Source organism: Lepeophtheirus salmonis, chromosome 4 (genome assembly GCF_016086655.4).
Source record: "Lepeophtheirus salmonis chromosome 4, UVic_Lsal_1.4, whole genome shotgun sequence".
Classification (NCBI taxonomy): Eukaryota; Metazoa; Arthropoda; class Copepoda; order Siphonostomatoida; family Caligidae; genus Lepeophtheirus; species Lepeophtheirus salmonis.
This window is the reverse complement of record NC_052134.2, coordinates 1,930,029-2,002,117: the sequence shown is the minus strand read 5'-3', so window position 1 is coordinate 2,002,117 and position 72,089 is coordinate 1,930,029. Positions and strand designations below refer to the sequence as shown.

The 72,089-nt window shown below is 31.6% G+C and overlaps 3 protein-coding genes across 7 annotated transcripts; 2 read left to right on the top strand and 1 right to left on the bottom strand.

Moving 5' to 3' along the window:
• The first annotated feature begins 12,126 nt into the window (after window positions 1-12,126).
• Ran (RAN, member RAS oncogene family) lies at window positions 12,127-13,696 on the top strand. Its single transcript, XM_040710583.2, has 4 exons — window positions 12,127-12,294; window positions 12,353-12,642; window positions 13,056-13,231; window positions 13,315-13,696. Exons 2-4 carry the CDS (start codon window positions 12,360-12,362, stop codon window positions 13,528-13,530), a joined length of 675 nt encoding a protein of 224 aa, XP_040566517.1. The 5' UTR covers window positions 12,127-12,294; window positions 12,353-12,359; the 3' UTR covers window positions 13,531-13,696.
• A 758-nt stretch (window positions 13,697-14,454) lies between these two features.
• Window positions 14,455-21,241, top strand: Syx1A (Syntaxin 1A). 5 transcript variants are annotated; one of them, XM_040710579.2, is made up of 6 exons: window positions 14,455-14,899; window positions 14,942-15,435; window positions 18,098-18,278; window positions 18,344-18,813; window positions 18,883-18,993; window positions 19,529-19,667. In XM_040710579.2, exons 2-6 carry the CDS (start codon window positions 15,403-15,405, stop codon window positions 19,628-19,630), a joined length of 897 nt encoding a protein of 298 aa, XP_040566513.1. In that variant the 5' UTR covers window positions 14,455-14,899; window positions 14,942-15,402; the 3' UTR covers window positions 19,631-19,667. The 5 variants fall into 5 exon arrangements, with proteins under 5 accessions (XP_040566513.1, XP_040566514.1, XP_040566512.1 ...); XM_040710580.2 differs by having other exon boundaries at window positions 14,495-14,899; window positions 14,948-15,435; XM_040710582.2 differs by lacking the exon at window positions 19,529-19,667 and adding exons at window positions 19,897-20,008; window positions 20,066-21,241 and having other exon boundaries at window positions 14,562-15,435.
• Window positions 21,242-23,170: 1,929 nt separating this feature from the next.
• On the bottom strand, window positions 23,171-55,257 carry LOC121116347 (uncharacterized). Its single transcript, XM_040710584.2, has 4 exons — window positions 55,008-55,257; window positions 27,193-27,384; window positions 23,701-23,764; window positions 23,171-23,574 (listed from the first exon to the last, which is right to left on the bottom strand). Exons 2-4 carry the CDS (start codon window positions 27,355-27,357, stop codon window positions 23,426-23,428), a joined length of 378 nt encoding a protein of 125 aa, XP_040566518.1. The 5' UTR covers window positions 27,358-27,384; window positions 55,008-55,257; the 3' UTR covers window positions 23,171-23,425.
• Window positions 55,258-72,089: the final 16,832 nt, after the last annotated feature.

The window sequence follows — 72,089 nt, the reverse complement described above, 5'->3', positions numbered from 1 at the left end:
ATCCAATTAGCCTGCTTTAAGTACGCCGTCGTTCATAGGGCTGGTAAAAGGAATGCGTTTGCCGATGATTTCTCACGTATTTGTGGATCAATAGTCCATCATGAAATGGCCTTAAAGATACTACACAATAGTTTAAGCCATTCCGGGTCGTCCTGATTAACTCATTTCATTAGATCACGTAATTCATTGGAAGATGGTAAACGAGTTATTCGAAATTGTTCTGTTTGTTCTGAACTTAAACCTCGTTTTTAGAATGGTCGGGAGGAACATCGATTAAAGCTACTAGACAATTTCAAAGACTATCTGTATACTTCAAATAACCTTTACCAAGTGCTTTCCATAGCAAATATATATTGACTATCGTTGATGCGTATTCAAGATTTCCCTTGACTTATCCATGCTCAGTTATGTTCACTAACACGATGATTAAAGTGTTTTGCAATATATTTACCATATTTGACTTCCCATCATACATTCATTCCGACCAGGGGAAGGCTTTTATGTCAAGTGAATTAAATGCATTTTTAATAAAGAAAGGGATGACTGCTAGTAGATCGAGTCTGTACAATCCTTGGGGAAATGGACAAGTAGAACACTACAATGGAGTGATATGGAAGACAATAATTCTTAACTTAAAAACTAACGATTTAATGCAAAAAACAATGTAAGAAGGTTCTACCGAAATGTTAACAACTCCGAGAAAGGTACTTCACAAAAGAAAAGTTTGACAAGGCAAATACAAACCTCTAGTCGAGATGTTGATCTTATTTCAGTAAACCTTGAATATGCCTAAATACTACAAAACAATAGTTTCGAAAGCAATGTTTCTCGTGGAAGTCTAGCTCCAAACAACGGCGATGACAACGACTCAGGAGATCAATACAATTCAACTTCAGAGATCGTGGCACAAGAACTAGAACCTACTATTTCTCTGGTCAGTGCTACTCCAACAACTTTCAGTCCATCACTCCAAAAAATATTATTGCAAAGATAAGGAGATCATCCCAAATTATAAATAGACCGGAATATCTCAAGGACTATGTTTCATCAAACTCTTTTGGGTGGGGGGGAATGAGATAAAAACCAAAGTTCAAGTTATCGCCAATTATGTACATATTGTAAATATAAAAACATAGATTAAAGAATTGAAGTTATTATTATACCGGTTCAACAGTGTGGGCACACGTAAAGGACGTACACACATACACAATCTTATATTTATATATGTATATACAGATTATATAAAAATTTCACATCGGCTCTGACGTCACAAAAGTAATCCTTCTATTTAGTTTGATCAGCAGTCGGTAGGGTATAACAATTCAAAAAGGAAGGCTCGCCCAATGTAAGTTATTGATATACCTTACATTTCAAGTTACCTAGATTTTGTCAAGTTATTAATTTTTATGAATATATTCAGCTAATGATGAAATGATTTGATGAAAATCTAGTATATTTTTTAGCTGGCCTGGTTTTTTGGAATTGGTAATTGTGAAGAATGAATTTTCTTTTCCTTAGCAGTTGTCATTATTATTTAATTCCTGAATTGTGAACATACTATTCTAAATAGATTCAATGATATTCCGAACCTGATTGAATATTCGTGTTTGCTTATTTTATCTCATATCATGCCAGTTACTCAGGGATTGTGGACTCTTTCCATGTGTTAAATTAAAGTTAAACAAAGCCTTACGTAAGGTCTAAACTATTTTGTAGTTAAGTTTCATTTCATCTAGTTAATTGTATCTCTTAGTATGCCCCTAAGCCATTTGATCAGGTTTTGGGAGTCTTTTATGGGAAATATGTGAAAGCTAACATCCGGATCCTTTGAAATGGAGACATAGCCCTGCTATGATCCAGGAGCAGAACACTTGTATCCCATGATTAATTAACTAATAACTTAACAAGTTAATTAACTATTGTGAACCATGTCTACTTTGTTCCACGTTATCCTTCCTTATAATTTATAAAACGAAGAAAGAATGATGGCCTCTGTATGTGGGAAAAGAGTGTGCGCGATTTTAAGATCCACTTCCAGTTGTTTTAGTTACGGCGTTATCTCGCTAACACAAAAATACCATAAGTATTTTGTTGTCAGCTGTCGATTCCCTCTTCGCCCTTAATTCGTCATGGCTATTTCAAAACTTATTCTTTTTCAAAAATACACAAGTAATAACTAATAAGCTATTCAGTTAAGGGTGATAATTTTGGTAAGAATAGAAAAGCGTGCGAGGAGAAGAGAAGAAATACTTATGGCATCATTGATTAAATAATATACATCTTCTTCTATCAATCAAGAACGTTATCATTCCCGCCTTTATTATTCAATATTAATATAATATTAGATGGTGATAGGCGATAGAGAAGTGAATAAAATGCTTAAAATAACGTCGCCTTCTGTCTGTATTTCTGAAAATGGAGGCCCAGGAATTTGGAAAATACTTACCGGATGAGAAACAGATGGTTTGTCGATATAAATGTGCCTTTGTCCCCTGTCTGGAATTACACGCCACTCATTATCCTCATCTCATATCAAGTTAATGATGAATACATCAAGTCAGACTTTAACTCTGGTCTCACAAAGATGCTTATTGCATGTAATATAACATTATCCATTGCTAATCATCTATGTTCAAAAAATTTATGGAGAAATACACGGGTAAACCTATCCCTTCCCGAAGAACCATCATTAAATTAATGGAGGATGTTGGTACTGATGTCATTTATAGAAATACATATAAAAATGTTTTGAGTCATCCACACCAAATGACGATCAAGTTATCAGTAAAAAGTATAAATTATTTACTAATTTCGAAATGCAACTCTGAATTTTGTACTATCTAACAGTAAGTATTCAATTTGTTTTAAATCTAACCCTAAAATATGATTCTATTTTAGTCAAAATTATCAAAAATTATGATACACAACTCATTCAATGGCAAAAAAGAAGTGCTTAAATGGTCACAACAACGGGAGTAGTAGCTTTGGATGGTTCGCAACTAGTTTGTCTGAGACTAGTTTCTTCACTTAAAGACTTGGGTATGATAATTAGGTTTTCCAATATTACATAGTCAATAAATATTACTTTTTTTATCACTTAAGGCTTAGCTATGGTTGATAGGCTCCAAGAAATGGTGTTCAGAAAACTCATAAAAGGCAAACACAACTGCTTAAATGGTCACAACAACGGAAGTAGTTACATTGGGCGTAGCATTATAGTTAGCAATTGTGTATATCCTTCATGATAATAGTATGTTGTTATATAAGCATAAATAACGGGGAAAATATCTTTTTTGATGCTCTTAATAAGGAGTAATATCGCCGGACATTACTACATAATTAGCTTTTGCTCTAAATCTTTAAGATAGATTTATTTCTAACATTTTTTTTATTAGTATATTATTGTCTAATTTTATGATTTTGACATTTACTTAATTATTATTAATTAGTTAGATCTCATCGGTAGAGATATATCTATCCTGTGCACATATTTATATATATATTATTTAGACAACTTTCACATAAAAATAATATAATTATTCTTTTAATCAAATATAAATGTGGAAGGACTAAAAACGTCTGATGCCTTATTAGTGTTTTTCTGACAAAATTAGTAGGAGACTAGTTTACTAAACTAGTCAATAAAATATATATATACGATATCTTAAATATCAAGCAAGCTGTGGTTTTTGAGGAAGAGTTATAATTATCAGCATAAATTTACTCATGCCATATAGATAGGAGTTGAAATTGTTTGCCAAAGAAAAGACAATGATATCATAGAAGAAGAATATCGACGATGATTTGTATCCGTAGTGGCTAGCTTCAACTGTTCCGCTATAAACAAAATCTTGTATTTCATGGGCCAATTCATGTATATATAAGATCAATATAACTTTGAAAATCGTATATTATATCTACATTTAAATTGTTTCATATTTTGACTTTGAAAAGGCAAGGCAATTTAAGACTGAAACAGGTAAACTCATTACATGTAGGTGAATATCTTCTTTCATAGAAACCTTCAAATTTGATCTACAAATTTTCAATTAACTGATATGATAAAACTAGTCCCAATGATTTGGAATAGAATTTGATATGTAATTCAGAAATAAGAATATTTTTTACAGTTTCACTTTGATAATACCATTTGTAAACGCTAAAATATATATTTGAAACTTCTTGCTGTCTGTGATCTTTAGTTATTGTATAAAAAAGATTTTTATTATTGGATTTTCATTATTATTATAATTATTCTCAACAAAACATAATTAGGGCTTTTAATATGTCATTTAAATTGTATTATACCTACATAATTTTTAGTTATGAACAAATATTGAGCATGTACTTTTTTGAACGCTGTTCAAATCCAGTTTTTATTTCAGTTCAGATAAAGATGACAACTTTTAACGTCTTTTGGGTGTTGAACTTAGTTAGATAACTATTTTGAAGATTGAATGACGGGAATAAATCTTTCTTTAGCAAAATGTAGGTTTCTCTAAGCATATATATTCAGTCCAAAAAATTTTTGTCTTTGAAATGAAGGGAACATAAAAAGTTTCATTTTGAAAAATATTGCAACAAATAAATGAGTGAGTTTTATAAATTTATTTAAAAAAAATATTTGTGAAATACAATTTTTTTAAATCAAATAAGTTGTTTCCATAGTCATATTATAAATAATAATATTTTTAGAATACTTAAACAGATACTTATAGTCAGACCGAGTCGCCAGACCTCAGTCTTAAGGAGGTTATCAGGTCTCAGGTTATTGTCCTACCCATCATTGGGACGGGCTTAGTTATAATTATTTTAATTTTTTAAATCTAAATTATTCCAACGTAAGAATAGGAGCAAAGAGTTTAAAAAGTTGTCCTTCGTTATTACTATTAGAAAAAGGTAAACTTATTATGTTCCGTTGACTTTTAAAATTTCCGTATATCTAGTAATTACTCCATTAGTCTAATTTTGTAACCTTATTACTATTATTATGAATATAAAAAAATATTCTGTTGTAAATTTCAAATAACATAGGAACATATATGCATCTAAAAATTGTCTATTATTTTATTCAAAAAATTTCAAAATTGAAATTTGCGAAGATAATTGCAAAAAACTTTTTGTAATCATTTTGCAAAAAAACGTAGTGAATAGCATTTATTGGAATTATAAAGAGGAACACAAAACTACCAATATTTTGTTTATACTTGAAAAAACAAAAAAATTATGAAGAATAATGTTTTTGAAAAAATAACCCTCGACAACTGGTTCATATTTGCAAGGATTTTTATTGAAGGAGGGGGGATGTACAACTTTCTTTTTTAATATTATAGATTTGAAAGAGACTGAATTTGAACGGATAGATTTAAAAGATGAATTGAAAATCTTTTTAGAATACGATAATTTTATATTACAATAACTTCAAAAACTTGGTAAAAGTGGGGGGGGGACCAGTGGCCCCTATGGTTTCGGCGCCACTATGTTAGAGGTTAATATAATAAAAACGTCCAAAAAAATCTCATTGCGTGCAGTGTTGAGTGCAATTCTTCTACTTTTTATGTAAATTTGCTAACTAGTTAATAAATTACAGGACTTTCATCAGTGATCAGATAATTATGAGTATTGTATTAGTTGAGGAGTATTAATTGTGTAACTGTAGTTCGCTTCGAATTAGTATTAAGGAATACCGTAACGTAGAAATCTATGATCCTCTATATTTTTTAAATGGATACTTTATATATGGTATATTAAATAAATTTACATTGAATAGATTATAATTTGTCAGGTTACAGCTTTATTCTTAAAATTTTTGCTATATTGATGGAATACAGGTTTATTAAATATCAGTTCCATTTGGGGGGGATTTGAGAATTGATTCAGTGAACAAATCTTTTTAGTGAATTGATTCAAGTGATTCAGTTCACTAAAAGGAATCACAATTACCAGCAAAGATGCAAGTGAATTCTATTGATAATTGATCATAAGAGATCAATAACAACAGTAACCTAGTTATACAGGCACACGCCTCCAATATTTTATTAATACGACTCGTTATTGTTTCTAATATCAAAAATAATTATATGATTAACATAATTATTGAAAACTAATATTCAATGAATACAATACGGTGACTCGTTTTCCTATATTCAGATATTCATACTGACAAACTTTACTTTATCAATATAGATTTTTGTTAAATCGCCGTAAATTGTTCACTAACGACATAGAAACTAGTTTTCAGTATAATATATGATACTTAATTTTGTTTGCTTTTATTAGTATGGGCTCTAAAGATTAAAAGTACAAATTAGTCATGACTAAACTTAGGATTTGTGAGTAACTCATTTTGATCTTTTTGGGGGAAATTGCCCATTTTGCTCTTTTTTGTGTGAAAATTGCTATTTTTTAGTCTTCAGTCTAGTTTTTCAGGTGTGTTTTTTAGCCGGCCCGTTAATTTGTAATTGGTAGTATAAAGAAGGAATTTTATTTTCCTTAGCAGTTGCCATTATTATTTCATTCCTAAATAGATTCAATTTGAACGTTAGAGTGTGCTCATAAAAGACGGAGCGTAACCTTGAAAATTTGTTGTGGAGATATAATTGTATGCCCTTGTTTGACTCAGAGTAGAATTGGGGATCGACATCGGAGTAATACTAGCAAATGGGATTGTATCTATCCTTTTTTCAATCCTCTCTGCTCACAGCTGATCTAATGAAGCGTCACCAGCATTATTATTTCTCTCCTCCAAAACATTCTTCAAATTGTTCGGGTTGATTTTCAGTTTCTTTTTTTTTAAATGCCCATTCCAGACTGGATTTTCATCTTCGTATATGATACAATCAAGGCTATGTGAGGGAAGCAGATTACGGCAGTAGCTAATGAGAGGAAGGGAAAATTGTAACCAAAATTACTATTGAATAATGCCCCTTGAATGTAGCAACAAAGGAGAAATACTTTTTTGGGGGATAAATCCTAATTTTGATTGGATGTTTGCAATTTCACTTGAATCTGTGAGGGATTAGGGGTCAAGGCTGCCATGTACTACACAACCTATTTGAAGAGATAAAGAAAATTGTATGCGAATTGAATCAAAAAGATGCCCTCGCCATTGAAAATTGCCTGCAAGTTCGAGAAGATCCAGCCCTTGGAAGTAATTTGTCTTTCATCAAAGCTAATTTGTTATTTTTACCGCAAACTGCTACAAATCTTGAAACAGAAGGAATACTCATTTATAATTCTCTGAATATACTTTCCTAAGCCGAAAACAAGATTAAAACAATTTCTTGAAGAAAGGAGGAATTAATTTAGTTGATCCTATAATTAATCAGTGGTGATGATGATGAGATGAAGAGAAGGATCTCAACTTTTTCGAGTTATTCGGATAATTAGCACTTTGATGGGTCACAAAATTAGATGGAAGGTCTCATTGTGTGGAAGAAGTTGTGGATTTGACTCTTATGGAGTATTCAAAGTAGGGAAGGGGTGAGGATACCCCGATCTTTCCATTAAACTTAAAGGTAATGAGATCCAACGAGTGAAACACTTTTTCAAGAGATCATGTCTTAAGAGTCGAGATCCCTTGATTGAAGAGAGTATCAGAAGGCGTGTGAATAGGATATTCCTAGAAATTTGGACTGCTTTAATTTAATGTTTTTTAATTTATTTTAGAATGCTTCTTTTCTTTATTTAAGTATGCCCTTCTACACAATGAGACCTTCCATCTAATTTTGTGACCCATCAAAGTACTAATTATCCGAATAACTCGAAAAAGTTGAGATCCTTCTCTTCATCCGTCAAATATTCTTCACTTCGCGTTCCTTCGCTTGACGTACATAAGTTATTTACTTATTATTAAAAGGTTGCGATTATTGAATTTCAACTATCCTCTGTCGTTGCCTCTAATTTCGAGATATAATGAGAAAGTATGACGTAACGGCAAACATATACAGGATACCCTTTAAAACTACCAGGACTGACCGAATGCAAAGATGAACAGAAAAAAAAACTTGATTTGTCGATATAATAGAGCAAAATTTATCAATAAATTTTGGTAAATAAAGAACAAAACTAATTGCTTTAAATTATCCTTATAAAACTGTATTTTTCTTTAAATTAAATTGGCTCACTTTCGATATTTTTCGTGTTCATTTATGAACATTTTAGCGCTCTTTTTTCCGTTCATTTTGTCCAAAAAAAATCGCTCAAAAATCCTAAATCTAGTCATCACTCATCTCAACATATTTTTTCGCTAGTAATTCATAAACCAATGTTATACCTCATATTTCCCTCCTATTCAGTCCGAAATACATATTACTCATTCATGCATATGGACTCCATTGTTGGGTGAAATGCATATATATATTTTTTTACATATAATTTACCATTCTATATATTTAAAACAAGTTAGGTTTAGTTGTACTTCGGATAAGAGTTACATTTTTTTTAAACCAAGGTGTTTTACAGTTATCTATGTAGATTTGACTGCACTTTCTTATGTCAGAAAGGATACAAATATTCTATTTATTTAAATAATATCCAGTCTTGAATTCTGAGTTAAAGATAAAGGCTGATCATTTTTGAAAAAAACAAAACAAATAAAAAACCGCAAAATCTCTTAGTACTGATTTAATTTAGCAAGTCATTACCTTTATAGTATCACACAACCTTTTCTCCAAAAAGAAACAGAAAAAAGGCCAGAAATCATTTGGTAGTTAGCCAAAAATAGGTCAATCACATCTAATATTATTTACCTCTTATGTTAATGTACTCCCAGACTATCACTGTCATAGTAATTCTCTACCATTTTTAAATGAATTACATATATATATATATTTCGTAATATTATAATCCTACACAGTGTTTTATTTTATACTGTATTATAATATTGCTTTGTAGTATTTTATTAAAAGCATAGCTATACCTTAGTATTTGTCTATAATAGCCAAAATATATTCATGGAAATAATAATAAAATGGCCAATATTTATATACTTAAATTTAATGACTACGAGCGATCAATTACAAATTGTATTCCTGTCCTGTTGAAAACGGAGCACTGTTGTCGTATGTGTTTTGTCCAAAGACACCGTAAAGGAATGGTTTGTACCAATGTCTCCTGGATTAATCTCAGGTCAACAGATGGAGGTGCTTGGCAGTCACATGCTTCTCGCTCTTGAACTATCCCTGTTTAAACCCAAGTTAGAAGAAGTGATTTTTTTGCAAATCTAATTTAGATTGAAAAAAAAAACCCTTATCGTTCCTAAAACTTTGATTTCATTTATTGAATGAAGTTATATAAAAAGTTCATACAATCAATTATGTACTTTTGATAAAACTTGTAAAATTTAATAGCCCATAGTAATTTTTTTTCATAATATTTAAAAATGAAGAATTAATTGTAATAGAAATATCCATGTTATTTTAATTTTTACAAACCTAAATTTGTCTGATTCTTGGAATAATAATTTCAAGTGACATTATATTTTGAGTTTCACAAGAGAGAGAGATTACACGTTATTTAATATAAATTTATTATAAGGTATTAATTTCATTATGATGAAATTGTAGACTTGATAATATTTCTTAGCATACATGCAGTTAATTTAATTTACAAAAATTGTTGCATAACAGTTTATCATTACCATATTTAGACAGTTTTAAAGTATCACGTCGATAAATATGCACATTAGACAAAAGAAAATGTTTAGAACGTGACCATTGTATATTTATAATGAGATTGAGAATACAGCCTTCTTCGTTAAATGATGCGTATAACATATTATATTCAAACTTTTATGTGGTTAAAAGCCTCTTAAGGCTTTATTATTATAGTGATACTCCTTGGATCAGTAATCTGCCACTAAGGTATGCATGTATAACTTTCACAGGGGATACCTAAAGCTTAAAACCTTTTAAAGTGTAAAGTTTAGTACGTCTACGCCACATATTCACTAAAGTATCTTTAAAAAGGAAAAACTCTTCTTTGGGGAACTTTGAATCTTAAGATTTATATAAGATAAATTTGATATCTTATCAGATCTTTTTCCGATCAGAATATTAAATAGAACGGCAAAATCTGTGAGTTGTTAAAAAATATCAAGGATAATAATTTTGTAAATTATATTTTGTTACATAAGTCTAACAATGATCCAAATTTTCTACGAGTTCTTGCAAGGATATCAAGTTGTCCATTAACTGCCAATTGGTGCCTGCTAATTTGAATCATGATAATTTATTGATTACACTTGAAAAATTTTATTCTTAACTAATGGATATAAATTCAAACAACTAAATGGTATGTACATTTAACAAAAAAATATTAATTATTAATACTTAAAATGCCACACAACCACATTTTAAATTAAATAATAGAGAATATCTGGTACGGTTTTAAGGAGATCGCATTGAAGTTATTTGCACTGGGTCCAGCAAAGAGTAGATTTTTCATAAAAATAATAAATATAGTCTTTTTTAAGAAACTTTTTCTAATAAATGGTCATTTAAAAATAATATATAATCATAAGTACCCTATACAAAATTCGAAATTAAATTCCAATCTAAAAAAGGAAAAAATGGGTCCTATTTCACTATTCCAAAGGTAACGGTAAAACCGGCCTTGGTCAAGATCAATAGTGATCATAATTTGAATTGGAAATATAAGAGAAATCGGCAACCCAAAATATCAAGAGGCATTTTGAATCAAAAATTGTATTAATCAGGAGCCCCATATATTAAAAATGACTATACGTATAAATCTAGTTAGACTTCGAAACTGATCCTCTCCCAAAACAGCATATTACAAGTAACATGACCTCTTTTGAAGTTAAGAAGGTAATAATTTATTATATTACTTACATTAAGATGTGTTAATTGTCAGTTAATAAGCTCCTACAGAAATTCAATTTTAACCCCTCTCCAAAGTTAAAACCTTCTGATCATCCTTGTTTCAAAAAGCCACTATGGTAATAGGCGAAGTTTGTGGGTCCCTGATCCTTAAAGGAATTATATTATATACTTATTAGGTAAATGAAAGTAATTAGCCAACAATTGGCTCTTGAGTAATACCTTTTGGGTTGTTGATTACTCCTTACATAATTACACAAATGAAAATAACAATTGATATGGATTTTCGACTAAATCGATAAAATTCTGGCAATTGCTGAGAATTCAAATCAATTATTTTCTTTAAATAAATCAAAACCAGTATGTACTATTAACCTGTCTTAGTTTGAGTTTGACGGTTCAAGAATTAGAACCGCCAGACAAATATAGATATAACCTTAATTAAATATCCATTTAAGTTATTGTATACGAGTAAATTAAATCAACGTTAACTCACTAATAAACTAAAGCCTAGACTATTTCAGCTGATCTTCGTAAATCATAATTTTTAGGATTTTCAAAAGGACAAAAAAATTATTGCAACATCCCCTTCATGTGAATTTCACACTTTTCAGCATTCATATCCTCATCATTTAAAATATTAGATGAAGCTCGTGACCCATTATTCAAAATAATTGATTCAATAATAAGGGGCTACAAATAATTTGAATCGCATCATTCCCTAACCAGAGTTGTTACGAGGTATCCTTACATTGATTTATCTAGTAAATAAGATCCATAATAACTTTCACTGTTATTTATTTACACCATCAACACCAGCAGTACATACTTGATTAGTATTCTGGAGCAACAACATTGAATAAATGGTTGTTATTCATATCCAACTCTGCTACTCACAGGACCGGCAATTCAATGAGCACGCCCTTCATAACCTCCCACGGCTCATTTCTGTTTTGTAACCATTTAAACACGTTTAAAAGAACAATTCATGGCGCCAATTCCAAAATCATCAGGCTGATAATATATGGCAATACGGTCATTTGGAGATATGAAATGAAATATAGATAAGGTAGAGATAAAAATTGGACAAGGAGATTCTTATTTCAAGATAATATCGTATTTATATTTACTTTATTAATAATTATATAATATTTTTTCTCTGGAAAAAAGAGTAGCCCCATAAATCAGTTGGAACCCTGCTTGTATTTGGCTATTAAAAAAGCCCGCGCCCTTTTTTCCATTACCCGGCAGGGTGCGGGAAAAGAGAAGAAAGGGAGATAGATATAAGGAGAGAAAGAGAGAGAAAGGGAGCCAGAGCTAGTTGTAATACTAATAAGTAGAAAGAAGGAGAAGGAAAAGAAGCGCAGTTGGGAAAGAGAAGAAATTTCGCCATTAGTTCTCCTCTCACACGATTATTGTAGTTTTTAAATCCGGTCATATCCATTGCATCCTGGTGAGTTCATTTGTGGAAGTACCATAAGAATTGTAATAACTACTCTTTGTGAATACAGAGTCAACATGTTTTCCAACAATGGAGCTCAACCGGGCGGCGCCGAACAAGAAATTCCTACTTTTAAATTGGTTTTAGTCGGGGACGGAGGAACTGGGAAGACGACTTTTGTCAAGCGTCACTTGACGGGTGAATTTGAGAAAAAATATGTGGCCACTCTTGGCGTGGAGGTGCATCCCTTGGTTTTCCACACGAGTCGAGGACCCATTCGATTCAACGTTTGGGACACCGCAGGCCAGGAAAAGTTTGGAGGACTTCGTGACGGATATTACATTCAAGGACAATGCGCAAGTAATTGGACACTTCAACTTCATGTGGATATTGTGTGCTCTTTTGAATCAAATTTTGCTTTATAATTCTTCTATCGTGTCTCCACTTTGCTCTTGCCTCATTCAATTATTGTAGTATCATTTTATTCAGGCCTTGATTAACCTTGACTCACGTCGATTTATTATCATTCTAATTGAATTGAGAGTCTCCATTGACCTACTATTTGTGTATTGCGGATTCCCCATCCTCAATCCGTCTTCCCATTCTGTCAATACCCATGTAGTCAATCCCTTTTTGTTGCCATTCAAAGCCTGAACTACTCATCAATTAGTTATTCAGAAACGCACACCATTTCTTTTCTAAATGATTATATTTGACAACATGTATTTTTACAAGTCATCATTTAACCATTTATTTCTTCTTTTGTTTTACAGTTATTATGTTTGATGTAACATCTCGTGTTACCTACAAAAATGTTCCCAACTGGCATAGAGATTTAGTCCGTGTATGTGAAAATATTCCTATTGTTCTTACCGGCAACAAAGTCGACATCAAGGACCGAAAAGTCAAAGCTAAGGCTATTGTCTTCCACAGAAAAAAGAACTTACAAGTGAGATTTGTTGCTTCTTTTTTTTCTTTTACGTTTATCTCAAAGTGCATGAGGAAACTAATTAATTATCTTATTTTCCCTAGTACTACGACATCTCTGCTAAATCGAATTATAACTTTGAAAAACCCTTTTTATGGTTGGCGCGTAAATTGATTGGTGATCCTAATCTGGAATTCGTGGCCATGCCTGCTCTTCATCCTCCAGAGGTACAGATGGATCCTGAATACCAACAGAAAATGGAAAAGGAATACAAGGAAGCCCAGGAAACTGCTTTACCCGAGGATGACGAAGATCTCTAAATTATTCTAAATAATTATGATAAAGAATAGCACTCTTAATTACTTCATTTATTTTTTTTCTCCGTATCCTCTCATCCTAACAAATCTCAAAAAGACATCATTCTTAATTAAAAAAATTGTTTATTATTTTTTTAAATTAATAAAGAAAAAAAGAAATTAATATGTATATATATCTATTGATAAAGTAAATACTTATTTCATTGACCCGTTTTTACATCAACAGATGGGGGCTGTGATGCAAGAGAATGGGATTGGATCTATTTATTTGCATCGACCTCACTGATAATGGAGCTTTTTTTTTTTTTTTTTAATCCAACTTCAATTTAATCTAGTGTCATTAATATCAAATAATTTATTGTACAAATGACTGTGCGGATATGTGTTACTACTTGATGTTGGTTGATAAATGAATTGTTATTTTAAACTATGATTAAAAACCATTTTGTTGTCAATTATGATTTTAAATTATCGAGATATATTAATTCATTGCATATTCGCAAGCTCATTTTATTCCCATGATTTACATCCCCCCCTCAACTATGACAAATCTCAGTTCTTTGCGTGGGAATAATAATGTATCTCTGGGAAAGAAGCTAGCCTCACGTTGAGGTATTTATTATGAATTAAAAGTGAATTCGTCTCTTAGTACAATATGTGGATTAATGTGGGGAATTCATGCTATATGCAGAATAAATGGTGGGAATGAATAATAAGGATAAATGAGAGAAAGAGGAGGAACTAGATAATATTACAAGAGCATTATTGTATATTAAGCAAAGCAAGTGAAGAAGAAGAGTGAATGATTATTATTAAGTAAGGTGTCTCTTCCTACTTGGTCTCTCTCTCTCTCTCCCTCCCTCTTGCAGCAAGTAGTAGTGTTACTGCCCTCTACTGCTGCTGCAACTACAATGAGTGACGACTACTGTACTACAGCTCTTCACTCAGTCTGTTTAGTACTATTTTCCTCTCTCGTGACGTTGCTGCTCCCTGTGTTAGTATTGTATTGTGCTAGTTCTTTTTCATTATAATTCATTATCAAATGGTGTCAAAACAGAGAAGAAGAAACCTCCTCTGATGGACCTCGGGTTTCGTATTATCGATTATTAGTTAATAGTTAGTTTGTGTGTAGTGATTAGCACTAGTTGAAGTGAAGTTGTATCTGTGAGTGTGTAGAATTCTTACACTACTCCCTATTTGATATTATTTCTCGCGAATGTCTGTTAGACTCTGAGTGAGTTGAGTTAGTAGTGGAACTGTTGCTCAATGCATGAGAAATGTGAATAACTAAGTGAAGGAAGTGAGTTGAGTTGAGTTGAGGAGAGAAACAACTAACAAGTTTGAAGAAGGAGGAGAATTGAGAATACTAATAGTAATAAGTTAATTAAGTAGTACTAAAATACACTAATACTAGACCAAGGAAAAGAAGAAGAAGAGGAGGACGTTCTCGTCGCCGTCGTCGCCGTCGTGGAGCTTTCTTCTCGTCTACTCATTGGAGCTTTGAGTGTGGAGAGAGAAAGCGAAAGAGAAGGAAAGGAAGTGCAGAATTGGAGAAGTGGAGAAGTGAGGAAACTACCAACTAGTTAGAAGTAATAAGACTTAACGTCCGTCGTTCTCCATTGCCCTTTCCCTATTCTTCTTCTCGGACTTGTTGTGTCTCTCAAAACCCAAGAACAGCTCCTTGTCCCCATACCAAGAGCCAACACTACTTCTGCTCCTGGCTATAGTTGCATAAGAATGATTCCGTGAGGAGTGTGTCACTACTGTGTCCTCAAATACAGAGAATCACCAACAACTCAGCAATAATCACCACAACATCTACAACTCGTCGGAACTCCACGAAATATCCACAAAAAGGAACGAAACGCCAAAAGGATGCCTAAAGATAGATTATCGGCCTTAAAAGCCGTAAGTCCTCTATAATTATCTTACATATTCATATTGACATTGTCAAAACAATACATAGAACACCTATTCCTTATGGATATCCATCCTTTTATCCTTCAGACTTCACCTACTCCTTCTCCAATTAACTCACTCTTCTCTTGTTATGATCATCATCATTTCTTCTCTTCCATACATCTCGTGGAAATCCTCATTTCTTCTAGATTCCCCATGTCTAATAAGGTCATGTGATGCCTTTTTATATGGAAAAAGAAAGTCTGATGAAAAAGAGGAGAGTTTCCCCCCTTCCTTCCTTATCACAAATAATAGTAAATAGCAACAATTACAATTAATCAACATATTTAAATGATGAAAATGACAAGAATTTTAACATTAACAAAACTATGGTTCATTTCACCCTCATGATTATGATTGATTGATTATTTTCTTGAGTATGTATATGTCCAAAATGGATGTGCAAATATGTACAATTTACATACAGTATAAATAATGTGCAAAGGTATTTAAACTTTTATTTCTCTTCTTTTTCTATTTTTTTTTTTTTTCTTATTGCTCAGCTTAAGTCTACAATGATACATTATTGGAACACAAGTGCTTCCTGCCTTCTAACTAATATAAAAACTATACATACAAATACATATTATTTAAAAAGCCCGAATTCCTATTATATTTCAAAATCTTTATTAGGAAGGTAATGTAGATCCAATTTATCTCATCATTTACTCTTTTCCAAATCATTTGGATCATTTTTTAAAAGCCTCTTTCAAATTCTGTACTTTACTTAAAAACCAATTACTAAAAACATAGTATGATATATGACAAATCATTCAGTTTATTCCATTTTAAAGCGGGCTTTATTGACTTATCCTGCGGAGTTCTCTTTATTTTAATTTTATTATTACCATTTTAGTTTTTATTTTATTACATACTTTCTTATAAATCCAGTGCAATTATCATGGAAGGTTTCACTTCATTTCTCCCATGATGATGATTTGATTCATTCACTGAACACCAGAGTATAGCATTCATCTTTTTTTTATTTATATAACATATAAAATAAATGTTATAATTGACTATCATCATGATATAAAATTTATTGGATTTCATATCCCGTCCTTCATCATGGGTTACTTCTTGAGATTCATTCCATCATTTCCTTCACACATTATTATAATAACGCAATAACAAATAATAGAGGCACGGAGCAGTGACTCATTTTAATATAAATTCCCAAATCTTTCTCCCTCTAAATATGCCATATATACATGCCTGGATATAAGTATAATGATAATTGCTCATCCTTACATCGTTTTCATTCTTAATCTTCAATTTAGTTCAAATGATTGTACAAGACAAATACATCACAATTTGATAATGATAAGATATATTGCCAATACATAGAATATTGATATTATGACTCATCCTAATATTACTTATTACAATTAATTATTTATTTATTACAACGTGTTGAGGCACGTTTCTTAATGCATATGATTTTTTCCCCTCTGTAATTGACAGATATTGCTTCTACTGAAATATTATTGCTTGAAATACTTACCTATACATGACGTGTACAAGTTGCAACTCAAAAATAAATGACAAATTTACAGCAGGCTTGTGATGAAGATAATGAAAGTATTGAATGTCTTTATATTGATGAAAATCGATGTCTAATTGATAAGTATTCTGTAGCTCATTAACCGGTTAAAATGCCTACATCAGTGATATACCTCCTATATATCTAATAAATGAGTACTTTTAATCGATCAAAATGTAATAATAGAATCCATTAATGGTTGTTTACTAAAAGGATCTATTTTTTAGTTGAGTATGGTGTTATAAGACCTACAAACTGTAACTTGTACACAACATATATACCGTATAAATTTGGATGTTTCTTAAATACATTATTGAAATCATATCATGGGAGGACACCATTTTCTTGTTGACTATGCTTCAAATATGAACTTTAACATTTGTTAATTTTCATTTAGTTGTATTTTCACGGAATAAAATAACGTAAATTTAAAAATAAAAACCTAAACTCTATGGCTCATTAGTTGTGGAGGCTAAGTTTTTCTTTAAAACAACGACGACTAAGATTAATTAAAATTCCAACTCCATTTTAAATTGTAAAACGCTCTGTGGAAATAGAATTAAATGAAAAATTTAGAAAAGTAAATTTTTCTATTTTAATCATAATGAAACAGAAAATGGGATCCTCCAATGATTTTATCTCAATCATGTATTTTTGAAACAGTCTAACATGTATATATTATTACCTTAGTTCCATAATATATATACATATCCTTATAATTATTATGATTCAATGAATCAAACAAAGCTCACAATTAGACGTAGGAACTTCTTGATTCTATTTTATTTTATACATAATATATTTGATTTGTTCTTCCTATAATAATTTCTTAAAATAGAGGTAATGTTCAATTTTAATGATTCAGTAGTTAAATTTCGATGATAAGATATCATATATAAGTATTTAAATATTTGCGACTCCTAGCTGACAAATTGGGACTTTGTATTAGTTTTTTTAAAACATTTTTCAATTCTTTTCATATCTTTTTAAATAAACAACACTTTGAGACAGCTTTAATTCTCTAGCAATTAAGTATAGTAATTTGAATTAATTGAGTCTTTCTCTTAGGCCCAAACCGATGATGATGATGGGGCGGAGGATATCGCTCTTAATATGGACGGAGGAAGGATGGATGACTTCTTTCAAGAAGTGGAAGAAATCAGGGAAAACATTGACAAAATACAAAATAATGTGGAAGAAGTCAAAAGGAAGCATTCTGGGATCTTATCCGCCCCCCAAACGGATGAAAGTAAGTTGTTGTTCAGAGCTTTTGAATATTGTTACTTATAATATGTAATATATAATTTATTTTAGAAATGAAACAAGAACTTGAAGATTTGATGTCAGATATAAAAAAGACAGCCAATAAGGTTCGAGCAAAGTTAAAGGTCATTGAGCAGAATATAGAGCAAGAAGAGCATGTGAATAAAGCCTCTGTAGACCTTCGTATCCGAAAAACTCAGCATTCAACTCTTTCTCGCAAGTTTGTTGAAGTGATGACAGAGTACAATCGCACTCAAACGGATTATCGGGAGAGGTGTAAGGGACGTATTCAGCGTCATTTAGAAATCACGGGTCGAACAACTACAAACGAGGAACTGGAGGATATGTTAGAGCAGGGTAATCCAGCAGTGTTCACACAAGGTATCATTATGGATACCGCAGCAGCCAAACAAACACTTGCGGATATTGAGGCACGTCATGCTGATATAATTAAGCTTGAGACTTCCATTAAAGAGCTTCATGACATGTTTATGGATATGGCCATGTTGGTCGAGAATCAGGTAAGTTTGTATGTTTTTTCCTTCTTTCTAACCAAGAATATCTTGTAATTTTCTCAACTTTTCTCTTAGGGGGAGATGATAGATAGAATTGAATATCATGTTGAACATGCTGTGGACTACGTTCAAACTGCCACTCAAGACACGAAGAAAGCATTAAAGTATCAGTCAAAGGCCAGACGGGTAAGAAGGCACTCATTTCTTGTTTTGATTGTTTTTCAATTATCATATTATTCATTTCACGCCTGACTCCTTCAGGATACATAATAATACCCAAATTTTTATATTAGTTTGTATTTTTGTTTAGCTTTAGCTTATTATATTTTTTTTTTCATTTGACATGGAGACTTATGTTAGTATTGTTCATTCAATTGAATACATATATATCTTGCAATTATTTTAATGACAACACACTTTTTTGGTTAAATTTTCATGTTCCTTAAGTTTGGTTCATCGTCAAGTGAAAATACTGTAACCTCTAAGCTATTAAAAATAAATGAAAACAATCAATTTTGCAATCTATGTTCGTTTAATAAAGTTAAACATAGAGTTAACTGCCAATTGTCATTAATTTTGTCCAAGTTTATAAAAAGTATATTTTTGTGTTGAAAATAAGTCTCCTCTTTGTTTCTTATATTTATTTTTTATTTTATTTATTTTATTAGGTTTTGTTTCGTTATGGATTTATTTTATTATTTATTTTTATTTTATTTTACAGCTGAAAATATATTTCTTTTTAGCAATTGTGATTCTCGTGATAGTTATAATCATAGTTGTTTTAATTTATAATCAATTTTCATCTCCTGCAACAACTTCCTGAGGTTTTCATTCCTTCTTCGTTCGTGATAATTCCTTAGGTATTATTTGTTTTGCTTAGTTTTATTTTGATTTCGTTTTTTTTTATATAATTTTATTTACAATATTTAAAAGTTTTTTTTTTTTTCTTCAACACCTCTCTCTCTCATTTTTCGTGTTGGGTACTGAGTATTTATTAAATGCTCGTCTAATCATTTTGATATAACTCCTTTAAAAGAACGTGTACTTCATTTTTAAACTCAAATTATTACCACAATCCATCTCTTTCAGAAAAAAATCATGATAATGCTCTGCGGTACAGCCGTGGGTGCTATTGTTATCTGGTGGGTTGGAAAATATCTAGAAATTTGGTAGACAACTTTAATTTTGATTTTATTTTAATGTAAGTATGATTAGTGCAATTTTATGACGTGATTATTATTCTACCTCTTTCTTACAGATATATATTTTTTTTTTCCTTATCAAAACATATTGTTCAAGTTTTTATCCTTTCATTTTAATCGTTTTCTTTTGACATTAAATATATATATATATATTAGTTATATGAATACATAATTTCTAGTTTATCTATTTATGTGTATGTAAATAATATATGTTTATGTATAATTACAACAAGAACATACCCCTCATTATACATAGTAGGGATGAAGGGATTACTTTGAGTGCTGTTATATTTAAATATATACATACATATATAGAAAAAGATAGGTAATACTTATTTATTTAAAGCATATAATATATATTTTAGTCACAGTTGCAGCTCTCATTTTTTTTTTTTTTTGTACAAAGTAATACAATTGCATTCTATACTTAAAAGTAAAAACAAAAGGAACAAGCATGTATAAAAATACTCTGTCGTTTTTTATACAACAAAAAATAAGGAAAAATACCCCTATCGCTTAACCAAAGTATGACCCAGTCCCTTTCTTTTAATTATGCCGATGGATGATGGATCTAGTCGTGTTAAAAGAATGAATCGTTCACCAATAACATGGATGGATTTGATGAGGAAGTCCACACACTAAATAAATAGTAATGACTACAAAAAGTGCAATGCTTCTTAAATTAACTACTATTGTTGTTGTCTTTTTAAAGTGTGTCATCGTCTTTTTTATTAAGTAATTAACTGCTGTTAATGAACGATACATTGTTTTATTTTCCCCCCCTAAGAACATTCCTACTACTTTTTATTGAAAACGAAACAGAAGATCCCCCTTTTTATATCGTTTTTTATCATTCGTTACTACTATCATTTATTGTCATAAATAATTAATCTGCAAATGACCTCCTTGATCCCAATCAGGATCTATAGGATTTTTTTTTGTGTTAAACGCCGCCACCCCTTTTTTTCTTTTTATGATCAAAGCTATCTATCTAATACTATAAATGAGATGTAAACTTTAAAATCATCTATCTATCTAACTAATTAGTTAATTAAAAAGAGTTGTTTCATACTTTTTTCTAGTTGTTACTTATTATTACGATTATTTTATTTGTTTGTTATCATACAAAATCAATCATTATATTATATACTTATTATTACCAATATATTATATTTATCATCTATTAATTATAATTATGTATGTTATATCAAAGTAAAAAAAACAAAAACCAACAGATCTATAAAAAAATAAGGAGAAGAATTGATTTGATTTAATTTTTTTCTCGTGAATAAGTTATTTTTTTTTTAATTTTTATTTTTGCTTAAGCCCCTTCGTGATACAATCAAGTTACTATGTGTCAATAATTTTTATATGCATTTAACGTGTACATATAATATTTATTAATTATGTCTATTATTTATATAAATAATATGTACATATACAAAAATGCTAGACAAACTGCTAAAACAAAATGATTTTTGTTGATGCTGTTGTTTAAATCTTATTTAAAATGGATTACTAAATACATAAGAAAAAAACCTGATTCAGTCTCTCATGGCTATTAGTCCTCCTCAGTTTTCAGCCTCTACTGACTATATACATACATATATTGACAATAATCCAATTACATGCTATGAATTGTATATCCATGAAAAACGGCATTCAATCTCTATAGTGTACCTCCTGTACAATTCTTAAAACTCTGTTAGAGACACATTTCCCGCCTCGTTTCGATCTTAAGTGTTTTTTTTTTTAATAGAACAGAATTACATTCCAGACTGCGATCTCAAAACCAAACCGTGGTACAAGATTACTGACCTGGAACGAATTTGTTTGATCTGACAAAATTGATCACGGTTTCGGACTGGTTTAGGATGGATTTCCAGAGCGAAGCTCAACACTAGTACACTCATACATTATAACAAGGGGGTCATTCCATATCAAATTGAGCCCCTAAAGGCAATTCTACTTCCTTAGAATTTGATGGAATTTATTCCTATATATAATTATTTTTATCTAGAAAAATTCCAAGTCTAATTTTTCTTTTGTTTGTAATTACATGATTGGTTCCTGTAATAATAAGCCCTTTCTTTTTACAACAAGTTTAGCAAAAGCTAAAATCAAATTGCAGTCACATTTATGGCCAAAGGTATAACTACAAAAGGAGCTAATATAAAAACAAATTCGAAATAATCATTTTTCACATACTTTAATTTCTCAGAAATACTTTTTCTTGAAATTGAACCATAGGCCCAGAAGATATATAAATATTTGAAATTTGGTTTAGAACACAATTTTTGACTAAACTGCATCAATAGAGGTCTACATATCTCGTAAATCAATCTTCTGATTGGAAATAACAAAATAGATTCTTGAGTTTGTATGAAAAATTCTACATAATTACTCCATTTCATCTAATTTTGAGTTGTTGAGATGAAAACCTTTTGGCGTTTTGATGTGGGTATGTTATTTAATTTATGCGCCATAAATGCGTCTCCGCTATTCCTCAAAGCAGTTTTTCTCGAATGTGTACAGTATATTATGAGAATGAAATGACAAAGACGTTCTGTATGCTCAGAGTCTTGTATTTTAGTGTGTATTTCGATGAAAATTAAACATAATAATCAGTATATGGAATACAACTCCAAATTATCCCTAAAAGATTGTCAAATCTATTGTATTTGAGATCCCTACTAATTAATGTTTAAAACGTTCTATTCTCGTAGATGGATCCACATTACAAAATTAGAGTGCTAAGAAGGGCATTTGAAGAATTGAGCACAAATTATTAAAAAAGTTGTCGAATTATTACATTCATTTTGTATTATACATATATCCTATAAAGTATTTATATAAATCATTTGTCATGTTTGAGTGAAAACCTAGGAAGCATGAAATGAGGAAGGACAGCCGTACTTTTTTTTAAATGCGTAGGGTGAAGCGTGATATTGTTTGAATCCTTTATTTCATCACCTTTGTCTGAATACATGTACAGTATGTCGATATTTAATTACTTACTAAAACCCACATAGTTGTCTTCGTTCTACTCTTGTTCTCGTGTGTTTTAAACTTTAAACGTGACTAGGAATTTGTTTAATTTATTTATACTGAATAGTGCTCCACCATGAACCATATAATCCTAATAATCAATAAAGCCTGAGTTTGTCTCCAAAAAATCAATTTTTATTTTTACTAACGATTTTTTTGTCATTTTATTAAAATTACAATATATAATTATTTAAAGGATTGAAGAGAAACCTCGAAGTAGAGGCTCCATTATTCAAATATTTACATAATACACATAGTATATACAAATAAATAATTAATAACATATCCTGTGACGATTTCTTATAAATAGAGAATGGTAGTAATTGATTATAGTAACATTTTGAAAGAATAAAATCTGTTTGATTTAATTACCATAGTAATCTATTCAACTGAATATTTATGAAACCAATGGTCATCCATGGAAGAAGAAGAAGACACGAAGGGTAGTGAGTGGATCCAGTGTTACAATTATCTTCATCACAACAATATACGCTTTCATAGGCAGCTTTTTTACCCTCTGAAAATATAATCTATTGTGAGTTTATTTACTCATATTAATTATGGGGAAACTCATTGTCTGTCTCCTTTTATAATAAATAATACTAATGCATCTATACTATGCCTGACATATTCTTCCACTTACCCCTTGAGCAAGAGTTATCATCGGCGCAAACCCTCTCAATTTCTCCTGAAATCAGCTTAGCTTTCTGTAAATAAGTAAAAAAATATTCCTTGATTTTGAAATCACGTATGACATTTTTAGCATAAAGATCAATGAAAGATACTGTCCTTGGAAATTATTAAAATTAAAGCTTATGTTGCAATGTATATATAGTAATAATGTGAATCTAAGGGACACGTGAATCAACCTTGGAAGGATAAAATCTATTTATAGTATAATAACCCTGGGAGTTATCTCTTATAGAAGTGAGTTATACATTTATATGAGGGGTACAATTAGCGATTTTGTACAAGTTGCAATCAAAGAATGAGATGCAACTTTTTAATAGCAGAAATTAAAGTAATTTTGACAAGCATTCATTCAAATTCCATTTTCATAAGCAGATGTAATTTTTGACATTTTGATCGAAATGTACTAATGAATAAGTATTATCTTTGTGACTCACTATAATATTCAAGCGTACACAGTTCCATTGCTCAAAAATATGAAGAAAAAAAAAACAAGTAATTTTTATTTATCAAAATGAAATGATCTCATCAATTAGTTGTTTGTAATCAAAATGGCTGTTATAATGATTTTATAAGTCGTATGAACTCCAACTCACACAATCTGCTTGTATATGTTACAACGTGTACAAAATCTTAATTTTTACCGAACATTAGATAGGCTAGAATAGAGTCATACAGGTGCATTCTAGTCTTTGGAAGCTTGCTCCATCTTAAAATATTTCATGTTCACTCGATAAAATTACAGGTATTAGCTATCAATTTAATCTAAGCGACATCAAATTTGAAAATAAATAAAACTATTTAAACCTTAATTAAAGAAATAACGTGTGGTACGTCCATTTGATCCCACCCCTAGGGCATACTACACTTTTTCATGCACCGCATACACGTAAAAAAGATAACATTTTGTAAAAAATTTTGAGCTTATCTTCGTCTCAAGACCTTCATTTTGATACGCTAGTTAATTATTTTTAAGATTACGCTAGTCAATTTTTTTTTGCCCTGCGTGTGTTCCTGATTATTTTTACCTCAAGAAACATGAAAAAGCCTGTTATGGTGCCAGGTAGTTTTGCCTTAAACTATTTCGCCTATGAAAATTTCGCCTCAATATATATTTAAATGAGAGGTACACGTCGTTTTGTTATTTTTGGTTGAAATTGATGTTGTCTTTGAATGATTTAAATCAAAATATGTCAATTTTATTACCATTAAATGTTTGTTTTTCGTTGGTATAATGATGAAATTATAATCTTGCCTCATATTATGCTTGTTGGTCAATCCATGAGTCTTTTCTAGTGTGAAACATCCATCATCTCTAATCAATTCTTCTATTCGAATCATTACCGTGTTTATATACTTTTGTTTTTCATATTGTAATAATTTTATTACCTACTTTGTCTCTGGTTTTGAAAAATTAACAAAGTGAGATTTTTTTGGTGTATGCATTGAAATTTTGGGGCAGGATTCCATCTTTTTCCAACAGAAAATAACTATGTATTTAATACGTTTTATAGTAGTACACATTTAGATTAAAAAATTATTCCAAAGGACATCAATTTTAACCAAAAATGACCTATAAATCTCATTTGTTTATATATTAAGGCGAAATATCCTTCAGGCCAAATGGCTAAAGGAAAAATTTCTAGAGGCAAAATATTTGAAGGAAAAATGTCCTGAGTCAAAATATTTTAGGGCAAAATTACCTAGAGCCTACTTTTATAATCCAAAATTCATACTTTAACGGCCTACAAGGAACAACATTTTATAAATTATCAATGAACCTGCGTCCTGAAAAATCTGTGGGGCACCTTAGTACATTAAATGGGTAACTTCATACTATTTCATTTCAAAAATAGGAGGCACTTATCTTCATACCTTTATGAGAGAGAGAAAAAAGAAGACATTTTACTTTATAGATAATAAAGTTAGCAATTATTATACATTTGCATGTCTTCACTTTACAACAAACTATGATTTTTATCTTTGTGATCAAAAATGAGGAGTTTAAGAAATAAAAAGAAAAGATCAATTTTTGTCATTTTTTTTTTTTGTAGCTACAAGACATTTTCATGGATTCAGTAAAAGATACAGAAATGACTAAAATATTTTTTAAATCTAAAAATATGTACCTACAAACTATTTTTGATCTCCATTTTTCTTTAATTGAGATATTTCAAGGTGAAAAAACGCACTAAACGATATAGATTCAGCAAGAATAATATTTGTCAAAAAAACATTGTAGTGCACAAAAGCAGAAATGTAGCCTTATAAAGTTCATTTTCATGATTCTTGAGGTACAACCGATCAGGAACAAAACTCAAAGGCAAAAAAAAAGTTGAAATTTGTTGACTTTTGTTTAGAAGTTCATTAAAAAAATTATTTCATTTCATCCAAGGTTCATTGAAATACAAAGTTACGCCATCATGTAATCGGGCTTCCCATTTTGTTCAATTTAATGTATCGTACCGACTGCTAGGTAAGACAGACGGATTTTGACGTCATAGAGTACAACAGGGGTACTCTAACAGTAACAGTCATAGGAAGTGATATATTGATAAAACTACTTTTGGTAACAGTTATACTCTTTCACGTCACTATTGAAAAGCGTGGTGGAAGTCAAACATCTGTTGGAAAATCATTAACGTTGTATTTATATTAACCTTGATTTTATCTATACTAGCCTCGTTTCACCCCATGTCATAAAAAGTAATTTTTTGGTAACTTAATTTAAGCAGTAAAAAATATGTAAAGTCCTCAAATTATATTATTTAACGGGTTGAAGGAGTTTATTCCTTCCTTATTTTTTTATTTGAGTTTCAAGAAAACTTTAATTTGGGGGATTTTATTCGTTATTATTTTATAAAGTAGACATTACCCCCAAAAACCTCAAATCACTTAAATAGATTTAAAGAAACTTAACCTGTTTGATCCTTTCTAGCATTGGCTATATTTTAGTATTTAATAGAAAATTTCATAATTTTTGAAAGTGAAGACTTATTAACCCAAAACTGAAATACACACAATTGTCACCAAGCGGTGACGGAAAGTTACGTCCTGTGCAGTTTCGCCTTGAGAAGTTTCGCCCTTATATATAAATGTATCTTCTTGGTGATATAATAAGACTTTATGAGTCTTCATCTCATGATATTTTATTTGTTTTATGTTGCATTTATTCCTCTTAATTCTCTCATCAGGTGTACAACGGTTTATAAAGAAGTCGGTTCGAACTCATTATAAAAAGGTGCAACATTCATGCTTGATACTTTCTATTTTAAAATATATTAAAATTGAATTAAATGAGCAAAATTTCCGCAGGGTGAAACTTCCCAAGGAGAAACTACACTGGGCGTAACATCCTAGAACCGTCACCAACCATTCCCAGATATAATATATTATGCACAAGGAAATATCTTCAAAAGGAAGATGAATTACCAGAGATACTTACCAAACATTTGGTATGATATTTTTCACACGTAATTGTAAAGGTCTCTTCCACGATTCGAGAACAACTCTTACAATATAGGCAATCAATCCCTTCTCCACTATTTCCCAAAGATAGAAGAAGGATTAGTGTGAGAAGATAGTATCGAATGCTGATTAGGGACTCCATGATTTAGAGGATGGAAAATAACAAAACCTTGGAATGGAAAATAATATATGAGTTAAAAAATTAATATTTAATATGTTTGTATACATTTAGTGCCGGTCTAACACATAAATAGAGAGCATTTGCCCGGGCCCTGCGCAGGGTAGATGATTCTTTATTTATAAACATTCTTGTAAAGATATGATTTTGTTTTGTCAAAATCGTTCTCAAAACTTTTGAAAGCAACTTAAAATACATTGATGTCAAAATTTACGTCATCAAAGACCAAACTTTATAAGTATTAATATGGAATTGCGAGATTGAACTGGACGGGACTCATCAAGAAATTTTCTCGGATTCTGATAGAGATACATGAATAACTAAATATTTTTAGAATCTATTACTAAATGATCTTACAGTTTCAACAAGTAATATTTAGAAATGTAAATTTTTTTTGTTGTATTTTCTCGGTGAAATGAGTTAATTTGTTAAAAAGTCAAATAACATGAAATCAAATTGACTTTATGATTAAATAAGTTTTGCTAACTACGAACTAGTTCTGCTATGCAAAAGCTGTACGAGTAAGCTGTTCACCAGCATTCTCTTTTAATATGAAGGATACATTTTGTGAGATAACATAAAAAAATATTTGTAACAGATTATGTGTAGTTCAACAAGACCTATTTTAAAAAAAGTCCGTTTGACTTCTTTGTATCTTATTAAAAAAAGTTACTTTATAACAAAAGTATATAATTTCACGAAGAAAGTACAAACAAAAAACTTAATGAAAATAACATTTCTAAATATTATTTGTTGAAACTTCATTTAGTAACAATAGTGTACTACACTTTGAGTTTGATAAACATTTTATTCACCTTTATTTGTTGTCGACTCATTGCACCGTACATTTGTGTTTTTATGAGCCAATCAAAAATAAAAGAAAATGGGACATACAAGGCCGATTTCCTCAAAAACGGTAGGATAAATTTTCTTGTAACTCTTTCAGAGTCGATGAATATAGACGTCAAAAAATATCAAACGGCTATCAAAAATTTTGAGAACATCTTAGTGGAAAAAAATATAATTTTTCAAGTATGTAAATATTATAACTGGGTAATGAAAAAAAAGCTTGTCTTTTATTTTCTAGTAAAAAAAAAAAAAAAAAAAAAAAAATTCTAAATTTGTTTTCTTTTGTCAAAAACATGGCAAAAATTCGAAATTAAATTTCAAATTTCAAAAAGGGAAGAACGAAATGGGTGCGCATTCATTTAGTGCTGAGGGGGGAAAAGGAGGCTGGAGGGGCATTGAGTTTTTGCTTTGGGGCAAATTATTGATTTTTAAGATTTTCTTTTTATGAAAGGGGAAAAAGGGGGACTGTTTTCAAATCTCAAATGTAAAATTTTTTGAAAAAAAATTCCAAAGATTAAATTTTTTTGAGAAAAATTTCAAAAATCCACAGCTATTCACAGAAAATTAAATTTTTAGAAAAATAATTTTAAAGTTTATATCTCAAAATATTACATTTTTTGAAATATCATATCTTTGAAAAAATATTATATAAACAGCTATTCACAAAACATTATTATTTTTTTTTTTGAAAAAAACTTCAAAAATTTATAATTGTTTAGAAAAAATTTCAAAACTGAAATGTCAAATATAAAATTTTTTGAAAAAAATTCCAAAGATTAAATTTGTCGGAAAAAAATTTCAAAAATACGCAACTATTCACAGAAATTTAATTAAAAAAAAAAAATCAAACTTATATTTCAAAATTTTAATAATTATAAATTGTTTATAACATGATATTATATGTTTTTTCAAGTACACTGACGTTATACAAAGTTTAAACAGAGATATCTCGGATTAATTTTGATCCTGCCGTCTCTTAAATATATACAGTAGTTGTCCTTGAACTCATCGTGTACTTTTGAGATTAAAAAAAAATAAAAAAAAAATAAGAGACAGTTGATTTAGAAAAAAAAGGTTTCTGATAATATATTAGAGCAAAAAATCTGTCCATAAATTGAAACCGACAAAAAATTGGTCCATAAGGTGAGACCGAATCAAAATCGGTCTACAACGTGAGACCGAAAAAGTTGGTCCACGGTCTGAGACCACGGTCTGGACCAAAAAATCAGTCCAAATCGGTCTGGACCGAGTCTCAACACTAGTATGTATGTGGATTCAGTATGAACCAAAAAAGAATGCATGTGTAAGAATTTTACTATTTATGCATTTTTCTCAATTGAAAAGGGAAAGCAGCGAGGTTTATTAATAAAAATACTTTCACTAATACCATTCTAAAAAGACGTTGAATGATTTGAAAAATAAATATATATGTACAGGGAGCGGGGATCAAATTGTCGCCTACTTTAAACCTTGATAACTTGAAGACGACATTATCAAATAAAAAACCGGTTACCAAATGGGAAAACTATTCTCGTCAGCTGACAATACGTAGTTCAGTTAGCATCATGCCGTCATCATATGAGGAGATAAAGAGCTATAAGTGGAACGAGGAGCTTTCGAGGTCCGCCGTAGTCATGGCATTGGTTAATAATGGAGGTGAAATCTCCAATTCAAAGATTATTTCAACCTTAGGAGTGAATTTACGGACTGTTCAGCGTATCCGTAAGAAGATAGAGGACACCTGGGATATTGATGCCACCATAAAGAGGGCACACAAGGAGGAGGGCGCCGACAGGAAGGTCAGGGACACTGACTTTGTAGACAAGGTGAAGAAGATGGTTGAGGAGGACCTTACCAGGTCCATGAAGGCCGGAGACAGGCCCTGGGTGTGGCAACAGGACTCAGCACCCTGCCATGTGTCCAAAATCTCCATGCAGTGGTTAACCGAGAACTGTTATCACGTCGTAACCAAGGATTTGTGGCCTCCTAACTCTCCCGGCCTTAATCCTTTGGACTATTTTGTCTGTGGCTATGTCGAGAGACATACCAACAGACATCCCCATAGAACCAAGGGCAGCCTGATGGACTCCATCAAGGAGGTATTCGGCAACATGGACAATGAGATGGTCAGAAGAGCCTGTGGCCGGTTCAGAAGCCGTATTGAGGCTGTTATTGATGCCAACGGTGATTATATCAAATGAATGGCTACTCTATACCTATATGCTCGTCATAGTCTTGATTTTCAATAAAAAAAGTTAAAAAATGTATATTTTGTGTTGTTTTTTGTAGAAAAATATTTTGGTGACAATTTGATCCCCGTGCCCTTTACATTTAACACATTATTTGCTATATGATCAACACTCTTGCCCCTTCAAACTTTATTTTTTGATTCAATATGAAATAATGATTTTTAACTAAACAACAATAATAATAAAAATCCTTTGTCATTATCAAAAGTTCCCCTCCATATCCTTAAACTGCAGTGAGGAAATGAAATATAACAAAGGGAAATAAATCCATGCCCCTACTAATAAAGGCATAAATTGATCTGTTAAAATACCAGTATTAACATTTATATTAACCAAAGAGTTATATAAAAATGATGATTGTATTTCGTTGTCAGCTGTGGATTTTTCTAATTTCTTCCTCTCATCAGTATTCTGAACGTGGATTGGTTAAATTTGAATTAGTTCTTGTTAAGCTGATTGCGAATAAACGCTAAATACCAGCTGTTTCTTTTTATAGAAAAGGTTGCGAGATAAAATTTTAACTTTTGACTGAAAAAAGAAGGCTTAAAATATCATTTTTTTGGGGGGGTGGGGGTCAATTATATCTCTGCTCCTATCTTGACGGCCCTGAATATGTTTGTTCATATTTTGAAAGTATTTTACTAAAGTTTTGATTTATTTTGGAGACGTAGTTGTTATTGTTTGAGAATGATTTGACTGATTGTGGGTCAATATCTGTATGTGCTTGTGGAAAACTAGAATTATTTTTTTTTCATATTGCAGAGTCAAATCAGTGTTTTGAAACGAATTAATATAACTTTATTGTAGATCAATCTTGGATCCCCGGAAATAAAAATACAGTCAAAATATATCACTCGATTTTTTCGATTTGATGTCTTCATTGACTGTATATTTCTTCAAAATCATTTCTTTAACTCGATACAATCACATCAAATTTGTTCTTAAAGGTGCATCGATATTTCCAGGGCTCACAAGCTTAGAAATAAATCCAGCACAACACTTTTAATCTGACTAGGTGATGACATCATTTAACCTTACTATCAAGGTTGATTTTAAATAAGTTTTCATAAATGAAGAATAATGTATTCAAAACAAAAATATTTATTGACGTCAGACTAAATAATAAACAGGACTTGTGGCGTGTTTTGAGGCTTTTATGACGGAGTTGAGTGACTTCCATTTGTAAATTCTAACATTTTGATTTAAAATAAAATATTTTGAAAGATAAAGTGTGAGAAAAACACTTTGTTGCTTGAGAGCGTGAGATTATTTGGAAATGTGCGAGTCTCACGTCAATTGAGTTGCATGGAATTTCAAAATCTGATTGGATAATTTATAAAATTTGCTTTCAAAAAAAGATAACAAAATTGAAATACACTAATCATGTCGTTATCTTTATTGTATCTCGCAACCTCTTTTCCCAAAAAGAAACAGAGAAAAAGGCTCACCATCCTTTGTTAATTAGCCCATTCTTCCCAAATATGGAATGTATTATTTATTGAATGTTAGGAATTGTTTACAGTTTAAAATTATGTACATATGTAGGATCTTAGTAAATTCATATATTCAAAGAATAGGCCTCATTTGACGTAAGTTCTACGCTAAACTTCGTGCTTATAATATATGCATACTTATTAATTCGTTGTAAATCTGTATTTAATGGCTTTAATTGTGCACACTTTTTGTATGCTTGTGTGTATTTTTGTGCCCTAATAATGTTGCCTCATTTTGCTAAAGAGTCCCCATTTAAGTATAGGGAAATATGATTGCATATACAAGTTTTATTTCTATACATATTTTAATTTCTTCACTTTGCACGGTTTTAAAATACTTTGAAATATGGAAATGCTACGGATAATGCTTTATATTATGCATTGATTTCCGGATTATTATTTTTTTTTTTGCACTTGGTTAGAAGAGGATATTTCGATACCTGCAAGTAATACAGCTGTAGTTACAGATATTTTAAGATGTACATTTTAAAGCACTTAAAAATGATGAGTATAGACATTCGAACAAGGACCCCTCACTCTTTGAAGTCAAGCACCATGAAAGGTTGCGTGACTAAGTAGCTATCGATAGACTGTGACTCATTTTTTTGTTGTTGTAGGAAATTGCTTCCCCTTTCATTCAAATTGGTTTCCAGGAAGTGAAGGAAGCATATAATTTAAAATTCTATGTAATGTAATCGTAGGTATTTTTTGCTGAGTTTTCAAGACAGATGATGACGTTACAAGTAACTTTAGACTAATTAGTTTGCACAGTCATCAGTCCTTTTCGTCTTTCACGCAACTAGTTATAAGATATAGTTATAAGTTCTTTCTTCAATAATATAAGAATAATGAAAACAGCTTTGGAAAAAAAACCCCAAAAAGAACAATATATATTTAGGGTTGCTACTGTAAAAAGCCGGAAAATCTTCCATTGTAATATTAGGCTGGGAAAAAACTAATTTCTTATTTCTTTTTTTTTACCCTTTTGTTTCAAAGTATATCTTGTTCATTATTGGTCACATCAGATCATACGATAAAGTGTTGTGAAGGTGTGCGTATAAATTACAAACGCTTTTTGTACTGTATTGCGGTTTGTCCGTTCAGTTGTGAATTAATGTGCATCCAGTATGGAGGTATCAAAGAAAGAAATTCGCCATAGACTACGTTTTTACTACCTGAAAGGGAAAAACGTGTAATTTCTGAAGGGGATTTGGATTGTTGATGAAAAATGGATCAATGGATCACTTACATCAGTATCAAGCGATGGAGATTGTGGTCCAAAGTCAACGAAGTGGCCCAGACCGTGGCCAAACCACTATTGATTGCCAGGAAGGTGCAGCTGTGTATCTGGTGGAATTGTCAGGGAATAATCTACTATGAGTTGCTCGTTTGAAGCTGATGATCGAACAGGAACGGTCAGCATTGGTAAATAGGAAAATAATTGTGTTTCATTAAGACAACGCTAGGCTGCACACATCTTTGATGACGCGCCAGAAGCTATAGGAGCTCGGATTGGAAGTTCTGATGCATCCATCCAACAGTCTGGACCTGACAACAAGTTATTACTACCTGTTTCTGTCTATAGCCAACGCGCTTGTGGGTACAAATTTGGTCTCAATAGATGGCTGTGATAAATTGGATGCCAGGGGTTTTTGACGATAGGAACAAGGGGTTCTACAAGAAGGATATTATGAAGTTGGATTCTCATTGGAAACAAGTTATCAAACAGAACGGGGCAAACTTGCCTTAAATCGGATGATTTTAACACTTCTTATAAAGAATTGAAATAAAGTTTAAAAAAAATTAAATTATACTTTTCCCTCCAAATATTATCATTTTCATCTATGGAAGCTAATTCATTTGAGGACAGGTCTGTTACGACGACGTTGGGAGGGTGGGCGACATATTTCTTGGGAAATCCGGTTCGGAAAATTTGATGTAATTTAAGTAAGTTTCGTAATATTTTGTGCAAATAACAGCATTTACCGTCAAAAATGGAAGTATGTTATAAAAAAGGTTATCCAAAAATGTGTCTTCAAATAGGTTATTCCAAAATATGTCTTTTAAAAAAATTGTAACATAGAGAAAGATCATGTGGACATCCCTGCTTCAAAGTATTTGCAGTTTTTGCCAGTATTATGTAGTTAATTTTTACATCCGGGTACGAAGTTTTATCCGGACCTATCGCTACTGCATGTTTGTATATAATAAATAAAAAGTACTCAATACACAAAAAGGATAATTATGATGTCAATGTGATGGATAATAATGTAAAAAAAATGACTATTAAATCAGTTATGAAGTTAACTAACAAACATTACTTTAACAATATCTTTTAGTAATGGGACGATTAAAAAAAAATCCCAATTCTTTAATATTCTAAATAACAGTTAAAAAGTAACATGTTGCTATCAGGGGCGTCATTTGGATTATATTTAATTTTAAGCCTGGGCTTGAAAAATCCAAAAACTAAGATTTTTTCTGAAAATTATAATTTAATGTATTAAATTTTTTCAAAAAAATTTCAAATAGGTATACAATTTGAAATATAATTTTTTCAAAAGGCTACAACAATTCACAAAAAGTTGAATTTTTTAAATTTTTTTTCAAAAAGTCATGCCTATTCCCAATTTTTTTTTTATGGAAAATAATGGCCGAAATCCACAGCTATTTTCAAAAAATACAATTTTTTAGGGAAAAATATACAAAATCTACATCTGTGACAAAAAGTACAAAAAAATTAATCAAATTAAATTTTGAATTTAAAAAAAAAAAAAAAAAAAAAAATCGAATATATATTTTTTCAGAGAAAAATTAGAAAAGTTCATAAATATTCAGACAAAATTAAATTTTTTGGAAAAAAAAGGAAAAATTTAATTAAATACCAATTATTACATTTTCTAGTATAAAACACGAAAATTCCTTAATTTTGGGAGGGCTATCTTCTTTTTCATCACTTTGAAAAGTAATGAATAAGAATTAGAATTGCAAATTAAACATTTTTTGTCCGACGCCGATCCTGATTCCAGAAAAAAACATCCGATTGTCCGATTCCTGTTTCTGATTAATCGTCCCATCACTAATATCTTCATATTTACTCAAAGTGATATATAGGAAGATAAGTTATTATAACTAATAGTCCACACATTAACGTCATAAACGTATATAGATAAAGTTCCATTTAAAAATAGTAATTATTAGAGATTATAAGCAATTAAATAGATAATATAGGAATATAATTTTGCTAAAAAAAGTTGCTATTAAATTTACAATTAGAGATAGAGTAGACTTTCAAAATGTATTTAGAAAGTCCACAACTAATGCTTAGAAGCTTCAAAACACTTGAAATGCAACATACATCTTCATATTTATAAAATATCCTCAATAAACTAGTCAATAAGGTGGTTGAATTGTCCATAACTAATTTTTGATTTCCTTAATCATTTTCTCTAGATCAATGCCTCCCAAACTTTTAAAAGTGTGTACCACATGAGAAAAATTTAATTTCTCCAAGTAAAAATTGGGTGACCCTTTTTCATTTACTGTTATCTCAAATAAGCGTGCACTTCAAATTTGGTTGACTAATTTAAAAGACTTTCTGTGTATTTTGTTTCAACCAAAGTTTTACGAAAAATCTTTTGAAAATGATTGAAGATCAAAGAGAAGCCGTTGTAAATCTCTTTAAGGAGGCTTAAGTCCGAAAGAGATTTTAAAGAAATTCTACCGAGTTATTTCCTGAGGATGAGTTTTTAAGATTTTGAAACGATTTAAGGAGACTGGCAATGGAACTCTAGAAAACACCGAAATCCATTGATATCTTTCAAAAAATGAATAAAGATATGAATATGTCTCAAAATTCCATGCACTAAATCATCAATCAAGATCCCAGATTTTTTTTTTATAAGCCTAGGATTCGTACAGATTCGTTACAGAAACCTTTCGATTTAACAACACGTAATTACATGCTATTAAAAACGGTCTAATGTTGTCTAGCAGCTACTTATTTTGAGCGTGTCACCGCAATAAGTCGCCATGCCCAGTTTTGAAATTTAGAGTTGTAAAAAAATAGGAAACCTGATTTAATAAGTCACTTGTATACGTTTGATGAACAAAAAAGAAAAATTATTCAGAAAATGACTGATATTTCAGTTAAACATCAATTTGAATGATTCAAATTTAAATGCAAACTAACTTCCAGACCCATTTCTACAAACTTTATTTTGTCTACAAATCCAATATTTCATTGGAAATTGCACCTCAAAAGAAAGTAAAGTTAATTTTTACTGGTTTTTTTTTTTTTGCCTATAACTTTTTTGATTTTGAATAAATTTAGAAAACGTTTTTTTCTTCTTCGTATAGTTGTTTTCTTTATATCTCAACTCCCTATCTAGTATCCTTGAGCTATAAAGAAACTATTTTTGGGTTTTGGGTGCAGAAACCTAGTATAACCACCCCACCCCGAAAAGAAAATTGGACCCCCTGTTTTAGACTGACTAAGTTCAGTCGAGGTACCCCTGTAAAGTTTCAGCCTCCTAGGTCCGACGGTCTGGGCACCCATAAAGGACGCCCAAACCAGTTCCTTCTATAACGACATATAAAATATTATTCAATGAAACTTTTCACTGAAAGGGTTTTCGTTAATGAAATTGTTAATTTTTGCATTAAGATAAGAACATTTTAAAGTTGGCTACGCCATGCAACCATATTTTTTCGTACAGGCTGAAACCCACATCTATTATTGTTATTAAAGCTGTAGAACATGAAAATGACCATTAAAACTTTCAACATCTACAGGTTTGGCCTATAAAGCCTTTTTGAAAAAATCAAGTTTTCAGGGTATGGCTACGATTCAGTACCATATTTTGGAATGAAAACTCACATAGATGAAAAACTAAGTAAATAATAAATCGATACAAACATTCAGCATTTGACAAATGAATTACTTATTAATTTATCTTAATTATAATAAAAAAAAATGTATTTAACCACCAAAAAATCGAGTAAAATGAAGAACCTTAGAAGTAAATGTCTTTTTTTATTATCTCTTCAAGTGCTTTATATCCTTGCTGAAGTTTTAGAATAGACCTGCCATTTTAATTTAAAAGAAATTGCATTTAAAAAAGGTAGATTTTGATTGATTTTTGGTCTATTTTGTTTGATATTATTAAGGATTTTTTTATAAAATAAGCTATTTAGGTTGCGTGATAATATATTACAATATTCTTCCGGGCAGGAAAATGGAATCGGTAATTTATCTATCAATTAATGATTTGAATATGAAGCATCTATAAACTTGTTTTAATCCCCTTACATATAAATTTTTAATCATATCATGAGATATTATTGTTAAAAAACGCTTGAAGAGTTTAAATTTTTTGTCACGTAATGTTATCGTAATCAATATTCAACGGAATAATATGAGTCTTCAATATTTTCCTGTCAAAAAAATCCCAAGAACGAGAGATAAACAAAATCCTCATAGTATGAAAGTATTTTTTGTCACTTAAATAAACAAATGTCACTCAAGTATTGATTTGATTAGTCCTAAAAAATGATTTGAGGTGAAAGTTAAAGCCCCTTTGCTATTTTTCTTTAGAAAAAGAAAGGTTGAGAGATATAATAAGAATACTTATTGTTTGTTTTCTAGATCCATCATTAACTTATTTTAGTCCTACTAAATGTTTATCAAGGGTGTCTGTTGGGGGGGGGTTGATTTTTGTAATTTTATTGAAAAAAATTGGATGGATTTCCTTTTTTTTGGAAAAAAAAAATTGAAAACTCCACAGCTGTTCACAAAAAATAAACGCCCCTGTTTATACACACATTTACAAATATTTTATTAATTAAAATTTCATCGAGTTTAATTATAATTAACACTAAATTATTTTCATATTTTTTAAGGGGCAGAAAATGCTAAGATGCATGAACTCCCCATTAATTACATCCAGGATATATGCACATTTATTGATAAACCAGAACTATGTTATATTGCGAGGGGTTAAAAATCATTCCATCAATACTCATACTCATTTAATTCACAGACTATTTGTTTGACTTTCTCATCATTAGAATCAAATGATTAATTCTATTAGTATAACCTCTTATAGTTTTTCTTGAAGAAAATATCAGAGGATGACCTTGATATATGTTATAATCTAAGTTGCCAAAAGTCCTATTTTTTATTTTACTTATTGAGCAGTGGATCTTTATACTCATCTTCTCGTTAAAAAAAAGCAATAGATCCTAATTAATCAATATTGCACCTCTATGGATTCGCAAATGATATATCCTTGTTTGAGGGGTGGAGGAGGGGGGGGTAGAATGAATCAACGATGCTGTCCAGAACAAGGAAAAAGTGTCTGAACAAATCATGAACTTCCATCAGTAAAAGAAGCAGAGTTCCTAATGAATCACAAGCCTCAAAATGATCCGGTTGTGATTAATGTGGGAAAAGATTTGGTCACGGAAAAAGATCATCATGCCTTCATATAACCTTATTAATTAATCATGCCCATATTTCATTATATGACGTTTCCTTCTTTTTAACTCTGGTCTTGTCTGAACACAACCACCAGGTCTTTCAAGAAAGTTTTTTTTATCTTTTACAGGCGTAATATTCAGTGTCCATTTTTGCTCTAAATTTCAATTCAGGAATTTCTGAGAATCGAAATAAGTTTATAACATCTGAACTAATAGTACGTACAAATAAAGAACCTTTTCCCTTCACTTCCTCAATATCTTTTTGAAACGACATTTCCCTTTTTATTTATTTACGAACAAACTCTTAGATAGAATATTTAACCTAGGATGTGATCGGTTCAGGTTCAGCAGTTGTATCGGTCCCGGTTCTTTCATTTCAATAGTTTTCGCTCTTGGTTCAGCTTTATCGGTCTCGTTTCTTTTTTATACAGGCTCAGTTTGGTAACAGGCACTTGTATTGTTCTACGAACACCACCAACAGGCGGAAGTAACAGACCGGAGTAAAGACAATAAGAACACCTTTGGATTGGGGGTACAATCATACACTAAAACATATATTCTATATGGGATTACATTCAAAAGGATGTACATACATATGACTATTAGAATATACCAACTCGTACAACACATGGTACATTACTATCTATTTAAAACAAATCCCTACGTCATGATCTAAAAGTAAATAAAAGACAATACATAACAGGCACTTAAAACAAGAGACATTTCTAGAAAATTTGGGCCGAGGAAATGATATTAGATAGATACAAACAGGGCCATACCTACCTTATAAGTAGAGTACGTAGTACTCCTTGTTCCTAAACGGCTCCCGAAAACTAAGGTTGTTTAAGACCATGGTTTTCAAGGTGAGGCCTGTTCGGGGAGGTTGGTAGGGGGAGGCGGGCGCAGGAAGATGCAGAATTGAGGATTGCTTTCAGTCTACAAATACAGAGTAGTACATATGTTTGGTATAAAGGGGGCCTCAGATAAAAATGTACTAGTGAAGGGGAGCCTTGGGATAATAAAATTTGGGAAACCCTAGCTTAAGAAATATAATACTTATCATATTTTATTGGAGGCTGACAGGCACCCCTTCCCTCTTTTATTTACACCGTCTGCTGCCTAAAATTACTTTTCAAGATCCATAAGAAGCCCTTAGCTATTTGTAACTCAGATACAACTGTATCACCCTGGCGACGTAAAAAAACCACTGGAAAACGCTACAATTGCCCTATAAAAAATTCTGAAAATTAACTTGTTGATTAAAGCTAATTTATTTTTTATAGTATATATTTTATTTTATATATATATTCTATATAGAAAGAAAAGCACAAGAACCGAGACAGATCGGTTCCGTTTCTAGTGGCTCAAGAACCGGAACTGCTAGAAGTGTAAGACGACTAAGGGTGCAACCTTGTATTTAACTGTATGAAACAGAAAATGAGCAAGTTATTTTATAAATTAAAGGAATGGTTAAATTGATAAATATAACATGTTTGATGTTTTTTTGATACATTTTTTGTATTGCAATACCCTTTTGGGGGACTGAAAGTGTTTTTTAAATTGGAAAACAATCTGAATCAGGATGAGGCCAGTAAAAAGCGTTATTAGTTGTTTTGGATAAGATAGATACATTCAATTATAATCAAAACCTAATTGAACATTCGTCTGTCCGAATGTTGAACATTGTAACATATTGAATTGTAACAAGGACTTACATGTAAGTACTTGTTGGACCCAGTAAATTAAGAATCAATATCCTTGCTTCTTTCTTAAAATCTAAGGTAACGTTTTTTCTTTTTAAATTTCAAGGTTACCATGTTTTTTGTCGGTTTCTTTTTTTTAACATGCCTAAAATACACACAATTTTCATCACTAAATATTGTCGGAAAGGAAATGAAGTTTTTAAATTTTACTTGTTGACACACATTATTTATAATATTATAATCTATCCCAAGAGGGAACATTCATAAAATCCCCAATAAATCATGTGCTGTTCTTTATATTTTTATAAGATATAATTCTTTATTTTTCCGAAATATAAAAATTATAAAATTTATTGCATTTACGATGTAACTAAACCGTTTGTATGCATAAATCTATATATAAAGTTGTTAAAAAAGAACATTAATCTACATTTATAGAAAACAAAAAACTTTTCTTACAACAAATATCAGAAAAAAAAAACTTTTATATAAATTTTTGATGTAAAATAAAGGTTTTGTTCCAATTTTAACTTTCGCTGTGGACAGATTGTTTTTTTATTCAAATATCCTTCTAGGAAAAAAAATACATTTCTTATATCTAAGTACAGGGTGTGACTTTCATTTAACAACTATCACGACTTTTTTTTTAAAATGGATTTTCTACTAAACTAATCATCCAATTGTAATAAAAATCAATGCCAAATAAAAGCTCAATCAATTTATTATTTTTATTCAATATTATCGCCTTGGGCGACAATAACTGTCTCAACTATACCTCGGAAATTGGAGGAGGTCTTAATCTCCTTTGGCAGATTCTGGAATTAAAAAAGGTCCGTGGAGTTGAGGTCCGTTGCGGTTGGAGCCCAAACACTGGACCCAACAAAGTCAAAAAAATATTCTGTCAATCAGGTCAACGTTTTCTTTGCAATGAGTCTTGGAGCAGGTTATTGCTGTCAACTCCATCCAGTTCCTTCTTGACTCTTCAAACAAATCACCTGTTCAGGTTGAAGAAGTTTGCAATCTCAACATTGTCTTGTCCGGCGCAGATTGCAAGAAGGGCACTCTGTCTTTTTTCGATTTTGGAATAAATACTTTCTTAATCGATGTTCTAGGCACTGAAAGTTCGTTGTTAGACAAGAGCTGCACTCAGTATATTTTTGACGTACAAATGATGCTAACATTTTATTTAATATTCTACATAAACACCAGAGGTGAAAACTTGGGACTAGAGTCCAAATTTTGAAGACTTTGAACTTAACTTGAGTACGCAATCAAAGTGTCGAAACTTGATTTGGACTAAAAAGCTCAGACTCACAATCTGAAATGCACTAGAGAGTCATTTCAATTTTTTGACTTTATGTATATAAAATAATTTTATATTAGCTGTAGTAAAGCAAAGATATATCCTATATTAGATTGTTTTAGTAATGTGTATCTCGTGTTGTATAAGTGCAATCAGTTTACGGTAGATGGTGTTAGAAAGATTATACTTCTTGCTAAAAAAAATTATAAGTCGGTTTTGAGATTGTTGGACTCAGTATTGTTTGAGTGTGCTTCAAAAATGTTCACCAGCGATGAGAAAAAACGCCATATTTTACAGTTTTTCTTTAATAAAAGCGAAAATATAAGCCAGGCACCTAAAAATGTGAATAGTGTTTATGGTCATGACACGGTAAGATCCAATCCCCTGCTACTTTGGTTTCGTCTATTCCGTTTCGGTAATTTTAATGTTGAAACTATAATACGCTGTGGAAGGCCAATTGTCGAAAATGTGGATAAAATCATGGAAATAGTCGAGTTTGAAAGGCACTCTATCACTGTTTTGATTGCCAAGGAGGTAAACCAGAATGGAAAAAGAATTTTAAAAAATCCATTAAAAATAATGGATTTTTTTTCTACACCTTATATTTCTAAGAATTGGGCTGGGCTGGTTGAAAATATTCAAGGACTGGGACATAAACTTAACAATTGACTTAAACTTACACTATAAGGACTTTTTCACCACATGGTAACCGTGACAAAATATGAATACTATTTGGGAGAAGAGCAAACTCGCTGTCATGACGTTTTATTATATTATCTACAAGCTTATCTCACTCTGTCTCGTCGTTATCTTTATTGCATCACGGAACCTTTCATCCAAAAAAGAAACAGAAAAACCCCCCAAATCCTATGGTAATAAGCCAAATAAGTCAATCATACCAACTGCTATTTATCTCTTACATACTTACAGACTATTACCATCTTTTATATAGTATAGGTGTGCACGTCTAAAACTGAACACTTTTTAAAATTTTACGCCATGCACATATTCGTGATTTTATTGAGTTGGAACCGGTTTATACTTCGAGGCAAAAATCTTGACTAGTTATAAACAAAACTCCAGTAAAATCTAAATTGCAACAGTAAAACAACAGCCGATAATATGGAGAGACGTCGAGTCGCAATTTTTGAACTTTCCGCGCGAGGAAAAACTCCCACTGAAATTGCCAAGGTTCTGAACTGCAGCCGCACCACTGTTTACAGCGTGGTAGTCAAAGGGACTCCTAAGGCGACCACAAGATCTAAGACAAGGCCTCGAAGGTCGGACGAAATGGTTGCTGCCGTGAAAAAGTATGTCGAGGACAAGAGAGGCAAGGTCACCGTCAGCGGCCTCTCCAGGGAGTTCCACGTCAGCAGAAGGACCATGGACAGGCTAGTTAAGAAAGATCTTGGCCTTAAGGTCTACAAGAGAACCACTCGTCAAGCCGTAAAATTTAAAGGAGTGTTCAGTTTTAGACGCGCATACCTGTATTTTTGTGTGTGTGAGGTAAGACCGTGAGCTGTATCTAGCAAGGAAATAGGCAGGAATAGGTCCCACTTTGATCCTTCATTTTACTCTGAGTCCAACAAGGAATTTCACTTATAAATCCCAATAACATATCCGGGGTATTCTTCCTCATGCATGAACAGAATCACTTTGTATCTCGATGTTATCTCATTAAAACTTAAAGGCAAATGATAAAAGTTTGACAAATGTACAATACTGTTCATAAGTACTACTACAAAATCTTTCACTCGCGAGAAAAAACTTAGAATTAACAACTATATAAATATATCTATGAGGTATACTTGATCTAAATTCTGCAATGTTGATTAGTTAACGAGCTGAATGAGGTTTTTTCATTTGAATTGTAACAAAAAATACACTTAGCCGAGCATGAAATTGAGTGATTGTGCCTTGTTTCACTCCAGATATATGTAGAATTTAAAGTTCTTTAGAAGAATAGTCATTGCGTCTTCTTATACTGTATTATTAAGATAAATTTGACATATTTATATTGTATAGTTAAACAAAAGAGGTTTTGTAGAATGTATTAATCTTCCGAATTTATTGAGTAAAATATTCTATGTACATTGTCTTAATATTAATTATTATTCACCACTATCAAGCATAAATAAATATAAACTATTTAAAGTCCAGCACAAAATTGTTTGCAGATGCATGGACAAAACTCATTAGGAATCTGAGTTTAATTATGAATGAAAAAAATTATGAAATGTGAAAAATCTAAGCTCAAAGCAAAGTTTATTTCTCAAGAAAATGATGCAACGGAGGAATTTTAATCTTTGAACAGAAATTTGACTTCCTCTTACTGTTTAAAATATGTGATCCTGTCAGGTTTTGAATAGATAGAGGGCGCCCTAATGACTATTTTTGTACATCAAGCAGTCACTATAATGTATCTACATATTTTTCAACAAAATTCGAGTGGTTCTAACTTATATTTAAAGAAACAATAAGAGGGGTATTCTCAAAGGTGAAAATCCAGCATGTCATGGGCAAAAAAACAAAACCGAAAATCAACATGGTAACCCTAATAATTTGAAGAATGTTTTGGAGGAGAGAAAGAATAATCCTCGTGACGTTTGATTAGATCAGCTTTAGGACTCTAGGGAAAGAGCGGTTAAGGGAAAAATAAACAATTCGATCAAAAGACAAGGAAGATTATGTTCCTAACACCCAAGGTTAATAGAAATACAAGGTTAGACCATCATGTCATCGGACTTGCTAGAATTTTCAATCGGATGTATCGTACCTACTCCTGGGCAAGACAGACAGATTTTGACAAAACACACAACCACCCATATTCTATGACATCACTATTGCTAGAATTTTCAATTTAATTTATCATACGTCTCCTGGGCAAGAAAAAGAGATTTTGACAAAACACGCAAACACTCATCTACTATAACGTCAATATTAAAGCGCATTTGAAGTCAAACATATGTTTCGTACACGTGTTATAGTATAACCTTGTACTTCTATTAACCTTGCTAACACCGATCTATAATATCGTGTTATTATTGGACGTAGTCACTCTTACTCTTCTCTTTTCACTTTGAGGGAAACGGCCTGTTCAAAATGGCTGCGTATCTCGAGGAACATGTAGCAGCTTCTAATTTTAAGCCAATCAGAAATGAGAATTACTAAATCCTACCATCCTTGCAATGAGTGCCCACTCTTTGTCTAGAGTCCTTTAGATCAGTTGTGACAAGAGAAGAAGGAAAAAGTTACTCCGATGTCGTTCCCCAAGTCTACTCTGAGTCCGACAAGGACTTGCAATTATATCTCCGCAACAAATCCACAAGGATTACGCTCCGTCTTTTATTAGCACACACATACGAACATTCAAACAGGTTTTGAATATAATTGAATCTATTTAGGAAAGGATGTTCACTACTCATGAATTAAATAATAATGACAACTGATAAGGAAAATAAGATTCCTTCTTTATACTACCAATTACAAATTAATAGGCCAGCAAAAAAAAAACCCACTGAATTTACATGTATGGTTAGTGTGAAGCTAGGGCTGGCGCCAGCAGTTCATGACCAAAAGGGCGAATACATATAGTAAGAAGCGTGACATGAAGTAAGTTACACCCTATGCAGTTTCACCCTGCAGAAGTTTCGCCCTAATACATATATTATAGCATAAATGTATCTGCCACATATAATTTAAGGTCTTCCCTTACTTCAACTTGAAGTCATTTGTAATTAATTATGAAATTATGGCATTTGAGTAATTAATATGAAGTAATTATTGTTTCTTGTTATAATGAATTGGAACCGTTGTATATGTTCTATTTTAAAATATATTAAAATTGAATTAAATACACTGATTTTACAATACTGAATGCAAAAATGCCTTAAAAATCACTTCAATTGGGGGAGACTAATTTTAAATCTGAAATTATAAGTAGAAGGTACATTTATGAGATAATATATGTATGAGGGTGACACTTCTGCAAGGCGAAACTTCCCAGGGCGAAACTGCCCAGGACATAACATCCTAGAACCAGGAAGAAGTGATGTAGAAACTGCAGAGGAGGTATGATTCAAACTGCAAATGCCCAAATATTTTTTAGGGCCACCAAAATATATTTTTGTTCATACAGAGTGGTCCAGATAAATGGGGAAAATATTTCAAGGCTTACAAGGAAAAGTTTATGGTTCTACCCCATCCAGTTCGTTCGTTATAAGCATCTAAAAATTTTCCTAATTTATATGGACTACTCTGTATTTCTCATAATTTATTTATAACTAGCAATAATACTCAACATTGCCCGGAGGTATTAGGCGTCGGTTAAAGTACAAATTTGGGTTTTAAAATATAGAAGATAACTCCCCAAGAAATCCACAATGTTACTGCCCGTTTTCCATGAGTACACTCATTCGTAACTACTCAATACTTATATCAATTCATATGACGTGTTCTGTCCAAAAGAATGACAGAAAAATAATAAAACTTTGTCAATCAAAATAAAATGGGATGGGATGACTGAGGAGTACTTTAATCTCTAGAGTACTCACTAACAAAAACAAACAAACCAGTGCTTCCCGTAGGCTACTTATAAAATACATGCGAGAGTTTCTTTATTTTTACTTTTCAGCCTTTATAATTTATTCAAATCGTAACATATACTCCAAGTTCATATGAATTATGATATACAGGGATAGGACTTAAAATTTAGAAAACTTTAAAAGCCGTTGTCACTTCTACATATTTGTATTTTGTGCCATTTTTATGGCAAACTTTTGAAGCAAAAGTTGGTAATTCAACAATTTTCTAAACTTTTTCCCAATATGTCCCCCTCTATTTTGCATGATGGTTTCAATACGAGGACGAATAGAAGCATATCTGGCCTTAATGAAGTCCGAGGAAAGTGTTCCGCTCTTCCGTAAACACGGCCTTTAAGGCATGGCCATGTGGGTGAGAAGTCTTTTTTGTCTTGCCCTCAAGATGCACCTAACATCAAAGTCCAGGGTGTTCACGTCGGGTGAGGACGAAGGGTATAATTTTGCCAGCCAGAAGGCAGTCAAGTTCTACCTGCAGAAATGCTGCACCTTCTTGGATGTGTGTAACGGGTGCAGTCTTGGGTAAACTCATAGTTGTCCATGGGAAACGTGCTCTTCCCCCATGGCAAGGCATGATACCTGAGGGCCTTGTAGTAGATGTCCTTGTTCACTTACTCGTTGGCCTTGAAGAAGATGGGAGGCATCTTGCTGCAGTCAGATGCCACGACACCGAGAACCATGACCTCATCTGGATGTATTACTGAAGGTTCCATGTGCAATCCTGATCCACCTGAGATTCTTGATTAAGAATGCATGTTTTGCAATTTTTGATTTATCCTGTTCAATTACAAAATTTTCTGACTATTAGAACACCGTCCACTGAGTCTTCACCCTGAATTCTACGTCTGCTCTTTCGTCGGAGATCGACTTTGATATTTCCAGGCTTGTAAATGGAACACAAAATTGAACATTACTTTTGCTAAGATTTGTAGGCCTTTTGGGAACCAATATGAGAGCATCCTCTTCATATCTGATACCACGATTCCCAGCATCATCGCAGAGGTTGGTAACTTAGTCTTCTTTATTAGCAGAACCTCATCGACCGCAAGGTAGCAGTCTTTCTTGGAATAGCTCGACTAGTCAATGTTCCAGTTTTTTCTCTTCCATCTCGACAATGAATGAAACGACTTTAGTTAGTTGGTGGTCATTTGAACGACAATATTCGCTGGATTATCATTTTTTATTTGACCTAATTCAGATTAAAAGGAAGTACAGGATGGGAGGGTGTGCATAACTTATTCATTATCCAGTATATATGTGTAGTTTCATAAAAAGTAGTAAAGGGGAATTGGCACATCCGATGATATTTATGCTGTATTGCAACCTTTCCTTAAAAAAGAAACAGAAAATAAGGGCTAAAAAAACGTATTGGGAGCTGTAATCCAATTCTTCCAACTATGGAGCCATTATTTAATTAAAATTGAGAACTCTTGCATACCTACTAGTCTGGACAAACTCCTCTTAAGATCTCACGAAGTGCAGGAGATGTTCCATATGAATGAAAATGGTCTTATAGTTTTGTTTTTTAATTTAATTGTTTAGCAGATTTCCGTTAAGATGTTATTATCTTTCATCATTTACCCATGCTCATTTTTTGTTTGTTTGTTTGAACAATGAATAAGAAATGATTGTCACTATTGTTATATTAATTAATTAATTAATGTTTATTTTTTGATGAGTTTGCTATATGTTTTTTTGGAATGTATAGATATATGAAATTAATGTACAGGGAATAAAGTAAAACAAAATATTTTTGACAGGATCTCGCTAACACAAAAACAACCTATTTATTTTGTTGTCAGCTGTCGATTCCTTCTTCTCCCTCGATACTTCATACTCGCTTGTTCATAACTTTTTTTTTTCATAAATACACGTAGTTATAAGTTATTCTATAAAAAATCAAAAAGAACAGGAATACAATTTTTTGTTGATCACTCTTCGTTTATATAATATATATATATATACCATTTGGGCAATCTCTTACAAGAAGTAATAGAATAACTAATCATAACTACTCTTTTAATCGAATATTATAATACAGTTTCGAATAAAATACTATGTCGATTTAATTTTATTTACTTTAAAAATAGGGAAGAAATAATATTCTAAGTTGTTGGTGTGAAAGTATAGAAGAAATAAATAGCCGTTGGTATGATTGACTTATTTGGCTAACTACCATATGTTTTCGGTCCTTTTTTCTGTTTCTTTTTGGAGGGAAGGTTGCGTGATATAATAAAAATAACGACGTCTGGAGAATAGTTCACAACTTAACAGAAGCTACTTCAAATTCAACCAATCAAAGTCCAGAATACTGATAAGTGGGGAAAAAAGCGAAAAAATCAACAGCTGATAACAAAATACGATGTACTTTTTTAGGCTACTGAGATAATGCCATGATGATCCTCACATGTCAGAACGCGTAGACGTAATTTATTACCAAGAAACTAACAAATTATAAAACCACAACATTCCTTGTTATTTCAAAACGAGGAAATTGTATTTTTTTAAGAATATTTCTTATTTATAAGAAGGAAAATGCCACATTTTCTAGAATTTTAAAAGCAAGATGGTTAAATTATCATTACAGAAATTTTTTCTGTGCTACAAGAAAAAACATTTGTTTTTCTTTTAGTTCTTAATTTTCAGAGGCAAAATTGTTGAGGTTTGAAGATGAATTACATGCAGAGTCTTTGGAAATAAGCTGTTCATTCTCAAACACGTTTTTTTTACGTGTACAAGTACGCTCGATGCAGAAAGTCATCTTCATTGAGGTTTGAAGATCATTATATGAAAAAAATATACAAAAATTAAAATTTTTTGAAATAAAAAATATCAAAAAATTAAAATTTTTTGAAATAAATTTCAAAATCCACTGTCATTCACAAAAAATTAATTTTTTTTGAAATTTTTTATGAAGAGAGTTACATTTTTTGAATATTTGGGGAGGAGGCTTCCGCCCCTCCAGCCCACACACTGCGGACGCCCTGATTACTTACTGTTAAATCAGTCCATTTTCCTAATCAGGTCCTTCAAATATCCCCCCTTCATTCAGAGATCCAAAAAAAAAAAAAAAAAGATGAAGAAATAATAAATCTCTGCGAAAAAATTAAAGTTTCGTTGTGCATTAACAAATATACATACTACATACTTGTAAAACCTAATCTTTGTAAATGCTTTAAGAATGATTTTTAAATTAAGTGGGTCGACATAAAATAAATTGATTGCTCTTAATTGGAGGACAATTAAATTAATTGAATTCATTCCATGTGTTATAACATCCAACGTAAATAATTGTAATGAATTTATGCTGATTTATGCTGTGTCAACATAAAATCAATCCTATAAAAAAATAAACAAAATGAGTAATTCAAATGTTTTGTTTTACTTGACAAATATATGTATGTACGCGTCATTATTTAATTGACTTATTTTGACCAATTAGCCTTCATATTCGAATTTCTAGGATGGATTAGGATAACTAGGTATTGAAACGTATACCAGATCTAACGAAATAATTGCCATATCTAAGCCTTATTTGATTTAATTTGATTATATTTCGGCTCATTCCTGTAATTTTTTGCTGAAAACTTCTGAAACCCTTTCCATGAGCGTCTTCCATCATAATCTCAATGCTCAATGCTGTCTCTGTCCACCTTGATGGCGTTTCTTGATGACCCTACAACTGTTCATGAACATCTTCTCATTAATTGTGGCCCAGTGCTCTTTGGCGGTGTCCTTCGAAGAGGAAATAAACGGAGCAGGCCTTAGACTTGACGTGCAGCTCAACAGTGAAGTCCAAGGGATTGAAGTAGGGGTTACAATATCTTGTACCTAAAGGAAAGAGTATCCTGAAGGAACTTTTACTTGAAATTGGCAGTATGAGCAGGTGCTCCATCCTGCCAGAGCAATGCGTTCCCCTCAGGTAAGTTCTCATCCATCCAAGGAATGAGATCGGACTTGCCCACGAAGTCAGACCCAAGTGGGAATCAGATGGGTGGCATGGAAATTCCAGAGGAGACCACACAGCTAAGAATAATACCTGAGGCTGGATGTTTGGTCGTTAAGATGGTATTAGTCCCTTCCTCGTGGTTTCAAAATGAAATAAAGTGATCATTCTGGCGATTAAAGACTGATCTACACTCCATGTTTTTTCATCTCTGTAGATGACGACGCGAGAAGTAGTTCAAGTCCTTAAGCAGAGCATAGCAACGATGGAGATGTTCATGATTTATTCAAGGGATGAACTATGTCTTCTCCTTCATGACGAAGCTCTTCTCTCTCTCCATCTTGACGACCCTTGAAACCGCCATGGTTTAGATGCGAAATCTTCATGAAGGTTTGCATGTACTTCTTTGGATAGGGGTCGAACGCCGTTTTGATGTCCTTAGGCTTGGAGCCACCTCCAGCTTTTATATCAAGGCTGTCAAAGAAATCAAACACACTTTTTTGATCCTGTAGAACAACGACCTTGCGATCCCAAGCTTCCTGGCAATTCCTGATGGTGACAATCTTACACAATTGTATCTCTCATAGTCGATTTTAATGTAAAGAGTTTTGTTTTGCTTTTTAGGAATGTTGAAGGTGTCATTTAATCATTTTAATCGCTAAAAGAAAAGCGTTGCAATGATTTCGTTTGACTCGATTAGACAACCTTCTAAAGTTGATTCTTTTATGAATTATGAAACAAAAAATTGGTTCCATTAAAAAAATGCAACCAAAAATAATTTCCTTCAATTTAACATACAATTTTTTTTGTACCTACTCTAAATGAACCATGTAGGAGTATTAACTATAGTCTAGAGCAGTGGGGCGGGGAGCAGGGTTAAATTATCCCAAAAGGGAGAGAAAATTTAGCCAAAAATATTATAATACACATTGGACTCTTTAAAAAAGTCTATGTATTGCTAATAGTCAGGCCTCAAAATGTCTTTTTTTAATCCATTGACTAACAAAGGCTAAGAAACCTTTTTTATTGATGTAGTTACAAACACGACCTATATCCCTGGAAGAAACTTTCAAAAGAAAGAGAAAATTTATTATATTCTTTTTATAACACTTTTAATGGCAACCTAGATTTGTCCCAAAAAATACCCTGTACAATATATACAAACATAACTCACATAGAATGAAAAAAAAAAGGATGATTTTGGGGAATCTACTTCCACTAATGTAGGTACATATTAGTATTGAGGCTCAGTCCGAGACTGATTCCTTTTTTTTCCGGTTCAGTCTTGAGTGTTTTTCATATAATGATTTGCACCCAATTTTTGGACGAGACTGTGATCTTTAGAAAGTATATTGTAACTTAATTGAGGCACGAGTTGTACGTTCTAGCCTTGGACACGTTGACCCCTTTTCCGTTCATCCCTTCATTCCTGAAAAATTTCTGTTTAATGACTCATTTGTTCATTCCTTAAAAAAACAAAAAAACATCACATGATCCACTTTTGTCCAAATTTAGTTGGATACGAAAAACTTTTAGTTTATATTAATTTAGAGGTACCACAGGTGACGTTACTTATAAAACTGACTTTCGCAGAGTTCTTCTATGGAATTCATGGAGGTTTCATATTTTGTTATGGAGTGACTCATGATACTCTCAGCACCCTCTATTGGACAAAAATTATAGTAGTAGGTAATTTAATTTGTGCAAAAATTGATCATGTTCTCCTCGTTTTCTCCTTTGGAAAGAATGAACAGCACTTATTTGCCACTTCATGTCCAACCCTATTTTTGTATACACTTGTGAAACACTTTAAACTTCATATGACGTCATAGTACTGATGCCCACAATTTGGAAACACAAATGGCAATATGAACAATTCATCTAAAAAAGTGATCTAAACCTTCTTTTAAATGAGACCGATCTAAATTTATTATTTTTGCAGGATCGATGTGGATTAAATTTTTCTACGTAACGAATCCAGGCCATATTTCTTTCAAGGACCGAATTAGTACAGCCCAATAGGGTCTGCATTCGATTTTCCAAGATAAGTTTAACTATATTTTCAAACCTTTATTTGAGTTAAAAAACTTAATTTGGTACCGATATAGTCTTTTAAATAATATCAATCAATTGATAATCCTTTTCATAGTGTGGATACATTTTTGGCTATCTTAAGAGTAATTTGTAGAGCCACAAAAGTATAATTGATCCGAATAATTTGTTGATAGAGATTGAAGATAATAATTGATCCATCATTCTAGCTTGCTTTTGTGTTTATGAACTGCATATAAAGGAACGTGAATATTTATATTCCTTTAAAATATTTGCAAGCATAAAATGATAATAATAAAATACTTTTTTTTATAGAAATAATTAGATCATAAACCTAGAATTTTTTATATACCCCATGTCATCATGGAAGGTTTTAAAGTCATAGAGCCTCATTATATATACATATATATATATGCAAATATATGAGTTATGTTTGTTAACATATTTATAAAATCTTTTGTTTCACTATATAGCCTTGAAGGAATATGTGCGACATGTCATAGACAACAACATTAATGAGGCACTAAAAGTGAATTCTAATGAAAAAAATAAATAAAGCTTATGTAGGACTTGAACAAATAAAACTCCTCATTTAATATTATTTTTAGAGGTCCCTTGACAAATTTTGCATTAAATAAATGTATTTGAGATGGGAAGGCCTGTATTCAATTAATTCATATAGTGTACAATGGTATTATATTTAGGGAAGGCAGGGTAGAGTTGCAGCAGTGATCGTTTTTGGCTCAATTAGTCGGATTTGACTTGATTAGAGGTTGAGCTGATTTTTAAGTAAGCGCTCCTCCGCTTCTGAGGTAAATATAAATTTGACTAATTTAAAAATGTTTTTTTCAAATGACCTTTTCTATTTGATAAAAGAAAATTTTCAAAATTTATATATATTTTTTAGAAATTAGTATTGTCAAGGCCTTTTTATGAGTTATTTTAATTTTTTTATAACAATTTTTTCTTAGGCCTCTATACTCAATTTTTTATAAAATTATATTTAGTTCTGGGCCGTCAGTCAAAAGTAGGAGCGAGAGCAAGTGCCGTCTGAAACCGGTCCGACTTAGAGCCCCCAAAATGTGTACACATGTCAGTTATTAATGGGAGATGGTTGCTGTTTACTTTGACTCGTTTGTAAACAGAGAGGCTGAAAGTGGCGTCGTCTAGCGGCAAAATAATGCAACTCCCTGCATGATAATATTATTTAATAAAAAAGAATATCTTCGTATGTTTAGAAAATAGAGGGCGCTGTCAAAATTCTTCCGACAACATTTTACTTATAAATTTCAAAATAACCATGGGGGTTTTATTGTTGAAAATATTAAAATATACTATTTAGTTACAGTCCAGAGGTCTAAAAAATCTGAAGAAACGAGATGTGTGAAGTAAGTCTTTTTTTTTTTTTCAAAAAATTAGTTCATTGGAGTTCCATGAAGGTGTAGTTTTAAAACTTTATTTTCATTTAAAGAGGAAGAAAAACAATTTGAATTTCAATAAACTACAAACATTTAAAATTACTCTTTCCAAGCCAAATAATGTTCTATCTACATTTAAAACCTTTTTGTGTATAATCAAACAATTGTATATATTTTACCTTTAAGCTAAACGAGATAAGAATAATAATGATTGAATTTTGTTTGTAAATTCATCAACTATTCTTTAGAGACCACCGTATTAATCATAGTTGTAAAATATAAAAGGATTACTGATTATCCTTTTTGGCTTTTAAAAAAAAATAGTACTCAATATACAAAATTTAAAAAAATCAGTCCTTTCCGTCCAGGTCCTAAATTTTTTGTCAGTCCTAAAATCATTCCTTATCGGTATTTTATGGCAATTACAATAGCTGAAAAGGCGTAGTTTTTTGCTACGTCTTTTCAATTATTGAATCTTTAGCATAACCACTTTCAAAGCAACAAAATATCTTATGCTTGAAGTATGAGGTCTAATAACGTCCATTTCTTTTCTTTTTTTCTCGTTTTCATATTCTTCTGTCCCACCCAGGAGCATACAAAAATAGCTAGGGTTGTAGGACTGAAGGTCCGAATAAAACCGTTAGGCGGTAAATAAACTTAAAAAAGAAAGAAAGACTGATGAGGGAATCGGTCCCTGGACCGATCCAACACTAATTATATGTTAACTTTGAATAGCTATTATGTAAATAAATGTCATGTAAACTCTTGACCTCATAAAATATCTTGATAAGATACATTTCAAACTCCATCTATGGTTTGTCACGTTATTGTTTAGTTTAGTTTCTAGAGATTTCGTCTTTTACGTTTTTCTATTCATCCCAATTTGACTCTCTTTTCGTTTAGACACATTTTGCGTTGTATTTGTTTGGTTTTTGTAGTGATAGAAAGTTTTGTTCACAAGTACATTTGTTCCAGTCTCTCAAATGACTAAAGAGTTGAGTTGTGCTATGGCTCTTAGGAATTCATTTGTGATAAAATGATTTTACATAAAATAGTACATATAATATAACTAAATTAAATTAAATAATCGTTATTTTATTACAAAATTAATCAGATAAGTAGTAAAGATGCCGTATTTTCTCCTTAACCACTCTTAGAATTACATAGGGGATTTATTACTGACAACTACAATTTATGTACATTTTTAGTTTTGCAAGTACTAATTTGATTAAGTTTTGTTGTGAAATAAGGAGGAACCAATTTGCGTTAAAGCATTTACTTTGTTTGAAATTTTAATAGTCGGTACATTTATATAGGAAATATGAATGACTAAAGAATCATTCAAATGTGGTCTTTATATTTCATAATTCTTCCATCTTTAACCCCAATGTGAAGAAATATCAAATTGCTACTAGAGTTTACGTAGAGTCCATGTAATTGACTCTAACACTGATAAATAAAAGCATCTTTTGTAGATATATTTAACTAAAGTTTAATATGAATTTATTAGAGTAAGGATTTACCTTTGTGATTCAAGTCCTGGTCCGTTAGTCCGCTCTTAATGCTCCGAATATTGGTGCCATGTACCTTTCTAGGTAGGTAAGTGTGTCGTTTCAACTACTTTCCCCCTACTTGTTCAAATAAAAAAATAAATGGGACTCTGAACAAGAGGAAGAACACAAAATGGGGAACTCAATTTTTCTTGATGCCGTCCTTCTTATTGATCCTCAAGATTTTGCTTCCCACTTCTACGGCTTCTACTTTGTAGTGTGTGTGTTTTTCTCTTCTTTTTGAGAACAATTTCTCTATTTTTTTTATTTTTATGTCCCATTATTCTCTCGTTTTTTTCCTACATAAAAATTCCGTTCTTGATAGAACTCCATTATGAATTATATATGTTGTACAAATATGCGATATATACTTGAATTGCCCCACATAAAATTGAAATCCAATCAAAGAAATCCCGCGTTTTTGATCTATTCAGTTTAAATTAACATGAAATGGTCATTTATTAAGATTTATTATACAACAAAGACTGAAAAATATATATTTTACTTAATATAGCCTCTGTCGGCACCAATAACGGCCTCAATTTGGGTCTTGAATCACTTACAAGTCGGAAACTAGAGCCCAATCTAAATTATTGCATTCCAGGACAGTGGAGTCTATCAGGGAATTCTGGGTCCTTTGACTCAAAGTAATTTTATTCAAAATAATCCACTGAATTCAGGTTGGGGGAACTATGAGGACAAATACCCAAGTCTAAGTATTGCTCCTGGAGCCAATTGGTTTCCCTTTTCATCTTTGAGATCTCAGTATTACATACATGCAGAACTTTGTTGATCGAAATCATCATAATAGCACGCCTGCGTTCTGCCTCTGAAAATATATTCGGCTTAAAATCTTCTGTTGTTTACTCCATGGCGATATTTCCACTTATAAGTGATACATTTATATGCATACTTAACCACAAAAAAAGGATTCTTTAATTTAGTCCCCATATACACGGGAAAAATCTAGAAGTCTATAGCGCCAAATTTCGGGATTACACCCTGTATATTCAGTGATCCAGACAAAAGATGAATACATTAGACCATGATTTGTCAATGGATATTCAGCAACAGACCACATAATTAATTACGGGAAATCAAGTGGAAAAACATAGACAACACGATCAGTATCTGTACAAATGAGACACTGTGACGTCCTTACCTATTAAAGGACCCCATACAAAGCAAATGGCTCAATTCAATCCAAAATAAATCGTATTTAATTACATTATAAATAAGTGAACAATTTTTAAAATCAAATCGTTTATATTTTGTATCATTTTGTTAATTATTTCATTCATTTTGCATTCGTAAATATCAATTTAAATGTTAAAAATACTTGTATGAATATAAGACCTTGAGAAAAAATATTTTTTTATTTTAAAATAATTTTAACAACATAATTATTAATCTTAGGCCAGTTCACTAACGCAGGGTTAAAATGACTTTTGTTAAGGAACATATTTTCTCATTTTAATTATCTTTCAACTATTTTATATGTAAAGGATTCTTCTCTTGAAAGCAGTAATTCATTTTCTCCTCCGAAATCATATAATAGGCAGCTGATAGTAACAAGGTTCCTAATTGAGTAAACCGGCCTTCTCTTTGCTCTTTCGTCAGTCATAATCAAAGATGGAAATATTGGAAAAAATAAGGCGAGCGCTAATAGCACCACGCATTTGTGTATTTAGAAAAATATAATTATGATAATATTATTCGATTTGCATGTCCATTATTGATGTTGGAATTTTAATAAGAATACGTTTACTTTTTATAATGACTACTAATAGTAACTACTAGTATAAATTATGAGGTAGTTCATGGTGATTTGGAAGGATCTTAACCTTGAAGCATTCGGATATAACGATCCGCATACACCTATACTTCTCCTTCCTAGGATTTGGAGGATATCCAATCCACACGACTACTAATTCTCTCTTCGACTTCAACTTCTAGGGATCTCGTCTCTTTGTGTGCCTCACTCAGTGGATTTCATCTTCTTTAATGGAAGGATCCTTCATTGTGGACAATGCTTTGAGGTTAAGATCCATTCAAATCACTATAAATTACTTAATCCTTGTAATACACCCAGTTCAACATTAATATTTGTATATTAAGTAGTAATCAAATCAATATTATTTATAAAATGTCAGCAGTAATATGGAGTATTCTTATTCGACCTCTAAATACGCAAAGGCGTGCTATTTGCGTTCATCTTATTTTTTCTAGTATTTCCATCCTTGTTCATAACGTCATATTATTTTTTTTCAAGCAGTTATCAATATATCATTCTTGAGGAGAGAACATCTAGTATTGAGTAACCACGTATGAGTGTGCTTATGAAAAACAATGAGTAGCACTGAGGATTTCTTGGGTAGTTTTTCTATATATTTTTTAGGGAACCTGGGTCTGTTGGACGACGCCTAATAGCTCTGGACAATTCTAGTACCGCTAGTATAATATAAAAATAATTTCAATCACCTCATTATTACTCAAGCCCATAGTCTTAATAGCACGTTTAAAGCCTAATATCTCATCTGTGCTTCCTAAAAATCCCAACTGGCAAAGGATAGCAGATTTAAATCATATTAGAGAGGTCGAAAAAATGACTGTTATGGTATCCATGATCATTTAAATATTTGGTCACTTAGTAGCCTGCGTTATTTGTAGTTTAACCAAAAAAAAACCCACATATTAAACGTTTTTGTTTTCTATTTTAGCGTTAAATTTGTATCAACAAACTTATCCGTATTATCACATTTCTTAAGAAATGTTGATCTCATTTTTTTTGAAAATATTGTATTCCTTACAGTTCAATTTCATTCCTGCTCAATATACAAATGGAGATCTCACAAATTTTTCCTTTATTGCAATTCTCTTCTCTGACTTTTAGAGCATCTTATGTACACTGTTATCAAACCCATTATAAACTAATAAACATTTAAATATTGCTTATTCAATTATTTGCAAAACCAAGAATAATAATGATATTCCTATAAACAAATTAGCATACAAAATATCATGTCCATCTACTGAGTTATATTACTATAATATAACTGGTTAGGCCATTAAGTAATAAAAAGTTTACATTAGTCGTAATACAACTGTTGCGCGTCTAAAACTGAACACTCCTTTAAATTTTACGCCATGTACATATTCGTGATTTTATTGAGTTGAAACCGATTTATACTTCGAGGCAAGGGTCCTGACTAGTTATAAACAAAACTCCAGCAAAATCTAAATAGCAACAGTGAAACAACAGCCGATAATATGGAGATACGTCGAGTCACAATTTTGGAACTTTCCGCGCGGGGAAAAACTCCCACTGAAATTGCCAAGGTTCTGAACTGCAGCCGCACCACCGTTTACAGCGTGGTAGCCAAAGGGACTCTTGAGGCGACCACAAGATCTAAGTCAAGGCCTCGAAGGTTGGACGAAATGGTTGTTGCCGTGAAAAAGTCTGTTGAGGACAAGAGAGGCAAGGTAACCGTCAGCGGCATCCCCAGGGAGTTTAAAGTCTGCAGAAGGATCATGGACCGGCTAGTTAAGAAAGATCTTGACCTTTAGGTCTACAAGAGAACCCCTCGTCAAACCTTCAAGCCGTAAAATTTAAAGGAGTGTTCAGTTTTAGACGCCCACACCTGTATTACCACTCCAAAAAAAATTTAAAGAAAGATTTGTGATCTTTAAATAAGGGTTATGTAGAGTGATGAAAATCCAGTGTAGAATCGACATGTTAACAAAAAAAGAAACCAAAAATCAACATGGTAACCCTAATAATTTGAAGAATGTTTTAGAGGAGAGAAAAATAATCCTCATGACGTTTCATGAGATCACCTACAATCAGCTGTGACAAGAGAAGAAGGAGAAAGGATATAAGCAAGGTTCACCACTCAGGAATTAAATAATAATGACAACTGCTAAGGGAAACAAAATTTAATCTTCAGATTACTAACTCCAAAAGAACGGGCCAGCTAAAAACTTTGCCGGCCCGTTACATCACTGGTTATAAGTACCTGGTAGAAGCAGGACTGTGGCCTCGCGTGTTCTCTGTGTTTTATTAGGACTCGGACTCGTCTTAATTTAGTGCAAGTCCCGAGTCTTCCCTTCTGTTTTGTATTATTTATAAGATTTTATTAATACCCCCGTCAGTCTAGCGTAAGAGACACCACCAAATATTTTACCGTATCCCAAGAAAAATAGCATGCAATCATCAATGTCGAAAATGGACCACGACTCCGAGGTAAAACAACCCATGACTTCATAAACAAAGATCCTTCTATGTGGACCTCTATGTGAGCGTTTATTTCATATTGGAAGTGGAAAACAATGAAGTCGGTTAAATGAAATATTGCAGACGTATTTATATAGCATCAAACGTGTATGCAGTGTGCGCTGTACATAGTGCTCCCTGATGTACATATTCAAATTTATGATCTAACAAATACCATAACAGGTATATTAATGAAATATTATTCTTTCGTTATTGAGGATATGCTCATAAAAAAAGAAGATTAACACTGAGGATTTCTTGGAGAGTTGTCTATATTAATCAAACAAAGTTTATATGAGTGTATGGGAAACAATCAAAGTGTGCACTATATATATAGTGATCTGAGAGAAATGAGTTGTTGTTACAACTTTTTTAATTATACAATCAAATAATAGTTAATAAATTATATATGAATAAGTCTATGTCTATCTCCGGTCTATGTACTTTTCCTAAAGTACTTGAGTACCTTGTTCTAAGAGGAGCTCCGCCTGATACAGTGTATAGGACTACAAGAACACTGAAAGTTGTCATGACGTTAATTTAGTATTCCTTAGCAACCCTTCTTAATTTTCAATTAAATTCATTTTTCTATCTGAGTAACATAACTATATTAATTGTTGAATGATATTTTCATTTAGGGAGTTGTATTATTTTACCAGAAGACTCTCTGTCGCTTTGTTTACAAACTAATATCAGTAGTCAACTCCCATTACACATACATAGATAAAAAGGCTAAGATTTTATTTATTTTAAATATGGATCTCTTTAACTATGGATGTTAAATTCAAATGTATTGAAATATAATAATATTAGTAGCATGATTAAATTAAACTTCTCAAATAAATATTTTGCCTTATTTTATTTTAATAAATTATATAAAATAGTTATTAATCCAATAATGGGATATGAAGTATTAATTATTGATCGTTTTTCGATAAGTTTTTTAAATAGAGTCCAAGTGGAGCCTGAAATATTTTACTACCTATCTAGATTTTAAGAAATATTACTTTAAACCACTCTAAAGTTTTTTCCTGTTAACTATATTCATATTTAATTGCAATAATACTTTGATTATTTATTTCCAGAAATTTTGTCGCCAAAGTTCTCACTTCGTTGTTGATATCAGGGCAGGAAGGGCCTAGCAGGGAAACAAAATGGGTAAATTAAGTAGAAGAAAAAAAGTAAGCAATATCAAAAAAAATTTGGTGGTCATGTACAAAGTACGTACGCAATTTTTGAACATTTTTTGTTTCTCCCATGCTTGCATGCATTTGATACATAATAATTTAGAGTTTAGAGATGTTCGAGAATTGTGATTGTATATACTAAACCTGTAGTACATTTGAAATTTCTGAATTAAACTTATAAATGAGCTAACTTTCAAGTTTGCAAGTATACTTGTATTCAGTAATGAACGTGTTAAAATAATTAAGTTGAGAGGTTTTAATTAATGATATAGCCAAAAACACTTTTTACTTACATTTTGTATTGTGCAAGTCCAAATAAACGATCTCAAAAATTAATTTATATTGAAGTTATATTTTATACAATTGTTTCTATTTTTTTCATTTGTATATGCCACAAGATCCGCATTTATTTTAACATTTGGTTAAAATTTACATACTCCAGGAATGCACTGAAATGCATTATGCATGAATGATCAAAAACCAACAGACAGAACAAACCACACGATACAAATCATTTTCTTTATATTGGATCTCGTATTGTTATTAAAGTTAATATATTATATAACTAGGGATATGAAAATGGTGCTTCAACTTTTGTTTATAAATTTATTTTTTCTAGGTATTATTTGATTTCCAATCCTAAATAATATAAATTATACATAATTTATTCAAGTCACGGATAATCGTTTGATTTTGGAAGTGGTACTTCCAGTCCTTTTTTGTGTTTAATAGCCCTGATATTTACGATATCATATTGTACTTGACAAAGTTTCATAAATCTTGCAATAACCATATTGGTACAAATTATATATTTATGTATATTTTAGATGCGGAGAAGAGGGGGAGGCGGATTTTCTATGGATAAAATCAAATTAATCCATTCCTTTTCTAATAAACATTGAAAATTATTGATAAAGCTAGATCAAATAAAGTTAATTATCAACTTCTAATCTAAGTTTTTTGAAATCTTTTAACATACCTAGTAATTGTAAATTAGATATCGTTATAAAAATACATTTGTAATGCATTGGAAGACCGATTGCCCACAATTATGGAAAGGTGAAGTGACCCATATATTAATCAAAATCATTTGTAAACTTTAGTCACCTAGTTTAGGGAGTTCATTCTAAAAAATCCTTGGACGACTCGACATTAAAAATTGAAATTTGTGTAACAAAATCATTTTGATTGACTTTTCGAAGGCTAAGTCAAACTCATATTCATCCATTTAAAGAGGAAATACTCATTTCCGTGCTCGGAAAACTATTATTTATGACAAATATCTAAACATATTTGTCTGTTCCATCCCCCGAGGGAGTACCTTCAAGTGGGGTTGGGGGGGATTAAATAGCTTAGGGTCTCTTAAAATATGGCTGAATACTCTCTGCCCTCGGATTGGCCACTGTCCCCGGGGTAGTATGTGATTTTATTGGATGAATTGGTGGGGGTTTTAGCAATCCCACAGTATCACGGGTCCAATCCGAAGGCGGAGTGTATTCAATCATATTTTAAGAGACCCTAAGATATTTATCCCCCTCCCCTCCTTACCGATCCTCTCGATCAATTTCTTAGATAAATAATAAATTAATACAGTCATTGTATAAAAATACTTCATACATGCCTTTCAATTTAAAGTATGATAACCTATATCAAATCCATGATAGATACTCTCCTAATGTTTCAGAGATGTTGTGGTGCAGTTTGGATGTAGCCACATGTTTTTCTTTGAGCATCAGTGTTACCCAAAAAGCTAAATACTATATTAACAAGTATTAAACAAAAATATCTTAAAGTGTTCCCTTAGAAATAACATCTAGTTTATCCCTTCTATGCATATGGTTTGAAACATTGAAATGGATTCAATTAGGTGTTTGGAAAATCATTTATTCAGCAAGAAAATACAAATTTTTAATCCCATACAACCATTATAATATTTTAAGCAAGATTAATTTGTAAAAATCTAGCTCAGTTTCTACCTTTTATTTTTATTGGCTACATTGTTGAGAACTATTAATTATTTTACAAATTTATAAAATCTATTTTAGGAAGGGGATGTAAATTTTACTTAATAAAATATTATAATAATTATTCTTAATACCTTTTATACTTGATGATTGATTATATTGAATGTTTAAAATTATTTTTGGGTACCCCTACACAATTACCTATACCCCCTCTAACATTCTAAGACCTATTTAGGTATGTTACAAAAGAGGGAGTGCTCTAATCTTTTTTCTCTCCCACGTATTAAGCTGTTCGAACTGCTGCTCGATAAGATGTTTCGTGACGCATTAAACGCCATAAATATGTAATCTTTTAAATCATAAATTTGATGACTTTTTCTCAAAGGCATTACAAAAAATATACCTTAATAATGTTCTAGAGGGTTTAAACTGCAAAAATTCAAGAAAAAGTCGCAATATTCAGCTTCATTTAATTACTCAAATGACCTCCCAATTGATTTCGACGTTTTGGGCCTATAATAACCCTTCTAATTAATAAAGATTTTATTTTAAACGTAAGAAAGTTTGCACATTTTTCTATTCATTAGTAAAAAAATATATAAATTGATTGAGAACATCCGTTTTATTAAATGAGTCGCTGGTAGTCGAATGAATAAAGATATAATGAACTGCAGATTTGTGTGGTAGTTTAAAGCAAAAATCACCCCTTCCAGTAGACAAAGAAAATTTTTAAAAACACCTAACAAGGCTTGAATATTTACCTATTCATCAGTGAAGAAAATTTAAAAATTGATTGACGGAATCAATTTTTATGAGATGAAGAAGTTTGTTGTCGCTAATAAATAACTGGACTATTTCTTTATCTTTAAATTGCTTCAACGTTTTGGGCCAAAAATAACACTTGTAATTATTACAGATTTTTCTTTTTTGAACTTTAGAAAGCTTGAACATTTTTGTATTCATTAGTGAAAAAAATATAAAAATTGATTGAGAGCATTAGTTTTTATGAGAATTTAAAATTTGAAGACATAAAGGAAGGCAAATAGGAAAGGATAGGTTCCGTGATTCAAACTACGACAGTCCTAAATCTAGAATGACATAATTTGAGTGAGATAATAATAACAAACTCCGTGAGTTATATCTTAAGAAACGTAGAATTCAAGGAGAAGACGGATTAAATATTCGACCACGAATCTCCGGATTGCTCAGTGAATAGCCACTAAATTTTAACAATTAAAGTATTTATGGGAAGAAACACTCCATACACAACACGTAAGAGCCCCTTTTCAAATTCATATTTTGACTTATTTTAGCCTTTGTAACATACCTAACCTATGACATTTGCACCCTCCGAGGCATTTTACGAGGTCATCATGACAGTTTATCATCCCCTTTATAATTTTTTATTTCCATAGAGAAAGATAGAGTGACTTAATGAAGAAAAAAATGTATTTTATAGTTAGTTGTCGCCGGTAAGGGGACTTATGTTATGAATATATTAGTCAAACAGATACATTTTAAAACTAACTTATAGGAATACACGAAAACGAATTTAAATTAATACAAAATATTTATCTCTCAAACAATTCCTTAAATAAATAATGGGAGACAAAGGGAATTATTATTGTTATTTTATTGTAAATATATTTTCTTTCTAAATTTTTGGAAATTCTTGCAAGATGGATCACATTTCCAAGCATTTCTTTTTCTAACTGATTGGGTTTTTTTAAAAATTATTCAACTCTTGGGTTAAAATATTTATGTTGTAAAATATGTGCTAAACTGTTGAAATGATTGTCTACTCAAAATGAAACTTATATTTTATAGTTTGTTTCCAAATTTATAAAAATAATAGCTAGCAGAGTATTAATACATATATTTATTCGTCTGTGAGTGATTTTTGGACCACATACTCGATCCTTATGATGATGTGAAATTCCTGAAAAGATAAACTTATAAGAATATCTTATAGGCAGCTATACCTAGGACAATAAAAATAAGGCTATAGGTATGTATTCGAGTATTCATCTTCAAGAACTCCACCACTAATGTTGTTAGTTAAAAAGTATCCAGCAAATAGTTTCCAGTATTCTCAATCCAACAATCATGAAAACAATGGCTTCCTTTCTACTGCTTATGAAAACATGTAAATGAAACGAAATTGAAGATAGTGAATAGCTCTTAAACATTTCAGTGGATATAAAAATTATCAGCATACATTTGAAAGTACGTTATTGAGACCTGAGTGACCTAGTACTAGACAAGGTTAATGTTTCACAAATTCATAGCCTTTTTTGGACTATAAAAAGGTAGAATCTGGGCAAGTTTTTTAGCTTTTTCTGTGAAGTTGGGAGTTTAAAGCTTTAATTCCACTAATTATTTAATTAAATCAAGTTCCAATCCCACAAAATCAAAATGTCATAAATTAAAATTGATATACATTCATTAGACAAAAAGTTCTTACAATGCAAGTCCTCTAAAATCGTAGTCAATTGTAAAATCTTTGAACCTCTTCTTTTGATTTTATTACTTAGAATCTTTTTTAGAGGTTATATTCCCCAATGTTTCTCTGAGATAATTACAGTGATTTTCTTTATATCATTGATTTCATTCAGATAAATATATGTAAACTATGTATAAACATTAACTAAAAATATTATTTATAAAAAAAAAAAATCACAGCTCTAGAGGATACTTCGATTTGAGCAATGGTGACTATCTCTCAATGAATAAAATACTTCGTACAATTGACTGGGTCGGATATTTTACTTCTTCTCACCACGCAAATCCATGTTGAGACTGTCTGGACATTAATAAGAAATACGTGCACTGAGCTTTTTAGTAGATATATCCACTGGCGGGAGTATAAGATTAATCACGATAAAAATGATAAGGAAATTAAACGACTTGTCTCTTTAAAACGACGTTCTTGCAATCACTTGCGACTCATTGCCTTTTAAATATTAATTACTTATTACAATTAGTCAAATAATCGAATTAATTAAATTTACCTTCAGAACACATAACTGATTTCTTAAATAATTAATCCATAAGAAAGTTAAAAGTTAACTAAAAAAAAATCAATCAAAATCGATTTTGATTGATTTTTTTTTGCCGACTAATCTTTTGAAGTTGCAATTTAAAGTTTATTCTATAGTTTTAGTTAGAATATCAAGCAATTAATAAGTATATTAGATTCCAAGTATGATAATTCCTTTTGTATGATTAAATATATTTTGTAGGAAAAGTGTTCAAAATAACACAAAAGATAATTTATTTTTCAAATCCTGTAATGTTTTTATCCCTTTTTATTACAATTAATTTTTATCTATACATATAGTTATTTCACTTCGAAATACGACTTTGGAAAGAAATTATGCTCTAAACACGTAATTTTAAATACAGACTTTAAAGGCCAAATCTATTGAGACCAAAGGTTTTAATGGTCACTTTCGTGTTGTTTGGTCAGAATAACAGTAATACAGAGTTGATTTGATATAGTGGTACATATTCATATTCAACAAGAGGTTTTATGAGAACATTTATTTAACAAAATCATTTGAAATATTGCTCGGCACAACTTTTACTCAATATGTAAGTCCTCAGCTCTAATAATTGCCTCAATACGAGGCTTAAATCTATTGCAGATCAGAACTATGTAGTCATACTCGAGGTTGGTCCACTCCTTCTTGATGGAAGCCTCGAGAGACTGGAAATTCCTGTTAGGAGTAGCACACACCCGCTCCTCCAGATGTACATAGATAGAGTAGTCCAAGGGGTTCGTGTCTGGAGAGGAGGCGGCCATATGTTAAGGTACCAAAAGTATGAAAGTTGTCTCTCAGGAAGGCCTGAGTCTTAGCGGACTGATGAAGGTGAGCTTCAGTTTGAGCGAAGACAAAGTTGCCCCTGAACTTTTCTCTAGCCCAAAGTAGTACTGTTTTGTCCAGAAGTTCGATGTAAGCATCAGCATTGAGCCGCCTCTTCCTTTCCACAAAATGGGAGGGCAGACTCCGCCTGTGTTGGCCACTGCATTTCTTGTTCTGAAGACATGTATAATTGAAGTTGAGACATTGTTTGGATCGGTTTTTATTTACACTTTTATTTATCATTTTTGTATAGAAAAATTCAATGAAGGTATTAATAGATAATTCATGTATGTTTTTAGCTACATAAAGGAAATAAACCGGTTGATTGATTTTTTTTTATAAAAAGAGTTCTTTCCAAGCAAATAGTACCTATGTAATACAAGCTACTCAAACCTTTACACGTTATAAATAGACATTTTAATTAAATTTTATACATATTTAAAAATATAACTGAGTAGGAATATGCATTCTTTGCAAGCTTCAAGTTAATCCACTTGATATATTTGAGTGGATAAGTGAGCGTGAAATTATAATACATGGTAAAAAAATATCTTCGACAAAAAGTCACACAAACTTAGTTCATATCTCAAAACCATGTTTAGAGTGAGTGCTGGTTTTAAGGGGGGGGGGAGCATTTGGTCTAGACACTGTTAGATTTGGGTCCCGGGCTTGATAGGATTTATAAATATATACAATATCATACACAAGGGAGAAATTGAAAAAAAAAATCAAATTTCGAAAAAAGAAAGAAAGAAAAGGCCCCGCTCACGTTAAAACAGGCCCTTACCAGAATTAAATATTGCAACTATGTATTGGTATGATGGGAAACACTCAAAAGGAATGAAACAACAGAAAAAAACACCCAAATAAACTAGACCTATTTACCAACATAGTTATCCAAATTTAGTCATTCATATGCTTTTTTATAGAAATTTGGATATTTTGAAAATTTTTCAGAAATCAAATCAATAATATGTTAAATAATAATTTGAAACAAATAAAAATATTTATATATAACTGAAAAAAAACTGGATAACAACCTTAATATAAATATTTTATTAAATAATATTAGACATATTATGAATATAATAAGAAAATTATAATGTACAATTCAATTTGGATATGTTTACTTGAGGAGCAGTGTAATATTGTCAAGGTTTTTCCGCGAATATCTTTACCGAATATGATTTAGTGGAATCAAAATTTCGGATGAATATGGAGAACGTTTCTCCCAGCATTTTTTTCTTTTTTAACTTTACTTTAATTAGTTTGATAGAGTTGCAATCATGAAGTATAAGTAAATATTTACTCCATCTGACATACAAATTATCTATGAAGTCCATACACATATCGACCGAGTATCCAGTCATTGAGTTTCAGATCATTTATCCTTACAATAGCGTTGTCCATTGAGCTACGTCACTTCAGTATCAATTATATTTGATTTGTTACAGAAGTGGCATTAGTAAATAAAGATTGATTGCTCTCTGCATTTACATATAATTAATTTTGATAGGAAACCGGGTTTTTTTTTGTGGAATGTCTTCATAGAAATTGCTCACAAAATAAGTAGTGATGGTTCAGTCCTTATTTATTCGGTGCAGTCCATCTTAGGACAGGTCCTTCGGACGTACAGTGCTAGATATGATTACAAAAAGAATAAATAAAGTAGAGTGACGTCATCAAGGACCAAACTTTATAAGTTTTAGGACTGGTATGCAGTCCTAAATAAGGGTCAATACAACACTAACTATAATTAATATATATACAGGTTTATATGATTCAGAGAGGCCACCCACCTCTACTACAAATTATTTTAAGGAATTCAGTATTAGAGTTTTCTTAGTAGTTGAAGGATTGGGATCGAGCCTAACTCTTTTGATGCCCTAATATATTCTCATGTTTTCCATAAGCTGGATGACTTGCTCTACATCCCAGGATAATACAAGATCTAACATTTAAAAAAAAATAATGAGCACTCGGTAAAGTGCACACTTCTGCCATTTTAACTTTTCCTAAATGAAATATCCAGTTTTTATATTGATCTTCATCTTGGGTTTTTGGTATTAAAAGCATCTTTATTAAACCTACATAATGATACCAGTATGAGCTCTAAGGTTTATTAAGGTTTTTAATGTTCTGACTTATCTTGACCTCTCAGAATTTAATAGTCTCTTATAGTGATTACATATAATCTTCGTACCAAGTTAGATCAAAATCGGCCCGTAACTTTTCCTGTAATCCTGGTGGCCACTGACAAAAAAGTATTTAACTTCGTTTGCGGAGGTAATAATAAACAGGGTTCGGAAGCAAAACGTGGAATGTTAATAAATGCTAATTATGTAATTTAAAAAAGAGGTTTTGTGATTTTCCCTGCATATTCCAAATCTCCTATCCTTTCTACATAAGCAAACAATAATAAACATTTCTCAAATCTTTCATTATGAGTGAGCAAGAAGCAAAAAGGTAGAGGATCTCAAACCTTCTGGATCCCGAAATTGAGGTGGCAGAGATTATGGACATTGTGAAGTGCTCCAGGAGCCTCATTTTCAAGGTGGCCAAGATGAAAAAGGATGGAAAAGACCTCTCAAGTAAAGAAGGAAGTGGGGGAAACAACTTGAAAAGGGATTCTGAGTTTCTGGGGGACCTGAAGAAGAAGATCAAGGAAGACCCCACAAAATCCATCAATCGGCTCTCTAACGAGTTGGACATGGACGAGGGGACAATCAGGAGAGCTGTGAAGGAGGACTTAGGGTTGTCCTCTTACACAAGGATCCCACGCTACCTGTTGACGGATCCTCTGAAGGAAAGGAGACTGCAGATTTGCAAGAAAGTTCGTACGTGGATCAAGGCAAATGGATCCACAGTAAAAATTTTCTTTCACATGAAGATTTTCTCCGTGGACCAGGTCTAGAACGATTGGAACTACCATTGGCTTGGGGGATCACCAGAGGAGGTCAATGGGGTGTTCTGTACATAGGATCCGGCCCAAGCAATGTTCCTGGGGGTCGTAACGTCCGACGGCAAGAAGATGCCTCCTTTCTTTTTTCAGAATGAGGAGAAAATCGGTCAGGAGGCCTACTACAAGGTGCTGAGGTTCACCATACTGCTATTGCTTAAGGCCACCTACCCAGAGGACAAATATGTGTTGACCCAAAGATGGTGCACCCTCACACACATCGGCCAATTTCCATAAGTTCTGCGACGACAACATGGCCGATTTTTGACCCAAGGACATGTAGTCATCATCTTCGCCGGATTTGAACCCGTTGGACTTTGCTGTGTGGGGCACTTTTGAGAGGGAGACTTACCAGACACCTCACCCGAACGTTGACTCCCTGAAGGCCGCCATTTTGAAGGAGGTGAAGAGCTTGTCCAAGAAGTTCATCATCAACTCCTGAAAGGATTTCCACCGCATTGTGGAGGCTGTGATTGCTGCTGAGGGCAGCCATATTGAGTGAAAATGTTCACAAAGGGCTTGTCTCAAAGTTTTTTTTTATTTTTAAATTGCAAAATTATTTATTAAAAAATAAAATTATTGACATTTTTCTGAAATCCGTCATTCAGTCCACGTTTTGCTTCCGAACACAGTATAAGTTTATCCATTGATAATACCTTCAAAAGTTTAAGTACTAGTGTTGAGACTCGGTCCAGCACCGATTTTTTTTTCGGTCCAGACCGCAGACTCCGAACGTGGACCGATTTTTTGGATCTCACGTTGTAGACCGATGATGATTCGGTGTCAATTCATGAACCAATTTTTTTCGGTCTAATATATTATGAGGCACCTTTTTTTTTTCTAAATCAACTGTCTCTTATTAGTTGTTTTTTTAAATCTCAAAAGTACACGACAAGTTCTAGACCAAATACTGTATACATATAAGAGACGGCAGGATCAAAATTAATGCGAGCTATTCTATTTAAATTTCGTATAACTTCATTGTACCTGAAAGTACATATGATGTCATGTTATAAAAAAATCATCTGTAAAATCGGTCTAGGATTTCCATACCGAAACACAACCCTAGTAAGTTCGTATACATATATATATATATATGTTTATTTTTAGAAAAGAACAAGTTCATGTTTTGACTACTAGTGTAAAGTGCACGGAGAAATGTTTTCTCTTGTTTAGTCCATGATTAGATACTACATATGATGAAGTGTATAAGAAATACAACTTCTCATTGTTGATGATGGATTAGTGAGTTGAAAAAACTTAATGCTTAGATAGTCTTCATACTCATCAATATCCAAGAATGATTGAGTATTTAAAAAATACTTAACAGATATCATATTTTTTAAAGGAACTTTCCCTAGAGCCTTATTATCTTTAATAAAATGGTACATTTAAATAGGCCATTTCTTTCAAATGTGAAAACTTGTGAATAGTTTGTCTTAAAATATTTTTTCAAGATATACTAATGTTTTCAAATATATATATATAGATAGATCTGATACGGAAGAGATGAGCTTACATATTTAATATAATTAATAATAATATTGCTTCAGATATAGGGAAAAAATTCGTATTTTTACCGAGTTTCATTCATAGTTTAAAAAGTATATTGAATTGTGTGAATCAAATAAATGAACCTTGTTATATTAAAAAAAATGCATTGAATATCTATGATAGAATCTTCCAAAATAATCACTGTTGAAGTATGCCAACGCGAAAATCAACATGGTAATCCTGACAATTTGAATAATGTTTTGTAGGAGAGCAGCTGAAATGTCATGACTTTTCATTAGATCAGCTACAATCAGTTGTGTCGAGGTAGAAGGAAATTAAGCAAGGACATTACCAAGGATTACACCGATGTCAATCTTTAATCATACTCTGAGTCGAACATGGGCTTACAATTATAACTTTGAAACAAATCCGCAAGGTTGCTTAACTAATTTTGATGCGAAGGAGATTAAAGCCTCTTATAAGCAAATGGTTTTACGAATTCTTTGTACACAAATATTTACCAATGCATTTACGAGTGAAAGGGGACAATTGGTCAAGCCATATTTAAATATAAATATGCACCTCCTTTGATATAATAAATAACTCCGAATATATTTTGTAAATACTCTATCAGTTACAAATAACCAACATAGAGGGATTCCGAGAAATTTTTCCTAACGTATATGGTAAGTTAACATAAAAACAATCTTGTACAAAATTAATTATAAGGAGAAAATATCATTATATTTTTTTAAGTTCAATTAGTCCCAAGGCTTTCTGAAAGATGGCGACACAATTGCCAAATCTATATTTTTTGACGTAGTCCCAGCCTTCAAAGGAAACATATCAAATTTTTATGACAATCAGACTATTTGTTTACAAGTTACAGTGCTTGAAGTGACGCAACTTCAGGTGTTTGTAATAAAATGGATTCAAACCAATTTCGTGTGTTGATATACAACTCCTTCTTGATGGAAAAAAATATCGTAAAGGTAAAAGTTTGGCTTATATATAAGTGTTATTCAAATTCTGGTACATCGAATGCGACTGTGGAACGTTGGTTTGTTGAGTTTAAATGTGGCCGTACAGACATCGATGATGTTGAACGCTCTGGTTGCCCAAATTCTGCAATTGTTCCGGAAAACAATGATAGAGTCCAAAAAATGGGTTCGTCCCATCGTAAAGTGAAGGTGCACGAGATAGCTGACATCCTAAAGATATCAAATGACTGTCTCTTAACTATTTTGCATGAAAATGTATTTTCAAAGTGGGTGACACATTTGTCTAGTTTTAGTTGACCAAAAACTGGGAC

Coding starts and splice junctions, on each gene's coding strand:
- Ran (XM_040710583.2), top strand. CDS start 12,360: ATGTTTTCCAACAATGGAGCTCAACCGGGCGGCGCCGAACAAGAAATT. Junction 12,643..13,055: donor CATTCAAGGACAATGCGCAA/GTAATTGGACAC, acceptor TTTGTTTTACAG/TTATTATGTTTGATGTAACA. Junction 13,232..13,314: donor ACAGAAAAAAGAACTTACAA/GTGAGATTTGTT, acceptor TATTTTCCCTAG/TACTACGACATCTCTGCTAA.
- Syx1A (XM_040710579.2), top strand. CDS start 15,403: ATGCCTAAAGATAGATTATCGGCCTTAAAAGCC. Junction 18,814..18,882: donor CCATGTTGGTCGAGAATCAG/GTAAGTTTGTAT, acceptor CTTTTCTCTTAG/GGGGAGATGATAGATAGAAT. Junction 18,994..19,528: donor ATCAGTCAAAGGCCAGACGG/GTAAGAAGGCAC, acceptor TTTATTTTACAG/CTGAAAATATATTTCTTTTT.
- LOC121116347 (XM_040710584.2), bottom strand. CDS start 27,357: ATGGAGTCCCTAATCAGCATTCGATACTATCTTCTCACACTAATCCTT. Junction 23,765..27,192: donor AATATCATACCAAATGTTTG/GTAAGTATCTCT, acceptor ACTTATTTACAG/AAAGCTAAGCTGATTTCAGG. Junction 23,575..23,700: donor TGATAACTCTTGCTCAAGGG/GTAAGTGGAAGA, acceptor TTATATTTTCAG/AGGGTAAAAAAGCTGCCTAT.